Source organism: Ictidomys tridecemlineatus, chromosome 3 (assembly GCF_052094955.1).
Source record: "Ictidomys tridecemlineatus isolate mIctTri1 chromosome 3, mIctTri1.hap1, whole genome shotgun sequence".
Taxonomy (NCBI): Eukaryota; Metazoa; Chordata; class Mammalia; order Rodentia; family Sciuridae; genus Ictidomys; species Ictidomys tridecemlineatus.
In genome coordinates this window covers 70,879,443-70,951,531 of record NC_135479.1, presented here as the reverse complement: position 1 = coordinate 70,951,531, position 72,089 = coordinate 70,879,443, and the positions used below count along the sequence as shown (strand labels likewise).

At 40.8% G+C, this 72,089-nt stretch overlaps 2 pseudogenes across 1 annotated transcript; both read left to right on the top strand.

Annotated features, from left to right (window-relative positions):
• The first annotated feature begins 15,455 nt into the window (after positions 1 to 15,455).
• On the top strand, positions 15,456 to 16,452 carry LOC144375835 (centromere protein N-like; annotated as a pseudogene).
• A 7,093-nt stretch (positions 16,453 to 23,545) lies between these two features.
• On the top strand, positions 23,546 to 37,457 carry LOC144375671 (E3 ubiquitin-protein ligase TRIM35-like; annotated as a pseudogene). The gene is made up of 6 exons (XR_013435643.1): positions 23,546 to 24,266; positions 27,694 to 27,733; positions 30,632 to 30,847; positions 33,409 to 33,431; positions 34,078 to 34,369; positions 35,135 to 37,457. The product of XR_013435643.1 is annotated as an E3 ubiquitin-protein ligase TRIM35-like (transcript).
• The last annotated feature ends 34,632 nt before the right edge of the window (positions 37,458 to 72,089 follow it).

Genomic DNA, 72,089 nt, shown 5'->3' with positions numbered 1-72,089 from the left:
TCAGAAGCAGCCATTTACCCAGAGATCTCTGACCCATGTCCCCAGGGGTCCTGGGTGAGAACACAGTGGGGGGTGGGGATTGAGTGTTCAGCACATGGGCGAAGGAGAGTCAGGTAAAGATGGAGGCAGAGGGCTCCGCGGTCACACTGGGGACAATGGAAGCCTCCTCTATAGATAAGGAAGTTAATGTACATGAAGTGTTTTCACCTCTTGGGAATGGAGGAGCTGAGGGCTCAGAGTCCAGTGACCATGGCAAGTCTGTGCACACTGCTAGGTCAAAGTCCAGGTCACTAAAACCTTGTTCCCTATCCCCACGAGTCTCTCTCCTGTTTTCCCACTGCAATTTCACCCTCAGTTGGGGTGAATTTCACTCCCACCCGATTCCTGTCTCCTCTCATTCACCAGGGCCCAGAAGGGCTCAAAGCCAGAGGACAAAAGAGAAGAGAGAGAAGGACCTCACAGATGGGGAGACTTGGGGGCAGATCCATGACTCCTCTCTGCGCTACCGGAAGTCTCCACCTTCAGGAGGGGTTAGGAGGGCATCCTGTCCCTGGGGCGAGAACGCAAGAGGCTTGGGATACGAACCTTGCCGCATGGATGTCGCAACTGGCTGTTGTGATGCCCAGTGCAGGGAATGAGGAAGAGGCTGTGGGTGTCTGTGCAGGTGATCAGGTGTGAGTGTGCAGCAGGGGTGGGGTCCTGCTTCTTGGCCCAGGGAAATGGAATCGCCTAGCCTGGCAATTTGAGGACAGAAGGAAGGAGAACAACATGAAAAGTGTTTCCCTGTCTTGGGGGAATTTAGCAGCAGGCTGAGTTGATATATGTTGGGAGTTCAGGGGACACAGAGAAGCCTGGAGGCTGCAGTGGAGCTCAGGTTTGAATGGGTGGGCCTGCAACCGAGTCCTGAGGGATGAGTATGCAGGACTGGGGACTGGGGCACACAGACAGGGCTAGTGCTCCAGGCAAGACCCAGGACTCTGCAGAGGTTTGATGGTCACCAGTGAGCACAGCAGGTTGGTTGGGGTGAAGGGCTTCCTTTGGAAAGTACAGGAACATTGGGTTAGAAGGGGATATTAAAGTCAGGGTAAATTTAAGGGAATCTAGATCTGACTAGAGCCACTGGGGAACTTCCGAGGAATTCGAAGATAAGCCCTTAGGAACTATTTAGTAACATGAGGTAATAAGGCCTGGGCTTGAGTAACGAAGGAAGGAATGAGAGGCATGAAGAAAGAATCTGTGGGACTTAGTGATGGGCAAGATGTGAGCAGAGAAGAGCAATGGCAGAGAGGTAGGGGAGAGACAGCCATAGTTTCTGACCCAGCCTGCAGGAAAACAAGCACTGCAGAGGGAAAGGCAGATTGCAGGAGGAGGATATGCTTTGGGGAGAGAGAAAGACATATCTCATTTCCAAGCTGCAGCATTTAAGATGAGCTTCTCAAGTGAGGCCGTGGAGGGCCTGGGCGAGGCGGAACCTGGGAGTCATCAGCACCCAGCACTTCCAAGGTGAGACCCCCAAAAAGGATCTTAGGTGTGAATTGAGAACATGGAAGAAAGAAAATTCAGAACTGGGAGATTACCTATAGAGCCTACACCACTTGACATTCCTACAAGCCTATAGTTTTCTAAGTCGTCAAAGAACCAATTTCAGCTCTGAGAAAGTAGTTTCCAGTTGATGCACAGAAACCATCCAGACCCCACGTTCAACCCAAACCACACAATGTATTCACTTTCAGGACCTGAGCCACTGCAAAGTCCCTTATCCAGCAAGTGCAAGCTCCAATCCACTCTCCAATCCACTTCACACCACTTCCTGAATCTGAAGGAGGCCCCTCCACCCAAGGCAACAGCTCCAACCGCTCTCCACCACTTTCCCAATAAAATCCCATGGTGTCCCACACTCCTCCGTCTCCAGACCCAGGCCACTTCACTTCCACCCTTATTTTCTGTTGTCATTTGCCACCCTGGGCTCCACCTCAAATGAGTCACTGAGACCAGGCCTTTCCACCTCTCTGCTTTTATTTACACTCTTCTTTGACTACATCACCCTCCCAAGTTCCCACAGCTGAATCCTACCTGTCCTTTCAGAGCTTTTCCAAATGCCACCCCTCATGAAGCTCTGTCACATTTCTTAACCAGTCTTCCTGTCATCTAATCTCATAGCACCTTGTGCCCCTGTAATGGTTTGCAAATTCACATATTGCCAGTTATTCACCTCCATGCATTGCTTCCCATGCCAGACTGTAAACCTGCGAGGACAGACAGACTCCTTCAAATTTGGATGAAAAGATGGAACTCTGGGAGTGCAGGGTAGGGACACTCAATGAAGGCCTAGAATGAGTTTCCAGGAGGAAAGGACAGTTCAGAGCAGTTCCATTACCTGGAAAAATCAGTCAGGACTTGGGCCCACATCATTCTGTCCCCAAACTCTTTCAATTCCCTGAGCCAACACCCATAAGTTTTGGGGAGCATCCTCACACAAGTAGTGCATTTCTCTCAAGAACCCCATAAAAGAGGTGGGACAAAGTCTTCATTTTCAAACATGAAAGGGAGGCTTAGAATAGTAGAGACACTCAAGGCCACACAGCTAGCAGGCAGAAGAATCCAGTGCCCAGGCTGTGAGCAGGACCCTCCTTCTACTTCCCAAGTAAGCCCCGCCTGTGGCTGCAGTGGAATCTGGGGCTCAGGGAATGGGAATTGTGGTGAGTCCCTTGCAAAGGCCTCAACTGACAGCTCTGTACATCATCACCAATCACCTGTGCCACAGCAAGGGGACAGATCGGATGCTGCCAAGGGTGTCTGCGCAGGTGCAGCAGAATCAGCTCTCTTGGAAACTGTAAGAAGCAGGCACTTGGGGTGCTGGGTGGTGAGGCCCCATGGAAAGATTCTAGAGCTACACACTCCTGCAGAACAAAGAGAAGCTTTGGGTGCCCGAGGAAGTGGTCAGGAGAACAAAGCACACTAACTAGAAACCAGGACCAAGTGTTCTACCTCCTCAAGGGGCCAGGACTGCAGTCTGGCCTTTCCCACACAGCTGGGACAGGAACCCCTGAAGATCAAAACCACCCTGGGTACAATTCCCAGAGGGGCTGAGAGGAGCCTCCTGAACCCTGTGGGCACCAGAGGGACTGCCCTAGCTGGGGAAGTCTCAAAGTCTCAGAGAGTCAGGTAGAAGACCCTCCGCAAGAGAAAGAGCATGGAAAGTGGGGAGCCCTAAGTCTGGGTGGAAGAGCTGGCCCACTGTGGAGGGAGATCTGTCCTGTGGTTACTGAGTGATCTTCTTGTTGCCAGATTCTAGGGGTGGGGACTCAGAACATTAAAGGAAGGGACAACTGGAGAGGGGGGAAATGTTAGCAACGCTAGCCAAGATGCAAAAAGGGAACCCTCTTCCTTCCATAGATGTTGGTGGCTGTGGATCTTGGCTCCAATCCCGCCTTTAACATGGGGAAAAGGGAAGAGCTGGAGAAGACCTCAAAACCTAGAGCAGTGCCCATCCCTGCAGCCCACCTGGAGAGTCTCTTATAAATAAAACCACGGCATTTTCTTCATCTGCCCATTGCATCTAGGTAAAAAGTGCATCAGAATATGCAGCCTGGAGTCTTCTCTCTTAATCAAACTGTCATCATGAGTAATAATTATACCTTGGGAAACAGCAGAGTGACTCAAAAAGCTGTCCCCTCCCCCAACCCACCCCCTCACACAGCTCAGAGCTTTGCACACAGTATGAAGTGGCCCAGAAAGGACAGGCACCATTTTCTCATGTCAGCTCTCTGAGTATTTTCAATGATCACTGGGGCTCCAGTTCCTGATGGGCATCACTGGACAGTGTCTTTGCTGGCTAATGGGTCAATTAGGCCTGGCTTTTCCTAAGGTGCAGTGGACTTGGAGGGAGACAGGCAGGAGTAAATACTGTTAAGTGTCTGATATGTGCCCATGAGGCAGCTCCCAGAGAAGATGTCTTTGCCTCCAAGAAAGTTGCCCACAGCCTTAAGAACTAACTAAATAAATAAACAAATAAATAGATAGATAGATAAATAAATAAATAAAGTGCTTCCCACAAGCTCAGATACAGCTACAAGCCAAAACAGAACAGCTAACACTCACTGGGCACCCACCATGTGCCTGTTACTGGACTGAATATTTCATGTGCAGCTGAGGATATTAAATTGTGAATAGGCACTCTGGGTGTCAAAATGTTTAAATAATAGTCTGTACTTATTGGTACATGTCACAGCCCCCTGAAGACCTGCCTCTTCCACCCCCATAGTCCTCCTGATCTGGCACTATTGGGGTGATCCTGAAACAGCAGAGTGCCTGTCCCATCTGCTTAGGGTCATGCTAGTGTCATCTCTGGTGTGTGCCCCCAGTGTATACTATCTCACCCCAGCCTTACCAAAGCCCCATAAGATAGGGATATCTTACAGATGAGGAAACTATAGCTAAACGACCTGCCGAGCGTCATATAGAGAGTCCCAGGGCTGGGCTTGGAACCCAGGCGTACTGATTCCTAGCCTGGGCTGTTGACCACTGGCCTGCTTAGGAGGGAAGCACACATGAGGCTTGTAGAGACTGTGCCCCTGCTCTCGCTCCTGTGCCCTGCAACTGGTCCATTCTACAAGGAATAGTCATGAAGCCAGACTGCTCAGTACCATACCCTCAAAAAACTGACTTCTGCTCTGGTGCTTCTCTGCTCCCATCTCCCCTGTTTAACCACCATTCACCCAGGAGGCCAGGCCTACATGGGGAAAACTAGATCTGAGAGACCCCACATGCGGGTCCATAGGGGGACCACCATATCCCCTTCCCTAGCCTTATCAGCATGTTTAGGGATATGGAAATACTGTTATCAGGGACAGGGGCATAAGCTGCAGGGGAAGGGTTAGGACAACACAGGGAGAGTCTCTCAAGGAAGGATGGTGATGCCAGGAGAGTCACACACAAGAGCTTGTTCCCCAAAGGTCTCTGAGGTGGACACAGCTAAGTCCAGGATGAGAAAGGCTGGTCCTGGGTAGAGGAGGAACAATACCTTCAGAAGTCCTTTGTGACACCTGCCTTGTGCCCCAATCCACACTCACTACATGCCTAATGCCACGTCTTTTAGAAATTTTCAAGGTTTCTAGGCTGCATTCAATGAGTGCTTGCATAAAACCAGTGATGTGTACTCTACTCAGCATCACTTACCACAACCTTGACCATGCCAGTAGAAATGACACACCTCATTTGAATGTTTTGCCAATGGGGCACCTCTAACTATCTCATGGCACAGAGTCTTTCTGAACACTTCTGGAAAATGCTTCCCTAAAAATCTAGGGACAAAAATACTTATTGCTGGGCAGGGGGATAGGGAGATTTACCACTGGAAAGAGGGACACTTTATAACCCAGCAGTTCCCACAAGGTAGACACACTTTCCATTTCCTCTTTCTCTTAACAGACTCTAAGTCCCTCCAGGATCCATTTCAGGAAACCCCTAATTTGTCCTTACAAATGGTCTTATTAAAGTCAAAGCCTGGTTTACAAGGCACCCTTCCTCCTTCCATCCCAGAGCTCCACTTTTCTAATAAGGAGCTCATTATAAAACTATAAAAAATCAAAGCCTCATTTTATGAAGAATTTTTCAGCATCAGGCATTGTTAGGCATCTGATGTGGATTCTCCTTTAATTCACTCACAGTTCCCTTCAGCTAACTGGGCTTTGAGTCATTCCCACTTGACCTACTTGCCACCCTCCAAGGACAAGCCTGGGTATCTCCTCTTCTTGAAACAGGCCATGTATATGGGTATGGTAGCCCTGAGAAAATAACACCAGCCCCCTCCCTGCCCAGGGGCTATTCCTCCAATCAGGAATAATCCTACACATATTCCCCCAACACTTCTGAGGGCTTCATGGATGGGAATGAAAATCAGGGAGCTCCAAGCACTCTGTGGGTGCTGTTTTGGTCACTCTCTATGAATGTGTCATAAAAATTAATATGGATCACTTTTTCCATAGTGCACCATCACCCATCCTCCCCATATGCAGGAGCTGAGGCTCAGAGAAGTTAACTGGTTTCCACGAATTTGAATCCAGCCCTAGAGGGCTCTGAAGCCCAATTTCTTTCTGAAGCACCACCCTCCTCCAGCTCTATAGACAAATGAGCTGACCAAGGAATTGATTTTCTTCACTACCATCATCATCATTATCATCATAGGTAACTCAGTGATGGGGCTCCAAAATAGAATCCAGGAGAATTTGGTTACAAGATAAATGTATCCTGAGATGGTCTCAAGGCAGCAAGGCAGTTCCCAGTTTTGACTTCCCAGAAGAACTCCAACTTAGAGAAAGGTTGCCAGACAGATATGGGACACCCAGTTAGATTTGAATTGCAAATAAATGGTGAATAAGCATAAGTATGGGTATAAGTATGTCCCAAATAATTGTTGAATTGACATACTGAAAACAAATATTCAAATATGCTTATTTGAAATTAAATTCTGAGTGTCCCATGTTTTTATTTGCTAAATGTGGTACCTTCATCCCAGAGTTGAAGGCATGCTGGGAAGTCTCATGTTGGGCTCCAGGTCCCAAGCTTTGCTCCAACAAGAATTGCCATGGCAGCCTGAGCATGCCTTCAGAGGCTCTGGGGAGCTGTCTCAATTTACCTCACAGCTTCCCCTCGACCCTGTGCTCTCTAAGCTCCCAACTAACCAAGCTACTTTCAGCTTCACCATTTGTCAAGCTGCTTCTAACTTGCTGCTTTTGGCCTCTGATATTTGCACTTCCCTCCTCTGTGCTGTCTTCTTCCCCCTCTTCCTCTTTCCTGGCAGATTCCTATAAATCCTTCAGTCCTGAATTAGAGCCACTTGTGCCAGGAACCCTTCCTGGCCATTCCTGACTGGCTCTGCTCTCCCACCCAAGCACTGGATTGATTGCACTCTGCCCCTTCCATGGCATGCCCTGCTCTTCCTGAATCTGTCCCGGCAAGCAAGGGACATGTCAGACTCACCTTGCCTTCCTGCACCTAGCTTCAGCACCTGGTTGCAGGTGAGAAGCCAGTAAGAGAATGAATGAATGCAGACTGTCCTGCCAAAGTTGGGTCTTCTGAGTGACTGCTTCCTTTCTGTCTTCTGTCCTGAGTCACTTTTTCATTGCTGCATCCTGATCTCCCCTGTCCTCCTACCCTCAGCAGTGCTTAGGTCAGCAACAGCCCTTCAGGTGAGCAGAGAACAGCTAAGACATGGAGGAAATTCCTGGCACCCCTTACGCTGTTCATGCCCTCATTAGGCCAGCCTAGCTGCAGGTCTGCCTAAACCTCTTCTGCCTATTTTCCAAGTCCTGCTGGCTAAGGCCACCCCTTGGTCCCAACTTGGTTCCTTAAATGATCTCAGTTAGAGCTTGTCCCTTGGGAGTGGGGACATTCTGGTGTCATATGGCCCAGGGTTAGGGCAAGTGGCAGCATTTGGTGGGTTTCAGAACATCACCCATATGCTCTATATTCACCCACCCAAAGCTTTGCCCATGCACAGCCTGACAGCAGGAGCAAGCAGCCCAGAGCTTAATCCTTGAGGGGTATTTGGAAGACAGCTTCAGAAAGATCCAAGCACACACATCCGGAGTTAGGCTTGAGTCCCCCTTGCAGTGCCCAGCCTGCTTCCAGTCAGAGCTCTGGGTTCAGAAAACTGGGAGGGAGACAAGAAATACCTGGAGGAGTGTAGTGGGATGGGGGTGGGTGAAGAATGTGACCCCAGGGGGTTCTGAAGGGCCGGGAGAATGGAGCAGGACGGGGCAAGGGCTCAGGTCCCAGGCAGGAGCTTAAGTTGGATTCCCAAGCCACCAACTGGCTCTCGGCTCTGACTCTGACCTTTAGAGGCAAAAGTTTTCTGTTCCTTCATGCCGGTGGCCCCAGCCTCCCCTGTCTATATCAAGAGCACAAAAAGGGAAAACTCCTTTGAGACTCAAATTAACTCCAAAAATAGAACCTCTGACCCCCAGCTGAAGGCCCGAGAGCTCAGGGCGTGCACGACTCTCACTTTCTGGGTCAGTTGCGTGTTTTCCTGGAACCCCTAGTTCCTGGTACCAGGTACCCTGATGCTGGAACTGCCCTCGGCTCTAGCCCCTTCCACCCAGTCAAATCAGGAACCCTTGGCCAGGGGTTTGCGAATCGCGAGAGGAAGCTCACTGAGAGCGAGGCGCGGACTCCGGGGACTGCTTCTCGGGCGCTGCCAGGTGAGTCGGGGGCTGCACAGGTTCAGGTGAGTCAGGGTCTGCGACAGGTACGGTGCAGTGGCTCTGGAGGCTGTGGCTGAGTAAGAGGGATGACAGGTTGGTGTTTTCCCCCTCCTCCTCCCAGTCGTTAACCACACCCCTGCTGCTCTCCTCCCCACTTCCTTAAAGGGTGGGATGTGCAGTCTGTGCCTGCTCCAGCCTCTTACCATAAACTCTCTATAAATAGACACTGCCGCCAATTCCCTGAGCTGCTGGGCTGACCTGGGGCCATCTCTGCCGTCCCCCTGACCCAAATGGGCTCCTCAGGAGTCCCCGTTTCCTACCGCCTCTCCCTCCTCCTCCCACTCCTCTGGTGGCCTTTTGGAGGCCACACTTCTTTGGCTGGCTTTGCAGTTGAAGAGGGTTACCTGTCACGCTCTCAGCACCTGTGTCCCAGTCTCTGCATCCACACTAGGCTCAGCCCCCTTGCAGGAAGGACATCAGGTGAATACTAAACAGGGTGCTGTCAAAACTGATTCAGTTCCTACCTAAATGCTAAGGACCTGAACTGAGACTAGCAGGCTCAGAGGCCAGAGGTGGAAGTGTCAGAGAAGCCAGACAGCTTTCTGCTGGAGTCCCTCCTGATGTCATTTCACTTGGATAACTAAAGAAAGGGTATAGTCACCTGGTTACTCAGAACAGTGGGATTTGAAGCAGGACTCAAGGGCAACGTGCAACACTTCTTCCATTCCTCTGGAAAGATCCCAGACTTTCTCCAGAGTGGGAGAAGGTGAACTGGACTCTGTAGAAGGTCAAAATGCTGGCATGCACTCATTGTCACCCACATTCTCAGAGTTCTTCTTCAGAGTCCCTTCTCCACGACTCAAGAAGTTGTGTCATGCTGCTCAGCCACCTGTGACAGCCAGGCATATATGGCTACTTCAATGACATTTCCTCCCTGAACTAAGTAGATCAGACATCCCAGAAGAGCAAAAGGAAAACTGGCTTTTGGAAAACATGTCCAGGATGAGACCACTGTGCTAAAGAAGCACTCATGCCACATGATTGCCTTGAATTCTCCCCATTTTCTGAGAATAAAAGGCAGACTTTATTGTTAACAAAACCAGAAAGTCAACATTTTTTCAAAGCATATCAGTGGCTTTTCCCTGGATACTACTCTGCATCAACTAGATATCAGATGCCTGAACAATGTGCCCCATGGTGGCACACAAAACCCATTGTATGAAGCTGCTGGATTCCTCTCCTTGGTCATTCTGCTCACAGATTTGTCACACTCTGTGAAATCACTTGCAGTCTTAGAGATAAAGCTATGGCTGCCAATGGTGAGAAGCTGGCCAGGTTGGAGACTGTGACTAGGACTTGGAGAGACAAGGCAGGTGGATAGGACAAGCCAAATGTAGGAACGAAGGTCCTGGGACGTTGAGGTGGTAAATGACAACATGGCTCGGAGACTCCAGAGGGCATCAGGAGGTAGATGGCCCTCCCACCCTAGGATACAAGGATGAGGGTTGAAGGCCAGGTGCTGAGAAAGTTAGATCCCTGAGTGAGGCTCTGAGAGTCTGCAGGAGGGTAGATGGTGCAGTGGGACTGAGACCAAAGCCGATGGAAACACTTCATGAAGAGGTGTGTTTGTGTGTGCTGCCCCTATGTGGCCATGTGGGTTAACTACAACTTCATCTCTACTGGACCTAATTCAGGGAGATTTCAGATTGCTTTCAGTAGTTGTTCAATTCTTCAGAACTTCTTTGTAGCTCCAAACCTAGCTCCAATAAGCACAGGAATATAGGTTTTTTTTTTAAATATAGAGACTTTGAGAACCTCCTAAGATGACCAGTTCTGCCTTCAAGTCTCCTTAGGTCTGTCCAGTGTAGCCACAAGGTTCGAAGGTGACAGGTCACACATTTCCACCTGTCCCCTATCCTTTAGACGACCTGTTAGAAACTCTATGATTTTATACTGATGCTCTAAAATACACTACCATGGCTCCTTGTAGATGTGATAATGACCTACATCATGGAGAAGCTTCATTTCTCCTTCTATCCACTCTGCTGTCAAAGTGGGAGGCCCTGGTGGGGAGAGGAGGGTGCCTGCATCACTAGGCAGAGAAAGTGTAAGGAAAAGGATTCTGAGCAAACATTCCCTAGCCCCTGGGCTTTCTGTTTAGATGTTCCTCCCTCGCTGCAGACTCAGGTCTACAACCTGCATCAGACATGCCCCAATAGCTTCCCCTGCAGTCCTATCCCTGAGTGTCTCCCAAGTACCCACTATTAGAATCTGTGACTCCCTCGGAATCCCAAAGCCATGTAGTCTCCACATCATGGGAATCTTTCCAAGCATCTTTTGTATTCATTGTTTTTTTAATTTTTTTTTCTAATTCCATCATCCCCACCCTGGCTCAGGTTCTCTTTGTTGTCTGGACTTCTGTGAAAGGTTCTCCTAACCTGCCCCCACCGCTGACCTGGAAGTCATCAAGACCAGAGGAGCCTACACAGGTGACAAACTTTGGGGATGGCATTTGGAAACACAGGAATGGATAAGATTGCTGAGGGCAAGAGTCAGAGGGAACAGAGAGCTTGAGGCCAGTCAGGCTTTATCCAGGAGCAATTAGGCATAGGCACAAATCAAATGGGGCAGGCTGATGAGAATTAGAAAGAGAACATGGAAGTAGCACATGCTGGCAACTCTTGTGAAGAGCTTGGTTGTCATGGGGAAATTGAGGGGAGGTTTGAGAGAGGGCCGCTTTGTGATTGGTTTAAGGTAGCAGCCAGTGGAGCAGGTATAGTGCACATGGGAAGGACCCAGCAAGAGGGAAGAGGCTGCAACCTTGAGCAATTGAATCCATCTCTCTGAGCTTGTGCACAGTGTCCCCCTTATCTGCACTTTCCAGTGTCAGTTACCCACTGTCAATAAAAGAAGCATGAGTAGGATATGTTTGGATATTCTGAGAGACCATACATAAGTCTTTCCTTCAAAGCTTTTCTTATAGTGTTATAATTATTCTATTTTATTATTTTATTGTTAATCTCTCACCTAACTAATGTATATTTTAAAGTTTCTCACATATGTATCATATATGTATGGATAGGAAGAAAAGTTATATAGGATCTAGCTCTACTTGTGGTTTCAGGCATCCTCTGGGGATCTTGGACCATGTCCTCCTGGATAAGGGGGCCCTACTGTACTTACTAATCTAAAAGATGAGGAGAATAGTATTATCTGCTCTACTATTATGGTTTGGATATGAAGTGTCCCCCAAAGGCTCCTGTATTGAAGGCTTGGTCCCTAGTGCAGCAATCTTCAGGGGTGAAAATTTGGGGAAGTGATTGGATTGTGAGGGCCTGGATCTCATTAATGCTCTTATCCATGAAGGGATTCCTAGCTGAAGGGACTGCTGGGAGGTGGTGGAAACTGTAAAAAGTGGAACCTAAATTGAGGGAGTGGGTCCTTGGAGGAGGATGTTTGTCCCCAGTCCCCTCCTTCTCTCTTTCTGTGCTTCCCAGCTGCCATGAGGTGAGCAGCTTTCCCCCAACAGACCCTTCTTCCCTGATTGTCTGCCTCACTTCAGGTCCAAGTAACGGAGCCAGCTGACCATGGACTGAAGCCTCTGAAACAATGAGCCCAAATAAATCTTTCCTCCTTTAAGTTGTTTTCACAGGCATTCTGTCACATTTGATGGGAAGCTTACTAACACATCTACCTATTTCACAGGTATTGTAGAGCACAAATTAAATGATAGCTGTGAAAATGCTAAAAAATGCTATAGTTATTGTTTTTAGAAATGATAGGAATTAAACAGTATAGAGTTAGTGGAAGAGATTATACACATATCTGAACTCAGATAAAACTTACTGAGTGTTCACTGTGTGCCAAGAACCTTCATTTATTCTCTGTTGACCTCTACAACCATAGCTGAGGTAGATAGAATTACTTGCAGAAAGGAAAAGGAGGCTTTGAGAAGGGAAATGTGTCCATGGCCATGAGAGTAGGAAAGAGCAGAGCTGAGTCTAAAACCATCATTTGAGGGGCTGTTACTATGTAACTGGAGCCTCTTCAGTGAGGGGGAGAGCATTTCATTTATATAATGTAAATTTACTATTAGAATAAATTTTATTCTAAAAGGAAAGTATGGTTATAAGTGTTCTGAACAGAAAAGCACAAAGCACATATTCATGGAGACAAGGTAAAAATGATTCAAGTCCCTAATCAAGAAATGTCTATCTCCAGTTTAACCAGAAACCACTGAGTTTATTAAAATGGGCCACAATTGAGTCAATATAAAGAACTCAAAACCACATCCTGAACTTGAAAAGAACCCTTTTATCCCAACCATGAAAGTACTGCTTGCTAATCCCCAGTATCCATTTTCTTTCCCTTCCCTTTAATAATTGAATTTTAATTTTTTTTTAGGTCACAGCCTACTCCAAATCTGGACTACATTTCCCAGTCTCCCTCACAGGTGTGATTATGTGATAAAATGTACCATTACAGTGGTTGGTGAGTAGAAACTATGTATGCAACCTAAGGATCCTACCCTTCAAGGGAATGGGCACACCATTCAATATTCTCTTCTCCACCTGCAGCTGACAAGAAACTGGAGCAGCCATCTTGGTCTATGATGTTGAGAATGGCTGAGTGATGTGAGATGAGATCTGGGACCCTACCCAGCCACATGGTCACCCTGGGCACGATCTGGACCTAGGCGAACTTTTACAGGAGAGAAACATTTAATGTGCTCAGGGTACTACATTTGGGACCTTTCTGTTATATAGCCAGAACTGCATCTGTGATACTGTGAAGTAAGAAATACATATTTGGCATCCCCAGGGGGTTCTGGCTCATAGCTCCTAAAACCATTGGAATCTCCACAGTAATAAGTGTCTTTTGTGTACTAACAAGACAACTAGTGGTAGGAGGCCCCTAAATAAATGCAGGATGGGGGCTATATCCAGAAAGACTGAGGCAGGATAGAGGGATGGACATTGGGTGCCCTCCCCCAGCCTCTGGATAGGAGAGAAAAGTTGAAGTGATCACCTGGGGCCGTTGTAATTGGTTGATGGAATTGATCATGCCTAGGAAGCTCCCTAAACACTCAAAATGACAGAGAGCCTCCAGGTAGTTGAACACACAGAGGTGCTGGAGGGTGGCTTTCCAACGAGGGCCTAGAATGTCCACACCCCTTTCTTGTGCCTCTTCACATCTCTGCCATCTGGCTGTTCATCTGTATTCTTGGTATTATCTTTTACAATAAATGGGAAAGTGGAAGTCAAGTGTTTCTCTGGGCCTGTGAGCTCCTCTAGCAAATTAATGGAACAAATGGAGGAGGATCATAGGAGCCTTGGTCTACAGTCAGAGGCATGGGCCACAACCTGGGACTTGCAGCTGGGCATCTGAAGCGGGGGTAGTCTTGCGTGACCCAGAGCCCAACTTCGGGATCTGGTTTAATCTCCAGGAAGTGAGCAGCAATATTTGGTTCATCCAGCTGGTGTCCTACATCAGAGAAATGGTTGTTGGTAGGGAACTTAACACCTGCTGTCCAAAGTGACTGCTGAGTGGGGGTCTGAGAGTAGAAAGAAGAAAACAATGTTGTTGTCAAGGTGCCTCCCTGTTCCAGAGTGTTCCACCACTCTAGCTCCTTCCTAATGGATAATATCAGTGTGTCCCACTGTTGTGGATGATCTAAATAAGGGGTAGAAGACACAAAGGCCTGTAGGGGGCAAGCAGTGAATGTGAGGGGAAGCTGGCCAGACAGGGGCTGTAGCAAACTGGAGAACAAATGTCCTCCTACAAGGAGCAGCTGCTGTTGAGCTCAAAACATGCTGCCATGCAGGAAAGTCAGCTGAAAGAGCCAGATTTTCTTCTTCTTTTAAAATAAAAGCAAAAGTGGACAATGAACTATCTGGAAAGGAAACTATGGAAACAATTTCATTTATAATAGCATCAAAAAGAACAAAATACTTAAAAAATAAACTTATCCAAGGAAGTGAGAGACTTGTGCTCTGAGTACAATAAAACATTGCTGAAATTCTAACAAAATGGGATGACATCCTGTGTCTGTGGACTGGAGACTTAATATGGTTAAGAGGTCAACATTGCTCAAAGCAACTAACAGACTGCACACAGGACCTATCAAAATCTCAGGAGCATTTTAAGCAAAGATCAAAAAATAATACTAAAATTTATATGGAATATCAAGGGATCCCAAATAGACAAAACAATCTATAAAAAAAAAAAAAACAAAACCAAACTCCACTGAAGCCCTCATACTTCCAGATTTCAAAAATTACTACAAAGTTACAGCAATCAAAACTATATACTCCTGGAATTAAGTCAGATATGGAAACCAATGGCAAAGGATAAGGAGCCCAGAAATAAACACTTATAATGTATATGGTCACATGATTCTCAACTGAGGTGCTAAGACCACACAATGGGGAAAAAATGATCTCTCTGACAATGTGAATGTTAACCCACAACAAGGAAGAGTAGGGAGGGGACAAATGGAAGTTCATTGGATTAGACAAAGGAGAATGAATGTAGGGGAGAGAGATTAGGAAAGACAGTAGAATGAATTGGACATACCTTTCCTATGGTCATATATGAATACATGATCAGTATTAACTCCATATCATATAAAGCCACAAGAATGGGATTCTAATTAGAATAACTTATACTTCTTGTATATATAATATGTCAAAATATACTCATGTATATCTAAAAAGAACAAATTTTTTAAAAGAAAACTGGATAGCCACATGCAAAGGAATTAATGTATATCTTCCTTATTCCAAATACAAAATATAACTCAAAATGGATCAAAAACCTAAACATAAGATGTCAAACTAGCAAACTCTTAGAAGGAAATGTAGGGAGAAAACCTCATGACAATGGATTTGGCAATGATTTCTTAGATATGACATCAAAAGCACAGGCAATAAAAGTAAAAATATAAGTTGGAGTATATCAAACTTAAAAATGTCTGTGCATCGAAGAACACATGTATTAGAGTAAAAAGACAACCAATGGAATGGGAGAAAATATTTGATGTGGAGTTAATATAGGATCATATATCTGACATGGGGTTAAAATCTAGAATACATAAAGATCTCTTACTCAACAACAGACTACATCTTGGCCCTTGAGGACCCCCAAACCCTGGAGCCTTTGTGTGTGGGAATTGCCATTGGTGGCTTTGAAGGTGCCTTGGTGGGCACCATTGCTGAGGGCTGTGCTGGAGATGGGGATCTTGCCAAAGAGATGGATGAGACTGTTGCCCAGTTTATCAGGAGGACCATCTTGAAAATCCCCATGCATGAAACGATGAGAACCTTAAAAGCCTGGAATTTTTTTTAAATCTGTTAACCAACTGAAAACCATAAGTTCCAGCAGAGAAAGGAACGTCTCATTCAGGACTTGGTTCTGCTGTGTGAGAAGTATGGGAGTCTCAAGGATGCAACCCTTGCAGATGCCATTTATATTCAAGTTAATTGACACCAGAAAGTTTGGGATGTTTTACAGATGAGTACAGAACCAGATGAAGACATTGGAACAATTCAAACATTTATTCAAGAAAATTCTTCAGAGAGCAATGAAAAACGTGATGGTCAGCTTCAGAGATGCTGAGGAGAATGCAGTCTTGATCCTAATTGCCTGGGGAACAAGGTGTAAAAGCCAAACCAATACCAACCCACAAACGTGCTGTATTACCCCTAGACACTATGCCTTCCCCTCCTCCCTGCTAAAGAACATTTTGCCCTTTTGGGTCAGGCACTGACAGTTGCTTGCAAACACCATCAGATGGTAAAAATAGATCTAAAAAGTCAACACCTAGACTCTCTCAGGCGATTGTTTTTAAACAGTATAATTAGACCTTTGAAAATCACAACTCTACAACACCTCTACAAGAAAGATGACTGGGGCTAGATGTAAATATGGTTTCAAGGATCATTCAGGAAAACACATTAGAAAAAAACAGAGTCCAAAGAATAACTCAAGAAACTTTTGGAGACTGACCTCAACCACAACTAGAATTTGTATAATATAAACTTGAAACAATGTTCAAAAGTGACTTAAATGGGGGCATGTTGGCTTAGAGGAAAGAACCCGTCTGGTGCCTAATAAATTTCTCTAGGCCACATCTTTGGAAGCATTGAAATCCTTAGCACCAGCTGGTATTGCAGATGCACCACTTTCTCCACTGTTTACCTGGATACCCGACAAGGGAATGGATTATTTTAAAATCAGAGACAAATAAGATGTATATGGTTTTATAAGCCCAGAGGCTCCTTGGCAATGATGTACTTGCATTCCAGTTAATGGCTAACTGGACAGCTTCTGGTTATAAGATTATACTTCAGAAATTAATCCTTGGTATTGAAAATTTAAAAGTGTTCATATGTTTGTTGGGACTGATTCTTCCTTGGGCCCCCTCTCTCATTTTTCCTGATAAATACAACAGTTTTTGGCATTTGAGAGGTGACAGGATATGTATAGGCTCTAGATTGACCTTGAGTGCAGAATGCTCTGAAGCCAAGCAGATGGCATCATCCTGTTGGCATCATATCTAGTGTCCTTTTTCCCCACTCTTACCTCTACTCCATCCTAAGGAGGTCTAGTTCCAATTATTGGTTTCTAGGTATTTTCTGAAGCTTTGATCACTTGAAAGGAACACCAAGGAACTATGCCCAACTCAATATTTCCAGGAGAATCATAAAATTGGTCCATTTAGAGAGTAGAATTAGGTCCACTAAGTTGTTACTGAAAGAACTTACATGACCCACTTATATAAAACAATTGTTTAATTGTGAATATGATACTTTTCATAATTATTTTATCATAGGTGTTACATCCAAACTGACCATTATAATACTGATTTGTAAATAAAGATACTGAAAATCTGGTAAAAGAATCAAATAATCCAATTAAAAAATGGGCAAAACACTCAAATAGACATTTCTCTAAATATGATATATAAATGTCAAGAAGAATATAAAAAGATGTTCAGAATTACCAGAGAAATGCAACTCAAAACCACAATGAAATATTGCCTTATTCTCATTAAAAGATGGCTACTATGGAAAAAAAAACCTGTAAAGTAATATGTGTTGGCAAGGATGTGAAACAATTGAAATGAAAAATAAGGCATTCACTATGGAAAACAGGATGGTGGTTACTCAAAAAGATAAAAATAGCATTACTGTATGATCTAGTAATTCTACTTCTGGGCATATACCCAAAAGAATTGAAACCTGGGTCCTAAAGAGACATCTATACACCCAAACACATAGCAGCATTAATCACAATAGCCAAAAGGCGTAGCAACCCAAGTATCCATCAACAGATGAGTGGATAGACTGCATGTGGAAGTCTGATGTCATATATCATACAAAGGGATATTATTCAGTCTATGATAAAACAATAGAGGCTACAGCATGGATGAACTTTGAGGACATTGTGCTAAGTGAAATAAACCAGCCACAAGAAAACAAATGACATGATTCTACTAATGTGAGTTACATAGCCAAATTCTTAGAGACAAAAAGTAGAATGGTTGTTTCTGGGTGCTGTGGGGAAGGAAAATTGGGGAGTTGGTTAATGGGTATTGGTGAGACCAGTTGCATAGAATGAGAAAATAATATCACCAACTACATACTTAAAAATGATTAAGATGATAAATTTTTACTGTGTTTTATCTCAATTAAAAATTAAAAATTAAAAACAGCATAGATAGAACTATAAATGTTTTATGTGAAATCTTCCAATTTGTAAACGTTGACAACTGACCTGAGCCTGTAGTTGCCTGATGTGTTAGTCAACCTTTTCATCACTGTGACCAAAAAACCTGTCAAGACCACCTTAGAGGATGAAATGTTTATTTTGTCTCAGAGTTTCAAAGGTTCAGTCAATGGTTAGGTTTTTCCATTGCTGTGGGCCCCAGGGAGGCAGAACATTATGACAAAAGAATATGGCCGAGGGGAGCAGCTTAGAATATGATATGACACCAAGGAAGCAAAGAGCTGTGCTCACCAGGAACAAAATTTAATCCCCAGAGGCATACACTCAATGACCTACTTCCTCCAGCCATACCTACCTGCCTTCAGTGTTCACCTAGTTAATCCATGTTAGTAGATTAATACACCAATTAGGTTATACCTTTCATGATCTAATCATTTCACCTCTGAAAATTCTTGTCTTGTCTCACACATGAACTTTTGGGGGATACCTTATGTCAAAATTATAATATTACATCCCCCAGACCCCAAAACTCATGCTCATCTCACAATGCAAAACACAGACCATTTCCAAGAGTCTCCATAGTCTTAAGAGTTCCAGCAATAACCCAAAGTCCGAGTCCAAAATTTTATCTGACACTCAAGACAAACTCATGGATGTTTCCCCCTAAAAAGAGCAAATTGGATATTATATATATCCAATATAGTGGCACAGAGTAAACATTTCTGTTTTAGTTAGGTTTTTTTGCTGCTGTGACTATAAAACCTGACAAGAATAATTTTAGAGGAGGAAAGGTTTATTTGGGGGCTCACAGATTCAGAGGTCTTGGACTACAGACGGCCAACTCCATTCCTAGGGGCTCGAGGTGAGGCAGGACATCATGGTGGAAGAGTGGCAGAGATAAGCAGCTCATATGATGATCAGAGAGGAGAGGGGGGGAGAGAGAGAGAGAGAGAGAGAGAGAGAGAGAGAGAGAGAGAGAGAGAGACTGACTCTGACTCCACTCACCAGATACAAAATATATACCCCAAAGTTACATCCTTGGTGCCCACCACCTCCAGCCACACCCTTCCTGCCTTCAGTTACCACTCAGCTAATCCCATTAGGGGATCAATTCACTGGGTTAAAGCTCTCATAGCCCAATTATTTGTCCTCTGAACCTTCTCACATTGTCTCATGAGCTTTTGGGGAACACCTCACATCCAAACCATAATAATCTCCATTCCACAAGAGAGAAATAGAGGTATAGAAGGAAGGGACAGGACCGAAGCAAGATCAAAATCTAAACAAAAGCTGAATAAACAAGTCCTATCACTCCATATCCAGCATCTGTGGACATGGTGCTTTACTGTGCCTTAAAATATACCAACCTTTGCCAATCTAATCTGAAAATACATTGTGTAGTGACCTTCAGCTTTAATCAGAATGGGGCAGTTTTCACAGATGAGTGAATTTATAGTAACCCTAAGATTTGTATATTTCTCAGAAATTTCTTTTCTGGGGGAAAAAATACAGGTTTGGGGAGTAAATCTGACCATAGAGCTTTCAGATATACAATTATAGTTTTTTCCTTATCTTTTATCTCCTTTCTAAATATCTTTATTCCTTTTCTTACTGCAGTGTGACTTGGGTCAATCCAGACAGCTTGAAGTTAATCATACAGGTCTGACTCCCCTTGCCACTGACGAATTTAGAGGCAGGCATGTGACCTAGATCAGGAAAATAAGGTGTGAGAGGAAGTCTTCTAGATGGTTTTAGGAAAAGTTTCTTAGCTCTAGAAATGAGACATACCTGGGAAGAAATAGATCAGTTCAATTTCTTAACATTGGTTCATATTAGGATAAGATGCTTGGAGCTGTTGCTATCATTTTATTATTTATCTAACCTGAAGAGCCACAGGCAGACTAGAAAGATAAGAATCCAGGGAACTGATATAACCAACCCTGGGTACTTTTTGCCTCTAGATTTTCTGTTATGAGATAATCCATCCCCTTATTAAATTATTTCATGTCACATATTATAAGTGCATATCTTAAAAAGATGATAAATGATCAAGAAATGAAAAACATATGGGTAAAATAAAAGATATCTATAGCCAAATCTGGAGGCAGGCAGTTTATTATGCTGATATTTCCCTTGTCATTCACATTAAACACTCATATTGCTTTAATTTAAATTTCTTTTATAGTTGTAGTTGGATACAGTATCTTTATTTTAATTTTTTATGTGTTGCTGAGGATTGAACCCAGGGCCTCACACATGCTAGGTGAGTGCTCTACCACTGAGCCACAATCCCAGCCCCAAACACTCATATTTATTATGGAAGGTCTCCCTGCATTGATTCAGACCAACTAGGAGCCCCATATCTTCTATGTTTCCATGGTGTAGTCCTCAGAGAAGGTCCAAGGTCTAAGTCATCACTATTACTCCCCAAGTTTCAGACTAAAATGTGCCACCAAGATGTCCTTGAGAACAGATGAAAGAGCTCCATTAGGTCTGCAGCTCTGGCTGGCTGTCCCTGAAGGTGCTATTGTTAGCCCTGCCACTACCTTTCCTGTTCAGCATCTGGGTTCCATATCCTTGTAATAATTTTTTTATTTGAAAGCTGCTGTGTCCTATATATACACACAGCCATGCTAGCTTTCTTTTGATTGACACTAACATGGTATATCTTTTTCCATACTTGTACTTTTATTGGTATGTTATGTGTAAAGTGGGTTCCTTGTAGGCAGCATATAGTTAGGGCTTGCTTTGTTTATGTAATCAATCTTTCCCTTTTATTTGCAGTAGTCACTTTCTAGTTCACTGCTTTAAAAATAAAAGAGGACATTCTTCTCTGCTCTGTTTGAATGTGTCCTCTAAAATTTCCTGTGTTGGAAACTTAATTCCTAAATTCATATTCCAATGTTATTTGAGGATGCACCTTTGGTAGGTAATTCAGATTAGATGAGGATTTTATAAGATGAAGAGATCTGAGCTATCAGGCCATGTGATGTCCTCTGCCACATTTTTTGAACCCAGGATGCTTAACCACTGAGCCACATCCCTAGGTTTGTTTGGTTGGGTTTTTTTTTTTTTTTTTTTTTTGGTGAGACAAGTTCTCACTAAGCTGCTTAGGGCCTTGCAGAGTTGCTGAGGCTGGCTTTGAACCCACAATCCTGTCTCAGATTCCTGAGTCACTGGGATTACTGGCATGTGTGCCCTGCTTCCCTCTGCCATGTTAAAATGCAGCAAGAAGCTGCTTATCAGGCTGGCAGCATGCTTCCAGAATTTGGATTTCTCAGCCCCCAGAACTGTGAGCTAAAGAATCTATATTCTTAATAAATTTCCCAGTTTGTGGTACTCAATTATAGCAACAGAAAACATTAGTCTCTCTTCTCTCTATACCCTAACAACACTTTAAAAAATATTGCTCTCTACATAGATTTTCAAGCTGATGGTAAGGAGTTTGGAAATATAGCTGTACCTGGCTTGGGACATGACATGTGGTAGGGGGAGGTAGAGACAATGAGAACTTTATAGATTACTGTATTAGTTATTTACTATACTGAGGACATGAAATTTAATAAATACCTCTGAATGAAGTGTTTCTACTGAAAGAAAAGTTGGTGACAGACTGCTATAGTCACTGCAATTTATCTAGAGATCTTTTCTCTGATCTGTAGATAAAATCTTTGTCACTCCTATCTGAAATTATGTAAATAATTAGACAGTTTAAGTGTCTGATATGGTATACACTTGGAGCAATTAATGCTACCTTTCTTTATACAGTTAAGGAAAAGGAAATCAGAAAAATAAAATATATGTCCCAGATCATGCCCCTCCCTGGCTAGTGCTAGAGTCTGGAATATAACACTTCCCTATTTCCAAAAGGACTGGAGAACCTCATTGCTCTAGTGTTAACTTTTGATTGTTGTTAAAAAGATAGGTGTTAATTTCTACTCTACATCTTTGTTTTGATTTGTGATCCCACTCAGAATCTGAGATAAATAAAAATCAAACAAAGAAAATAATTTAAGAACAGAATGAAACCCACAGATAGCAATATAGATAGTTTCACAGAACAAGTGGGACACATGGTAAGAGGATACAATGAAAGAAAATGACATGAAAGCATTTTCCAGTCTGTGGTAAATGTAGTGCAGGATTATCAGCCCCATCTTGTGGCTTTCTTTAGATATTGCTTCTAAATTCATTTTAAAAATACCTTTTTTTAGTTGGACACAATATCTTCATTTATTTATTTTTATGTGGTGCTGAGGATCGAACCCAGGGCCTCACATGTGCTAGGCGAGCACTTTACCATGAAGTCAAAAAGCCAGAACCTAATATTCATTTTTGAACCAGTAACCATCACTGGACACCTAACAATTTGTTGGGTGAGAAGATCTAGAACAATGACTCTCAAACTTTAGTGTGCCTGAGAATTACATGGTGATCAAATGAAAATGCAGATTCCTGGCCAAGACAGGTGAGAAAGATGAAATGGAGTCTGGGAATCTCCATTTACAAAGCTCCCCAGGTGAATATAGATCACAGAAAAGAAATACTGAAGGCAATGAAAATTAGTGATGTGCATTCCCTATGAGGAAAGGGCTATTCTGAAGAAGTTTGGAAGAAAATTTTCTAGAACTGTAAAGGGTTTGAAATGTTATCCTACTTTCAAGCAGTTAAGTTGATACAGTTTCATGAATGCTGGTAGGAAATATGAGTCCACTGGGTCAGAGACAAAGGACAATTCATAACAGCAGCAAGTGTAGTCAGCTTTGTTACTGGGCCAATATCCTGAGCCTCAATTCCCACAAGTCTTTGTGATGAGGGCCCCAGTAAGTTGCATTATAGAAGAGAAATTCCCAAATTTAGGAAACTGGAATCTATAATGGGGACTAGTTCTGCCAGAACTTTATCTGGAGGAGAAATTATTTCTGCCTTCCAAAGTAGCTCACCATAGAAACATCCTTGGAAAATTGAGACAGTGCCTCTGCTCTCAAGACATGCAGACACACAACACTGTGAGTCGTTTCTCAGCAGAAACCAGGAATGGAAGCACCGCATGTGAACAGTATCCTACATGTGAAAGCTGCAAAATAATCACACTGATGCAGGAAAGGGGAATCAGAGGGGCTCAGCCCCGAAAACCTCGCAGGAATTCAGCTTGGATTCTAGTTCAAAGAAGTCTTTTATTCCTTTGCTTTAATGGAGACCTGCCTGATGTCAGGAGCACGCTCCACCCTTATCTCACTTTCAGCGTCACATTTCATAGGGACGAGATAGGTTACAGTCATTTTCCTCACAAGCAAACACATCCTGAACCATTAGACTCATTCAACCCCAGGACAAGAACCGCATCTTCTGTCTTCTCAGAGGTCTTCCCACCACCCGCTTTCCTCGCCTGTTTCCTCCAGGCCAGAAGACTGGCCAAAAGAAGTGATGGATGATGGCTTGAGTGACAAGCCTTTATGAAGGCACCGCCACTCTAAGCGCGAGCCCACCAAAGCTGCTTTAAGACCCAGCCACGACTTGGGAACCAAGTCAGGATCCTGGATGTCTCCCATGTCGCGGGCCAGAGGTTTCCGGGACTCAGTTAAGGAAGGGCTTCCTAGACTTCATTTCCCACTTCAATAAGGACGCAGGCGTCCAGTGACACTAGGGGGCCGCAGCACGGCTACAGGAGGTGCCCTTAGGGAGAGGGCGGCTACAACCAGCTCAGCAGCCAGACCGCTCTTCAGGCCTTTATGCGCAAACATGAAGTGGGGCGGAACCAGCCGATCACTCCACTCGCGATTGGCCAGCGGCGCCCCCGCTCACCGCTGCGAGAGGAAGGGGTCGGGCACTGCCTACCGCCCCGCAGTCGGCCGCTTAGCGGTTTGGGAGGGATGCAAGCCAAAGTTACGGGTGCTGGAGCCCGCAGCTCATGGGTCATGGAGCCCGGACCCGCTGCGTCCCCTGCGCCTTCCAGCTCTTCAAAGAGGAGCTGCTCTACGCCGTCTGCTGCGACCCCTTCCGCGATGCGGTGACACTGCACTGTGGCCACAACTTCTGCAGTGGGTGCGTGAGCCGCTAAGGGAAGTGCAAATGGCGCTCACATGCCTGGTGTGCGAGGACCAGGCGTCGTCCGCCGACCTGAACAACCTGGTGGAGAAGCTGCTGCGCGAGGAGGCTGAGAACGCGTGCTGGACAGGCCCCTCGTCCCTGTGCCTCTGCCTCTTGCACCGCGGCCAGTTGAGTCTCTTCTGCCTGGAGGACAAGGAGCTGCTCTGCTGCTCATGCCAGACCGACCCCCGCCACCGGTGACATCACGTGCAGCCAGTGAAGGACACTGCTCATGACTTTCGGGTAAGAGTGGCCGTGAGCGCCCAGTGATCCAGCGCACACGTGGTGGCCACGGCTGGACCGCATCCCTGCACCTGGGCTCTGACCTCCAGCGTGCTAGCGCTGCGCGTGCTCAGGCCTCCAGGGCTCCTTGCTCCAGCTCCGGGGGCTTCCTGAAGACCCCCACCGCGAATGTGGTTATCTATTGGGTCTGCCTTCTTCAAGGCCGGCCCAGGATGGGTCAGAGAGTGCAAACAGGAAGTGGGATACAGGGTCAGCGACCTTCTCCAGACAGCCCTGCCCCTTTCTGAGTGGCCTGGCCCAGCCAGCAGAGGTGGCCAGGTCCCTCCGAGCTGCACCAGTGTGGGTAGCCCACGAACCCTCAGTTTAGAAGTGGGGGAGGAGCCCAGGACCTGGCAAGGGATGTAGAGCCTTAAGGTTTCCGCAGCTCAGTCACGGTCCTCAGCTGATCCCAAAGTTTGTGTAACTGCCAGGAGAGGCCCTTGGCTCAAGCCCACTGGTTGGTTCTCTATCATTCTTTTAGCATCTTAATGTGTAGAGTTCCAATAGGCATAAACCAGGGAACAACTTACAGGGTAAAAGTAATGTGGAGGAGTCTTTGTTATAGAAAGGAAAAAGTGATTAGAAAATAAGGGTTAACCTAGCTAAGAATTTTTCAGAAATATTTAGACTTTAGCCCTTTGAAACATATTCATTTTCGGCTCATTTGTCTGTGAATGAATGAGTCACACCCTACATCACCCATATATATGTAAAAAAATAAAAGTAAAATTCTGGAAATGCCCATTGTACTCTGGAAGAAGTTACACAACGTGAAAACACTAAAATTTGGAGCTGGGGATGTGTCTCAGTTGTAGAGCTTTTGCCTGGTGTGTATGAGGTCCTGGGTCCCATCCCCAGCACTCAAAAAGGAAAGAAGCAGTAAATTTGTTTTATCACCTACTAATGCATGTATCAGACCAACAGTTTGGAGAACACTGGTTAGCTGGCAGGAAGCTGACTGTGTCCAGAAGGAGGTACTCCACACACACCCTCTCCTTTCTTTGCAGTGCCTTTATTAAGAAATAATTTTGTTATAGTTCCACACACATTTTGGCATAGACAAGTGAAAGAAAACTCAGGAATGCCATCATTATGCATGTTTGATTGAGTAACCCTGTGACTCCTATGCACTCCCACTAGCAGAAGTGATAGATACTGATTTGAGACAGCTGGAGAAAGTGCTGGGCTCACTGGGAACTGGGGTCTAGATAGTGGGACCATGAGTCAAGGTGTGACTAATTCTCATGGGGCTGGCAGAGCTGCAGATCAGGAGATGGGCAGGAGTCAAGGCCAGGAACACTCACAGACCCTCCCCAGTTTGGAGCCAAGCCCCAAGCCAGGATTCAAGAGCAGTGAGCCTGGGGCCAGGAAGCATGAGGGTCCATGACAGGTTTCTTAATTAGCAGATGCCTTGCCCTGATAGGTCCTAGAAGAGCTGCAGGAGATGAGATAGAGAATTCTCACCCTCAAGGAGCTTCCAGGAGAGACCTGAGGGCTGTGAAGGTATTAGCCAGGGGAAGGAATGAGGGAGGGTATATGGCAGAGACAGTAGTGTCTGGAAGGGTCTGGAAGTGAGGAAACCTGACTTTCCAGGCACCTAGAGAATTTCAGTGGTTACAACAGGATGGAGATGCAGATGGAGCCTTGTGTCAGGCCAGTGGGCCCTCAGGGTGATGCCTGAGAGGCAGGGAATAGTCTAGTCCAGGGCCGCCTGAAAGCAGGGTGGGACTCATTCATTTACTAGACAAACATGAGCTGAGGGCCTCCTGTGTGCCAAAACCTGTTCTGGGTGCCCAGGTCCCTAAGATAGCCCCTTATCTTATGAAGTTCATGTTTTAGAGGGGGAAGTCAGGAGTTAGTAGACAAGACATGGTTCTGCATGGTTGGACATGCATGGTGGTTCTGGGGGGAGCAGTGTGGGATCCCCCCTCCCATCCCACTGCCATGTGAGAAGGAGCTAGGTCAGAATTCCTGCTGGCTGTGGGGAGCCCTGTGGGATTCTCAGACGGGGGATTGTGATGAGATAGTATGTTTTAGAAAAAAGATCACTTTGGCCACCATCTAAGGATGAAGCAAAACTAAAAATCATGTGGGTGGATACTTGTAGAGAACTTACTATATGTTAGATTGTCTTAAGCATGTGCATGTTAGCAAATGTAATGCTCACAAACGTTCAACAAGGCTGGGTATGTTAATTTTCTATCATTGTCACAGTAAACTGGCACAAACACAGTGGTTTAAAACAGCATAAGTTAATTGCAGTTCTAGAGGTCAGAAGGCCCAAATTCAAGCTGTCTGCACAGCTGCATTCCTTTTGTAGGTTTCAGGGGAGAACATGTTTCCTTGTCTTCTCCATCTTTAAGGAGCATGACTCTGACTTCTGCTTCAGTTGTCATATTGCCTTCCTTGGCTGACTACCACCTCTCTCATAAAGCCCTCGTGATTACAGTGGACCCACTCAGATTATCCAGAGGAATCTCCCCATATCAAGATCCTTAATTCCTTCATCTGCAGAATCCCTTTTGCCATAATATTCACAGTTGTATTGATTAGAACTTGGGCTTTGCAGGGTTGCGGGGCATTTCAGCTTGCTGTAGTTAGTAGTGTTATCCCTATCTTACAGTGTAATGAGGTACAGTATAAAGACAGTCTCAGTTTAAGTAATTGCCAAAGTCACAGAACTAGTAGCTAGACTTCCCCTGGGCCTAGTTTGGTCTATGCTCTGGTAGTGGGCTTTGAGAGAGCCTTCTCTCAGTGCTGCTTGTGCTCTGATCCCAGAGCTGTGGGCAGCCAACTGTGTTTGGATAATCAGGCATCTTGGTGGCTGTTAATCATTGTCAGTGTGCAGAGAGCAGGTAGGTTGAACACCTGCAATGTTCTGGGCACAATGTGTCCAGCAGAATATAGTCCAGTCCTAGAGACCCTGCCTGGGTGAAGTTGACAGGCAGAGTTGAATACTCTCACTAATAATTGAAGTTTCAGTGATGGATAGGACACTCTAAGAGGAGGGCCTACTTTTTACGTCTGTTGAGGCATAGTAAGGAGCCTCTGAACAACTGATTTCACCAGACCTGAAGGCCCAGAGGAGTAAAAGAAGACCAGTAGCAGTAGTGGGGGCATAGGGTGGGGCCTGCAGTGACTGAAGGACATTCTACATGAGGAATGAAGAAGTTTGGGACAGATCCCACAGGGTATTCAAGGGCATGTTAAAGAGCTTGCCTGGTGTCCTCAGCACAGTGAGATATGACCAAAAGGATTTAGGAGATTTTGGATATAACGGAAATGTTTAAAAAGAGCTCTAGAAAGAACACAAGTGCTTGTGGGACCTTAGGAAGTCCTGGAGCGCAGTGTTTCTCAAACCTGAACAATGTGCTTGCTCTTCTTAAAGGAAAAAGCGTTCCAACAGTGTGGCTTAAATATGTTACCACGTAGGTGCACACAAACACAAAACATATAAATTGCTCTTGCCTATATCACAGATATGCAATAAATCAAAGGAAGTTACCAGATTAAGCCCAAGCAAAATTAGGATCTGTACAATTCCAGTTAAAATATTAATTACAAGATTTTATTTTGCTGAAACTAAATCTCTACTCTTGGCAGAGATCCTTTTGATTGATTCTCTTTACTGTGTTCCAAGTGCTGGCTTGATTCAGGAGTCAAAGCTTCCCTGTTTGAAGAACTCAGAAACTCAAACTCATGTTGATGCACATGTTTGGCCAGCTTACAGCACCCATACACCCTCTACCTGCTGAGTGTATTGCTCTTCCCTCATTAGGCCAAGACCATGACACTCATACAGACTAGTGCCTGGTAATCATTGACACATTTACACATGCTAGTGCTGATGTTGTAGGAACCAAGAGCATGTGTCACACTGTGTATGAGGTGACTCAGGATATGCTTATCTTGGTGGGTTTTTTTGGTTCATCATTCAATGAAAACACTATCTCAGAATACTCTTACACTGCTTGCAAATCCACAAAATACTCAGACACAGACCCTTCCAGGGGACTGTGAAGATAGTTACATATACTAATGATAAAATGGAAACCTGGGAAAATTCATTCATGCACTTCTTGAAGCTTTGGGGTAAACATGATAAAATTCTTGGGTCAGAACTCAAGTTTAGTATTTTCAATACCAGACACACTCCAAACTCCCTTGGAGGCCCAGGCCTCTAAAAGCCTTGAATGGATCCCTTTCTTATACATGCCTCTGGACTTTGACGTAGGTCCCGAATCCTTGGTCCCCTGCCTTGGGCTACCTTCTCAGAATCAGCCTGAGAAGTGTCAACTCAGGGATTCCAGTTACTCTTAGCCATATTCAGAGGTCTCCCCACCATAGTTTGCATGTGGTTCATCCTCTCCAAAAACAAAGGTTGACATTTAATCTACATTGCAAGGTATTAAGAGGGTAGGAAACTTAATGTGACTGGTGTTTAGAGGTGAAGCCTTTGAGTAGGATTAGATAGGAGTTTCAGAGCCCCCACCAACCTGGTGGCTTTATGAGTAGGGAAGAAACAGGATTCACATGCACTTCCTATTTCCCACTGCATGATGCCCTCACCCATACTGGAACTCAGCTATCCTTGAAGACTATCACCAGACATGGCCCTAAGTCTCAGCTCAGAACTCTGAGCCAGAATCAGCCTGTTTCCTAGTAGCTTATCCTATTCTGTTGTATTACTGCAAACAGAAAATGGACTAAGACATTCCCCTTCTAGTTCTTTCTACCCTTTCCTAACTACTCATTACTTTCTGGGTCCTCAGCTTTCAATTCAAGCCTGGCAGATCCCTAGTTTCAATAGAGGATGTTCATTGCCTCCTTGATAAGCCTGTGCTCCCGGCAGAGAGGGAGTCTCAATTGCCCACTGTGGCTCCTGAGTGAAGAGGTCCCAGCAGTAGGCAGCATGGTAAACACCTATTGTGTGATGAGTCTGCATATCAGGGGGGAAGAAAGATCTGGAAAACAAGTTGGAGTTGGATAAGGATGAGATCTAGATGAGGTTATCTTAGCATTTATGCTGTACATTAAGAAACCTGGAACATCTGGTAGGAGAATTAAATTTCTTGGCTCACAAGTGGCACTTATTGGTACTAAGAGATAGACCTTGCAGCACGTACTGTGTGCCTGCCCACTTCTCAGCCCTTGACATGCACTGATTTCTCAACCCATGAGCTCCATAGTGATATCCCTCTTATCGGGTAGGAAACTGGTATTAAGTAATTAGCACTGTCCCTGCTACATGTAGGTGCTCCATAAATGGTGATGGTAATTTACCGGTACTGTTATTAGAATCATTATTATTTTTATTAGAATTAATCTAATATTAGTAATATTAGATTATTATTATTAGAATATTTACTGTTTTTCCAAAAGAAAATATATGAAAAGGTTTCTCACAATGTAGATGAAAAGGTAGGAATCCAACCTAAAATTTACAGTGTTCTTCAGGGAGTCCAGAAAGTTCAGAAGCAATAATTAAAATTTAGAAAATAAAAACTACTGAAGAGTTAAATATTTGAATTTGACAATTAAAGTCTGTCACATGATCTAAGCAATATGAGAATGTCAGGAGAAGGAGGGGTCTGGAGGGAAATGTGTAGAGAAAGCCTTATGGGAAATAACTTTATTTGATGGGAAAATGAAAAGAAATTTCTTTCTTTTTCACAGGCAAGAAGTATTTCTTTGCTTTTTCTGTGAGTATTTTTATGGTTTGGGTCTCATTTTCTTAATATTTTTGTGGTTATGATTTGGAATGATTGTTAAATACTTCCCACTGTTTTAGAAAACCTTTTGATCAGACATATTTAAGGGCAAAAGATTGAAGGCAAACAAGTTTTAAAAATTGTTGCTATTTGAAATAATTCACTTCTGTCACACAGGGTTTTTCATGCTATTGATAACCCAAATGAGATACAGACTGTTGTGTGTGAGGAGGTTACAGGACTAGGGTTATCATCAATAAGCAATGATTTCTTTTTCTTTTTTTTAAAAAGGGTCTCACTAAGCTGCTTAGGGCCTTGCTGAGTTGCTGAGGCTGATCTTGAACTTGAAACCCTCCTGCCTTAGTGTTCCCAATCACTGGGATTGCAGGCGGGCACCACCATGCTTGACCAGTGATTTCTAAAAAATTATCAAAACAGCTGCTATGCTCTCCCATTTGAAATTTAAACTTATAAATTTGTGCTAGTCAAGTCTTGCATCGATGCTTCATCTCTAGGGTTCTACATAGGATTCTTTCTGAAAATCTGAAGGTCACAGGCTTGGGTACAGCAGAGGCTCCCCAGGTCTGAGTCACTGACTTCAGCTCTCTGCTGCAGGTGGAGGTGGCGGGGCTGGAAGTCTGTATCCAGCAGGAGTTCCACAAGCTCTTTGGGTGAAGGAGCAAACTGTTCTGGATGCTGTGGCCCAGGAGACCAGGCAGAAGCAGCTCCTGGCTGATGAGAAGATGAAGCAACTCATAGAAGAGACAGAGGTGCTGGCCCACAAGATCAAGTGGCTGCAGATGGAACTGAAGGAAGATGATGTCTCTTATGGTGAGGAGCATGGCCGCCGCGTTCTGTGATGGGGCAGGATGTTCAGGGACTAGAGAACCATGGTCACCAGCCCCGCCATGCCAGTCTTCCTGTGACCTCTTGGCTTTGGTCCTGAGGGATGGCATTGGTGTGTTGCTTGTCAGAGGCCAGGGGCATGACAGGGGTGGCATCTCCAGCCTTTTCTCTCCCCGTGTCTCTTTCTCTTGCTCCCCCTGTTCTCTTTGCTTTTGTGCCATTTTTGGTTTCTTATCTCTCTACCCCTAGTAAACGTGGTCTTTCAAAACCAGATTTTTTTAATATTTAAATATGGCTTGTTCTCTCTTAAGAATGATTCCATTCTCACTTAAAAAAACAGATGCCATTGAGTTTATTTTTTCTCACTTTGGTTGATTGCATCATTGGGCCCCACAGAGAAGTTTCTGTAACTTGAAGGCTGGTTTGTAAATCAGGATGATCAGGATGACATACTATCCTCTTCACCACCGACAGCTCACCTTCTGGAACGGGGGGCAAATACTGTGTTCCAGCAGTGTGTCTCATCCTGGGGAGGACCTTTGTGGGTTGACCACCTCATGTCAAGCCATGATATGCCTTGTCTCCAGAGGGCACTGATTACAGAATCACTCAAAGGATTTAAATTGTTTCTTTCTTTGACGATTCTACTAAGGAAATTGTCACCCTGCCAATGATTTTGGTTTGTGATTTTGTTTTTCTAAATAACAGCTTTATTGAGATATAATTTATATATTTCACTGTGTAAATCACCCATTTTTGTTGTTGTTGTTATTTAGTTTTTTAAAAGATAGGATCTCATTCTTGCTTTTGCTGGCTTCAAATTGCTGAGCTCAAGTGACCTTCTTGCTTCCCGAGTAATTGGAACTACAGCCCCACACCACTATATTCAGCTTGTCACTTATTTAAAACATACAGTTCAGTGATTTCAGCAGTGTACAGTTGTGCAACCATCATGACAATCTGTATTTCAGATCATTTCATCCATCCAGAAAGAAGCTCCAAATCCTTCAGCTGTCACTCCCCTATTCCTTCTGTCCTGCTGCTTTTCAGCCACCAATCTCTCTCGTCTACCTAATTTGCCTATTTTACACATTTAACATAAATGGAGTCATATAATATGTACCTTTTGTGACTGGTTTCTTTCACTCAGCATATTTTTCAACTTCATCCATGTCTTAGCAACTAATAGTTCTTTCCTTGTTATGGTGGAATGATACTATTCTATTGTATATTACATTTTATCTGTTCATCAATTTGTGTTTATTTGGGTTGTTTTTACTTTTTGCTCTTGTAGTAATAGGGCTGTAAACATTCATATACCAGTGTTTTGGTTTGTTTTGTACTGGGAGTGGAACCCAGGGTGCTTTTACCACTGAGCTACACCCCTAGTTCTAGTTTTTTTTTTCAATCTTGAGACAGAGTCTGGCTGACTTGCTTGAGGTCTAAGTTGCTGAGGCTGGCCTTGAACTTGTGATCCTGTCTCAGCCTCCCAAGTCACTGGGATGACAGGCACACACCACCACACCCAACTAATGTACCAGTTATATGTACATGTTTTCATTTCTCTTGGATGTTGCTAGCTTCTATAATAACTCTGACCCTTTGAAGAGCTGCCAGATTCTTTTGCAAGGCAAATGCACTGGTTTATATTGCCATCAGCGGTGAATAATGATTCTACTTTCTCTACATCCTTTCCAACTCTCTCTCTCTCATATATATATATATATATATATATATATATATATATATATATATATTAAGTAGCCATCCCATTGAGTTTGAAGTGGTATCTCATTATTTTGATTTGCATTTCATGATGACTAACAATATTTAGCATCTTTTCATGTGCTTATTGGTCATTTGTAGATCTTCTTTGGAAAACTATCAATTCTACTTTTTTATCCATTTTTAATTAGGTTGTTTCTTTGTCAGTTGTAAAAATTCTTTGTGTTCTAGGCACAAGTTCTTTCTCAGTTTTAGCTCTATATTTAGGCCTTTGATGTATTTTTTGTCATTTTTTAAAACATGGCATCAAGTTAGGGTCCATCTTTAACAATTTTGTGTGTACTTTAATAATTTTTACAGTTTGTTGGAAAGACCATTCCTCTCTTAAATGATTTTGCTGTCCTCCTAGATAATTGGCTGACAGTGAATGTGAGGGTTTACTTCTGGACTTTCACTTCTGTTCCTTCCATTGATCTCCCCGTCTGCCCACATGTTAGTCCTGCACTCTCTTGACTATTGTTGCTCTATAATAAGCTGTGAAATTGGGGAGTTTGAGTCCTCCATCTTTACTCTTCTTTTTAAAGATTATTTGGCTCTTTGGGGTTACTTGAATTTCCATATGAAATTTATAATCAGTTTCTACAAAGAAAGTACCTGGGATTTTGAAAGGAATTCTGCTGAATACCTAGATCAGCTTGGGGAGAATGGACATCTTAACAATATTAAGTCTTCTGATCCATGAACATGGGGTGCATGGCTCCTCTTGAGGTCAGAAACTTACCATGCTTTCTCTGTGTCTGTGTCTGTGTCTTTTCTTTCAGAAACACAAGCACCGAAAGCGCCAGTAAGTTTACAAGTCTGGTGGAGGGGAGGGGAAGAGCATGCAGAAACACCAAAGGTGCAAAATCCAGTGGCTCCAGGGCCAGGCAGGTAAAGCAGCCAGCTGGTGGGATCCACAGGGAGTGGTGGGGACTGCCAGATGGAGAGACCTTTCTTTGAGGCTCTCCAATTCTGACTGGCATGGAGCGTCTCCAGCCACTGTGAGGGGAGGGAGAGCAGCATGCATCTGCTCATGCTTCTCAGTGGCCATCTAACATTTAGACATCTTTCTTGACCAGCCTCCTCCCTCTGAGAGCTTCAGGACAGGCCCTTGTCCTGCACACTCCTGTACCTTGATGGCTTTGGGTTCTCTGGGATGAATAATTAAGAATTATGTCCCTGTCTGAGCCGTCCAAAGATAAAAGAGTGGGCTTTGGGAATTAGGGGAAGTAATGAGTTCCTTGTCACCAGAGGTGCTCAAGCAAAGGATTGTGACCTCTTGGTTTTGTTGGAGTAGAGCACTGTTAAGGTCCCTTCCAATTTGTTACACATGCCACAGGCAGATGTGTAAGTGTGATTTCTGTCCACAAGGATGACATCCATGTTGGAGAACCTCCTATTTCTATTTTTCCCAGCTGGGGCGGGATGAGCCGTCCTACTGAATCCTGAAGGGTGTGGCAGCTCAGTCAGTTCCTGTACCAATCAGGTTTGTCTTGGGGAAGGCGGCCAGGAAACCTAGGCCTGAGGCAAGGGAGCAAGGCCTGTTTCCCATTTCAAGTGAACCCAGATCAGCCCAGGTGCTTTGCCCCAACTGCACCCACCATGCCCAATCCTCCTTCCACAGGCTTTTCTGCACGGTGGAGCTGGAGCCCATCTAGCCCGTCATGCTCATCAACCCCTGCTGGTACCTGGATTCCCTTCAGTACTATGTGTGGAAGAAGATGATCAGTTCCATCAAATCTGGTAAGGGGTTCTGGGAAGTGTTCGTGCCCAGGGAATGTACTTCATGCTAGCACAGAGCTGCCAAGCTCCACTCTGTCAGGCTCTACCCATTCTCTCCACTGACCTCCCAGCAGGCCCTTGACCCTGGTCATCTCCCTCCTGCCTGATGACTGCAGCCCCTCCTGGCAGACCACCTTCCTATACAGGCCCTGACTCTCTGTCCTCTTCAGAAAGAGAAATACTTCCTCTATTCAGAACTGTAACATGTATAATGAAAGGCTTTCTCTGTCCCAGGTCACCAAAGGACCACATATGGGGTGCTTTAAATGACAGAAACCCATTCTGTCATGGTTGTGAAGGTTAGAAGCTCATGCTAAGTTGACAGCAGGGCTGTGGTCCTCTGAAACCTGTGGCAGGGGCCCTCTGTGTCTCTTCTAGCTTCTGGTGTTGGCTGGCAGGCCTGGCTGCCCTTGGCCTGCAGCTGCAGCACCACACCCTCTGCCCTCTGCCACATGGCTTTTCCCCTCATGTGTTGTCTCCATTCCCCTTTTTATAAGGGCACAGTCAAGGTGGGTTCAAGTTCCACCCTGCTCCAGTCTGACTTCGTCTTAACTGGGTGGGGGCTAGGATTTTCACATATATTTTGGCCTTTACATTTTAACCCATGATTTCCATCAACCCAGGTCAACTAGAACTGAGGTGGTCATTTTGGGGCCCTGGGGACACCACCTGGTGTGGCAGGTGGGAGAGTATCAGGTTTGCTAACTGTCCCCCTTCTTTCCTCAGTGCCCTTCAGCTTCTATCCCAACACTGCAGCAGGCTGGCTCTTGGTGTATGATGACCTCACCAGCATCATCAACCATGGCTACCACCTGCAGGTGGAAAACCAGAGCGCTTATTCTCAGCACCCTGCCTGCTGGGATCCTGCACCTTCTCTCAAGGATCCCATGCTTGGGAGATGGCCCTGGGTGACCTGCAGAGCTGATGGGTGGGTGTGGTGCGGGTGCAGCCAGATACAGGTGCAGAAGGCCACTTACACAGCTGCCACCATGACACATGCTCTGGTTTCTGGTACGTGTGCCACACGCAGGGTGTGGAGGGGGACCACTGTGTGACCTTGGACCAGGCCACCTCGCCCCTGGTACTGACCATCCCACGCCGCCTACGTGTGGAGCTGGAATGTGAAGAGGGTGAGCTGTCCTTCTATGATGCTGAACATAACTGCCACCTATACACCTTCCATGCACGCTTCTGGGAGGTGTGGCCCTACTTTTACCTTGGGGGGTGTGCGGGGTGATGGGCCTCCTGAGCCCTTGAGCATCTGCTCCTTGTGCATCACTATAAAGGAAGAGCTGGACGTCTGAACTGGCCCAGGCCTGGTGGATGCTGTGCCGTGGGCCTGCTTTATTCCTACCTCTTCCTGAAGCCCATCCCCGGCCTTGGCACGTCTGCCCACTACCTTGTGAGGTGCCAGCATCCTCTGCCATTCTGTCTTGCCTTTTTCTGTGACTCTAGGCCCTATGCCTCTTCTTTATTTTTGGTCCCTTCTCTGTTCAGTTAAAAGCCATCCAGGAAGTATCTCATTGGGTCCAGGCTCTACCCAGAGTGTGAATTTTTAAGTCCTCATTTGAGAATTTCTGGAGAAAATGTTTACTTCTAGAACAGGCCTGTTTTAAAATGTAGGTTTTATTATTTTCCAGGTATGGTAAAACCAATTAATCAAGAGATGACTGCTGTTGGAAAGAGTCTGTCACTCATTTCCCAGCTATGCCACATGGAGCCACACAGGAATGCACTAGGGTCAGTCAAGATACAAAGGGAAAGAGGGGAAGGTGCTGGCAAATCCTTTGTTGTGGTGTTCCTGGGAAAGAATGGGTGAGGCAGCATGGACCTGGTGGACGCTTGCCAGTCTTGAGTAGTTGCAGTGGTTTCTGGCGTGTGAGGACTGCTCCTTGTTTCTTGCACCTGCCTTAGGATGATTAGGACAGGAGATGTTGACTTGGCAGAGAGCCTGCTACAGGAATTGGTGTGATTCCATGGTCTAGGTTGGCTGGACTCACGAGACAGGCAGCCTTCAGGCCTATTGGCTGCCTAGGGATTGGCTAGCTTAAGAGCTGCGGTCACTCTAGTGCCAGAACATCAGGAATTCAGCAAAGAAGCAAACAGTGCAGGGCTCAGCTTAGCTACTGCTTTATGTTACTAATTTAAAACTTGCATGGATCTTCCTGGGGGTCCTGTAAGGTAGGATGCAAAGCTGCCCATCCTTATCCATCAACTCCAGTTTATCTGGTTGTACATCAAGAGCTAATCTCCTGAACCAAGAGCTCCAGAGCACATAACAAACTTAAAATCATGCTGTGCAACTGTTCCCTCGCTGGGACTCACTTTCCTCATCTGTACAATAGACAATGGGACTAGAAGACCATGTCCTTCTATAATTCTGTGGGGTGAGTTCCTCTGGTGAAAGTATGAGAAGGGAAGGGAAGAGTTGCCCCCTCCAGTTAGGAAGAAAGGAAGGGTGTGATCTGAGGGAGGCCGTTCAGAAGACAGGTGCTGTGCAGTGGGAAGGAAGGCAGTGTCCCTCGTCCTCACTGCTGTGTGTCACTGACCTCAGCCAGCTTGCTCCCTGTTAGGTTCCATCCTGTTTCTCCTCTCCACTGTAAACCTCCACCTTTCCTTTCTCATGCCTGCAGATGCTTTCTAATTTCCAGCTCACTGTGTGTGTCCTGGGAACTGGCAACATGAAAGGAGATACTGTCCTGTGGGTACCGTGTTATAGATAGGGGCACGTTCCAGCCTGGATTCCCCACTTTATAACAGCTGATGTTCTAAACAGCAATTAGGAGTCCTGGTTATAAGTGTATTGTGCACATTGGTTATGTAACTAGTGGGGAGGGACTAAGTGTGACATGCCACTGGGGCCAGCTTGGCAGTTGGCAAAGGAGCTCACATGTGTCAGATTCTCAGCCCCCACTCCCCCCAAAAAAGCTCTAGGCACTTTGGGAACCAAGCAGTTGTGAGTGTGTGTGCTCTGCTGGGGTTTAACCTGTCAAGTACAGATTCTGTATGATCAGCCTGACTTGTCAGTTAGAATAAATGTTTAAAACTATTTTCATCCAAGCTGTTACGAGTTTTTTGTTTGTTTGTTTTAAGATATAGGATAATTTGGATAGCCTAGGCCTCCTTTTCAAAGAAATAAAAATGATGTGCTTTTTCTTTTGACATTATTTCTTTCGGTGTTCTTGTAAGCCAGAGTTTTTCCATGTTGTAGTGTGTATTCTTTTTGTAATATTCCGTTGTATGAAATGATGTACTGTGTTTTATTGTTCGCCAGTTAATGGTATTTTGCCTGTTTCCACATTTTGTTGGTTTTGAGTAGTGCTGCTGGGAACATCTGTGTACAGATTTTTGTGTGGACCTGTCTCTCTTTCTCTTTGGGTCCACCTAGGCATAGACATGCTGTGTCTTATTGTGACTCTTCTTAACCTTTTGAGGAACTGCCAAGCTGCTTTCTGATGCAGCCATACCCCTTTGACTCCCACCAGCAGTGTGTGCGGATTCCGGGTGCACAGAAACCTTGTCAGCACTGTGATCTGTGTTCTGACTTAGCCCTCCTGTGATGGCGAAGTGGTATGGCTTTGGCTTTGATGTTCATTTTCTTGATGCTGATACCGAGTAGCTTTTTCATGTGCTTATTGGCCATTTATATATCTGTTTGGGGGAACTGTCTTGAGTCTTTCCCCATTTTAGCTGGGTTTTCTTTATTGTTAAGTTTAAGGGTTCTCTATGTATTCTAGAGACTAGTCCCTTTGTCAGATATAGAACTTATAAACTTTCCTCTTCATTCTAGGTGTGTCCATTCACTTTCTTGGTGACATCCTTTGAAACCCCCAGTTTTTTAATTTGGATAATGTCTAGTCTGTTTTTTTTTTTTTTTGGTTGCTTACAGATAGTAGGAATCCTCCTTTTGACACTGCCCTTAAGACCATCTGGCCTCGATTCTGGATATGCTCAGGGTAAGGTGGTTATCCTGTTGGCAGTGAGCCCCTCTCCAAGGGTCTTCCTTGAATACTCTCCCACCTGTGCCTCTTTCTCCCCATTCCAGCATCCACCCTGGAGACATCAGCCCACTGTACACTGCCTATCTTATTCTCCTTTTGAATCCATTTATGTGCTGCCACCAGATGCACCATCTTTGGTCTCCAGTGGCCATCCAGAGTGGCCCCCACTCCTGAACTGCTCATCTGAATTTCTGCAATGCAGCTTTCAGAGCTCACTGTGGCTAGACTCTGTTCTACTGGGTGTCCTGGCTCTATCTCACATGGCTCCAGGCACACCTGGCTGTTACACACACTGCCTGGTACTCACAGGGCCATTTGTATCACAGTGACCTACTGTTGGTTACTCGGACTGTTCTGGTTATATTTGCTGCACCACCTGTGTGCACACCCCTTACCTGCCTGGGCTTATGTCCTCATCTGCAGATCTTCCCTAACCCCTAACTGTGTGCCCTTTAGATGGGAGCCAGGGAGCAGACTTGTGAGTGCCAAGGCAAATAGCAGGAGAGTCCCCCCTGGCTCCTTGAATTTGCACGTTGGCACCAGTGATCACTTGGTCATAACTCAAGTAATAGCCATTTTCTTCCTTTCTTCTTGCTTCTGAAGGGTGAAGTTTTGGCAGAATGAGATTATTGTTGGTTAACTATCAAAATGGCAGTCTGGTGAGCCGCTTGGTTATTGATGGTGCCGGGCAGGAGTGTTCCCAACACCCTAGAGACATATTAACAGAACTCTGCCCAGTAGGCTTCTGCCTGCTTTGCCTCCGTTGTTGTAAATCCTGCTCAGGGTTCCTGGGGCTGCTATTGCATGTTGCCCCTCCTGTTGGAAGGCACCTGCCTGTCTTCTCTGCTTGAGTGCAGGGACCACATCATTCTCACCATTGCTGTCCTAGGTCCAGGGATGTCCTGGGCCACAGTGGGCGGTTCTTGTGTGGATGCATCATGTCAATGACAGGTCATAAATACAAAGTAGGGGCAAGATAATAATGGGGCTGAAAAATTCTGATTAGCATCTTTCTGTGCCATCTCTGTGTTTAGATATATACTGTGTCACGGTGGCCGACAGTGCCACTCAAGTAGCGTGCACATAGTTTTGCAGCCTTGGAGCAGGGGGCTGTACCACACAGCCCAGGTGTGCAGTAGGCTATGCCGTCGAGGTTTGGTAAGCACACTCAGTGTTAACAGTGACAAAGTTGCTGAAGAGTGCACGTCACAGAACATATCTCTGTCAATAATCAACATGCAACCTTTTGGAGGTATGACCTGCAGGTCAGGCAAGCTGTCCTCAACTACTCCACAAAACTACCAGTAGCATTTGGTAAGGCACAAGGGTCAGGATCCTGGACCCAGATTCCAACCCTGTGATGGAGAAGCTATCTGAGGCTTTTGGACATCTGTTGCAAGTAGAAAGAGGGTGTTAGTACCTGCCTCAGGCTTCTCAGGGAACCAGTGAGGCAGACTTTGGAAAAATGCTGAGTATTCCACCCTAAACCTAGTATAGGCTTATTACTGTTGGCTAATTCTTCAGCAAATGGGATGTTCTGTATGTTGAAATTCTGATTCACAGTCACGATGAATCCCAAAGAAAAGTGAGAAGCTGAGATGTGGAAGTTGTGTTGGGAACTCTAACTTTTCTTCAGATTTTTGAGAAGAGTATGTCTATACAACTTAACATTTGTGAAAAAGTTTCAATATCGTGGAAAAGTGGTTGTAGTAACCAAGAAAAATAGGTTTCGGAGTTAAACATACAGACCTGGAATGCTCTTACAAAAAAAGGCAAGCAGTAATTTGCCTTTAATTTGTGTGTGTGTGTGTGTGTGTGTGTGTGTGTGTGGTGCATGCTCACGTACATGTGTGCTTGTGTATGTTTGATAATCTGTTTACATGGCAATAAACCCAAAGGTACAAAATGTACTAGAACAATCTCACACCTCTGCACATTCAGCTCTCTTAGTGGCAGTCCCTCCTATCAGTGTTTTTTCTCTTTACAGAGAGATTTTGTGTATGGCACATAGCCTATAAGAGTATTCTGCCCCTTCCTGCCCAGCACACTATAATTAAAATGCAGATTGTCCCATACTGTATCTGTAAGCAACCCAGCCACAAGGAGAAAACTCCAAGCAAGTTATTAAAGTAGTTTTCCCTTCTCAAGGGGGAGGTTTAAATTTGATTTTTCTTTCACTAGTAAAAAATCTATTGTTTTTAATGAAAAGATAGGAAAAAGAATTAGACATAAGTTTTGTATTTGTTAAATAATCAAAAAGAAAAGGAGAAGCCAACAAGTCTATGCTAATATTTTCATATAACTAAGAAGTGTTTCCTTCCTTTTCTATAATTATTATTTTAAAAGCTATTAATTAATTATGTCAAGATAACTGATTTTTTTGTCACAGAGTAGGATAGAAAATATAGCACAATTGCTGTTAAGTGATTCAAGCAACAATAGCCAGTCCATAGCCTGTTTTAAAGACAGATTTAGATAGAGAAATCAGATTTTAGTTTCTAAACTGACCACTGATTATTATTGCTAAGTCTCTTTGCTTTTCAACGTCCAGATTCCCATCTCTCAAACAGAAGACAGTCAAGCAATTGAATCTCTAAAGTTTTTAATAACAAAAGTTTGATTTTCAAACTCTTAAGGAAAAGATTCAGATTTTTAATGCTTTATTGTATAAGTACATAACCAATATTGAAAATTAAAGAGTTTTTTTTTCAAAATGGTGATATTTTTTTCATTACCTGGATGACAACTTCAGCTGCTTTATAAACTTGCCAACATAACAATAAAGCAACTTCCATGATGTTACAGACAACAATAAGAACCACACCAAAAAAAAAAAGAAAAAGAAAAAGAAAATCAACATAAGAAGAGAAAACAAAAAAGTTTACATTTCCAAGAGAACTAAAAGAGATGGCATGATATTAAAAGAATACATATGAACTAAACATAAAGTGAAATGAAAAAATATAGGGAATTAACAACCAAATAAAAGAAAATCTAAGGGACAGTAGAGAACCCTAGGTATATAAAGAGTAAAATTTTTTCAAACTGGAGAATGCCTTGTTTATTTTATAAGCTTATAAGTTTGACCACAAGGAATAATGCAAATGCCTGATCAATTTTAGGGGCATTTAAAATTTTATTTTTAAATAAAATGAGGGAACTTATTGAATGCCTTTGTTGAAAATATATGTAATTAAAGGGATTTTTGTTGTTTCTTATTGTTCTACATTTTTTGGCAATCTGACATACTGTGGTCATTTTCAAGTAAAAGATCTTATATTTAAATTCATTTAGAAACAAATATCTACATGAATTCAAATGAGAAAATACGGTTTGTATAAAGTTTTAGAATATAGACACAATATTGGGAGGAACCAGAGCACAGGGACCTATTTGATATGCTCCTGGGTTCAATTCCTCACTCTGAAAATTACAGAAAAAAAATGCATTCAAGCAGAATAACACTTTGTAGTTCATTTGACAGAGCTGAATAGATAACTAAATGAAGTAAGATTTTCTTTTATATTGTGTAGCATTATATTTATTAAAAGAGTAAAAAATTCCCCTTATGACTTTGAAAAAATGACCTATTATATCAGAGTGATATATTTTTTTAAAAAAAGCTTTCCTTATTGTGAAAATGTATTATTTAAAATGGAATCATTCCTATCCACATGCCCTCCAATGGAATCCAGGGATCACGAGAAAGAAAGAAAAACCCTCCCTTAGCAGAATCCTGCCTGCTTCAGAAATAATCTCAGAGAACCAGCCCAGCGGAACAACCTGCCCTACATATAAGAATACTTTTACCTTGCAGTTGACTACAGAATTGCCAACTATGAAACTATGTCTGTAAGATTAGCTTTACATATTTACTGCTGCCACTTGCCAATCAGAGTTTTCCAGCTTCTGCAAAAAACAAAAGTGCCAAAGAACTTGACTTCAAAATAACTTGCATAGATTTCTCAGCCCTGATCTGACCTTTGTTCTTTCTTCTCCAAACTTCTCAGCAACCATTCTGCCCTAGGTATATATGTCACAGATTGCATTCATATTCTTTACTCTCAAATTTTAAAAAATGTTCTTATTGAAAATTCATCTCTATTTTTAAAATTTTTGACACTGTCACTAAGTTCATTAAATAAAAACCTTAAATCACTTGTTGAATCTCAATTGCAAAATTATATTTTAATCCTTTCATATGATGCAAGTATGATAAATGTTGTTTAGTTTCATTGTCTTAAAGGGCTGTTAAATATAAATTCATGGAGGGACAAATGAGAGTAAGTTTCTAAAAATAAATATTATGAGAGTACTGATTTTTTATTAATTCATATCTCTAATATATTTTGATTAAGATTATAGGATGAAAAAGTAGGTTCTCAGTTTATAAATAAAAGCAATTAAATAGCTATTTTACCTTCTGTTCAAGAATATTTTAATTGCATACTCTCAATTTTTTCTATAGAAAATAAAACATTTCCATAATTTTTAAGAAAATAATTTAGGTGCTTTTTTCAACTATTTTTTGTTGTAAGTAATATCATGATATAATTATAGGTGTTAAAATAATAGTTTCTTTATTCCAGGAGACTTCAAATGATTTGTATATTTCCACTCCATTCCTGAGCCACTGGTTTCCAGGTGTATCAGGGTATTCCCTTGAGTACAAGGCAGCCTCATATTCTGGAATATATATATATATATTTTTTTTCTATTAGGAAAAAATAAGTGAAAAAATATAATAATTTCTATATTGGCTACAAGAACCTAACCTCTTAGAAAATACACTGCTAAAATGTGACTAACATCTTTGATGATATCACAAATATTTACTGAATATGTACTGAGTGGTGGAGATAGGAATAAAATAACAAACTTCAGGCTTCACAAAACATAAAGTTACAAAGCCTGGCAATTGCATAGAGTTGGAGAACAAAGCAACTTTTTAAAATTCTTGAAAAATTTACCTTATTAAAATAGGAGCTAAGAATTTGCTAATAAAAAGCAATTAGAGCAAATAACTAGGAAATATGCAATCAAGAAGTAAAGACATGTACTTTTCAAGGGCACAGTAACAAAAAAAACATAAGTTCAGGTGGAAAATAAATCCATATGTGTTCAAAGGATTGAGAAGAGTATTCTAGAAAAAGTGGTAACTGAGAAAGTGTATTAAAACATGTTTGGACCTACTTGAAACAGAAACAGAATAGGCAGGCAATTATCCACAGAAGGAAGAAACCTAAGTGAAAGAATGGAAAAAAGACTGAATTCTGCACAAATAAATGGTAGAGAAAGTATCTCTTCAGACCATGGGAAATGTTTAGATGTATGAATATTTGAAAGAGACAAGCTTTAGATAATCATCTTCTTTATACTTAACAGTGAATTCATTAATTTATATCTAATAAATAACTAATAATGTGCTATTTAATTCAATACAAATAACGTCTGTCTTCTGTTTCATGATGGCACCCATCTTATTTTCTATATTTTTTCTTATAGTACAGTGATTTATGAAATTCACTTCATGTCTGTGTATTGAGTTCTCCCATATCTTGTGGTGTCTCATACTGTCAACACAAAAATGACCAGATTGTATTGGCCTTGATAGTTTAGAGCTGAGGTTAGGATGGTAGAAGATAGCACAACGCTTCCAGTTTAGAGTCACATAATTTTGGAATGTGTTTTTGTGAGTTAATGTCTTCATCTTTGAGAAATTAGTTTGTAGAAACAAATTTGAAATTTGAAAAAAATCTTATAATATAGTTCAGTTATTGATTAAGAAAACATAATTGTCATAGAAATAAGCTTTGGTTTCTGAATTATAGGAGTGATTACAATTTTTATGCAAGACCTATGCTAATCTCCAGATGGTCAAGAGTTTGAAATACACTGTCTATATGTACTATATAAATAAAACTCTTTAACTTTGTCTAATATGTCTTTATTACATAAATTGAAAATATTTATAAAAACAAGGATCTTTTCCTTCATTAGAAGAAATTCAGTACTGAAGAAAGAGAAATCCAGACTATCAAAAGTTAGAAGAAAAGCTAGCCATTATTTCCCTTTTATACCCCCAAACACCCTGATTAAATAAAAAAAAGTTTTTAATGCAATCATAGTGATTTTAAATAACAAAAGTTATATAGAGAAATGTCTACTCTCTGCTAAAAGTATGGAAGATAATATATGTCAATATATTTCCTCATTGACATATAATTATATATCAACATCCATGTATTATCTTCTATATAATATCTATGTTAATATAGTAAGAACTAAGAAAACAGTAGCTTTAAAAATTTTATGCAACATGTTGCTCAATAGATATTTATTGAAATATACATATAAACCAAATAATTTGTTGTACATAATTGTTAATGTCTTTTTTTTTAAAGAGAGAGAGAAGAGAGAAAAAGAAAATTTTTTATTATTTATTTTTCAGTTTTCAGTGGACACAACATCTTTATTTTATTTTTATATGGTGCTGAGGATCAAACCCAGCGCCCCCCCCACAAGCTAGGCGAGCACATTACCGCTTGAACCACATCCCCAGCCCTGTTAATGTCTTATATATGAATTTGCCAAGATTTTTTAGGAGCAGCAAATGAATTATGAGTGTTTTAACTTCCCCCAAAACAGAGGTGCCATCTCCCTTTGGAATTTCTTTGTGCAAAGGCCCCAGTCAAAAATTGCCCCATTGTATGGAGACACTTTGTTGAAAGGGAAATTCCTTGCTAGCCAAGGAATTTTATTAGTTCTAATGTTGGGCTCAAACATCTGTGGCCTGTGAGGTAGAGTAAAATTACAGTTATAAAGTGATGAAAGCTAATTGGACTGCTTTTCCCCTCAGCTTCTTTTTCATTCATCTTGAAGAAGCATTCTCACAATAAATCCCTCTCATGTTTAACCCTATATAATACACATGCAGAGTTTGCTCATGGTATGGCCACACTTTCTCCACAGAGGCAGGCTGAACCACTAAACCCTGGATTTTTCTCTACTTTTGCATCTGTTCATTTCTGAAAACTAAACAGAATTTTTTTTCAAATTTCAAGTTTGTTTCTGCAAAAGAATTTCTCAAAGATGAAGGCATTAACTCACAAAAACCACATTCCCCTCATTGACCAGTTTGTATAGTCCTGAAAAGACTGTTGTGCAAGATGTGACAAAATTGCCAATTACAAATGTGAAAAATATTGGTAATATTGATTATAATGGTGATAATTTTATATGTGTGTATAATATATATACAAGTATATATATATTATATTATACTTGTATATTAGAACACGTTACAGAGCATTTGCGGTCTCAGAGCAGCTAAAAGTAAATAATAAATGAAACTTAAGGTGATGTTGATTCCTAAGTAATCATTTTGAAAAGAATCTACATCATAAAATATAGTATAATTATTAATAATATAATATCCACCTTTAGAAATGCCTGTATGATAGGTATTACATTGCCCTGTATTAGTTTCCTATTACCATTGTAAAAAAAAAAAAAAATCACCGTGGCATGTTTATCTTAAATCTTCGATGGTAAGAATTCCAAAATGAATTTTATAGTGATCAAGGCAAGATGTAGGCAGAGCCAAATTCTTACTGGGGACAGAACTAGAAGCTCTTTCTTTGCCATTTCTGCTTTCAGGTGCTCTCTACATTTCTTGGGTTTATGCCCTTTCTTACATCTTGAAAAAATATAACTCTAATCTTTGCCTTTGTAGTCACATTTTCTTTTCTCTATCTTGACCCGCTCACATTTTTTTCCTCCCAATCTCAAGATCCTTAACTTAATCACATCTGCAAATGCCCCTTTTCATGGGATATAGTCATCCATTATAGGGATTAGAATGTGAGCATCTGAGTGACACCATTAGTTTATCTACCACAGTCTTTAAGATGTATTACTCCAATTACATACTTAAAAAATAAAATGAAATAGAACTTATTCTCCTCATTTTACATATGAGCTAATGTAGGCACAAATCTAACAAATGAATGACTCTCTCTATTTCATCTACAATCTCATCTTTTCACTTGAAAAATCTGCTGATTCCAGTCTTTCCTACTGGGAAATTAGGAACACACACACACACATACACACACACACACACAAAAGTAAATCTACATTTCAGACTTCCCATTTGTTTTCAAAGGTGTGTATTAAGGTGATGAAACTAATGGTCAGCTCTACTCTCTGTATGGTCATCTCTCCAATGGCTCCAACAGCAACATCTCTGAACTTGCAGAAATTCTGGAGAAGCAGGTGGGCTTATAGCAACTGTTGACACAGGGACTTTCTAAAGTTCAGACTCTCTTCCTTCAGTAGAGACTTCTGAGTTTCTCTTTTTGGTGACATATTTTTAAAGTATCCCCTGCCTCTTATCTTCTCTCTAGACATTTCTGTGGAAAAGCACTTTAAATTTGCTGTTTTAGTAACTACACTGAAATGTTTTTATTTGAATAGTTCCTGCTGAGCCATCTGGTGGTGGCCACAGGGCAACATAACCTTTCAAAAACCTATCCAGTGTGCATGAGTTGTATACTTTCTGACAGCACTTCACAAATCAGCCCTTGGTTCCATTCAACTATGACATTAAGTGGAATATAGCTCTTAAAAGACTTGGATTCTTGGGTAAGCATTAACATTATTCTCCCATTTCTCCCATGACTTGCCCTTGCCACAATAATGCACAAGCATAATAATGGAAAACAAAATTTAGGTTAGACTAGTCTATGCCATTATTACCTAAAACCAACATTCCAGTTCAATACTAACAGTAATATAAAGTGTGTGTGTGTGTGTGTGTGTGTGTGTGTGTGTGTGTGAGAGAGAGAGAGAGAGAGAGAGAGAGAGAGAGAGTATTTACATTAAACACACACATATACCCAAATGCATGTGCATACATGCACACACACACACACGCACACACACACACATGCACACACACACACTTTATTGAATGAAAGCTAGCTTGATACAATTAACCTAAACTGAATTAAATCTATGTGGACCACTGCTTTTATCTCAGCCTGGTTATGGGGTCCTCTTCTGGAATGTTCCTCTCTCCCGCCCTTTCCTTAGGGGTACGCAACTGCCTTAACGCAACTCTATGGATGCACTTGTTCAACATTGTCTGGTTCGGTTAATCTGCCTGATTGAAATTACAATATAAGCAACTTGAGAGGACAGTTCATACATTATTCATCTACATACCATATATAATTTCTGAAATATGATAGAAGTTAAAAAATAATCGGCTGACTGTAACAGGCATTCAGTCACACTGTAGATACCTGAGGTTAAAGCGAAACATGAAGCCTACCAGGGAATCCGATAAGGCATCCAGGCTTGCTCGATGTCCTCACTCCATTATTGGACTCAGTCCTTCATCACATGAGTGGATAGATTTTTTTTATTGCCACTCATTTGTATCCAATTCTAGAATCTACTTTCCATTCTTGTTTTCTGTCTCAGAAATATTGCTCATGGAAATCTAGAGCTGTTCGGGTTTGGGGCTAGAAATTGAATAAAATGGATTAAAAAATGGTAGACTATTATGAAGCAATCCAGAAAATAAGTTAAATGAATAAATAAATATTTATTTTCAGAGTCCCTATAGAAATACTTTTGACAAGAAAAAGAAAACATAAACACAAACAAACAAACAAAAAGACAAAATGAATGCATACTGCTACAGAAGCAAGCAGGCAAGCAACAAACCAACCTACATCTGCATTCTTTTTGTTTGATACAATTGCAACTTGAGAACCCTGCTGGACAAATGAGGCCTCACACAGGTCCCATGATGTAATTCACTGAATACTTGGTTGAACCCACTTGAGGCACCAGAATCTTGGCCGTGATATTAGGTCGGTTGGTTAGTCAGGTAGCTTTCTTTAATAATACCTCAAGGGGTTGTGGCTTTTGGCAAGAACAGAACTATTTCTAGCTTAATTGTCATATAAAGTTTTCTGAAAAGCACAGCAGCCACTGACCTTAGGCTGCTTCCTGTGACACACTTTTCGACATCCCTCCTGAGTGTAATAACACACCCTGAGCTTGCTGTTTAACAGCTTAAACCCACAGTAGACAGACCTGTCACTACTGTCATTTTACTTTTCCTACAAAGAGAAAAATAATGGTCAAGAGTGTCCCTCAGACTTCTGAACCCCCATTTTGTTCTGTCTGAATCAACCTCCATTAGCTGTCTTTTTTCCTCACAGAATGGAGATTTTTAGCTCAGAGCAATTCAAACATTTGTCTTCCTCAAAGCCTTGAAATCCCCTCACCTTCATGTTTTCTCCTTCCTTCAAACTATCAAATAATTCCACGTGTAACCTTTCTCAAGTCCATATTTATTATATTTTTCTCCCACAAGTTCCATAAAGCAAAGAACATGTATGTATCTTACTGTTTATTGTGCATGGTGACACCTCTATCTTGTTCCTATTCACTTACCAAACTGGTGGCTCTAAGAATCCTATGGTATATAAAGTCACCACAATGCAATGTGTGATACTATAGCCTCCTACAGAAGGTGATGAATTCAGGAGAAGCACACATCATTTCAACAGTATTTTCACGTTTTTTAAAATTCCTAGGAAGGTTAGTCAGAAATTTTGAAAAATGCTAAAATTCCAAGAGAACTTGACTTACCGTCATTGCTTTCCTGCTTTTTGCAAAACCCAAAACCTATTGGACCCCTCTGGTTGGAATTCTTTTTTTTAAAAAGAGTCTCATCTGGAGGCTCTTTCCAATCAGCCATAGCCAAATTGGCTAGGTGTTCTGCCAAAGAGTGAAGGCATTCTCGTCTGTGCACAGGTAATTCCTTTAAGAACTCATGCCAAAATGAATAGTAGTGATTCACTGCTCAAATATGTTGGCCTATTTTTCTCAAAATAAATCATTAGAATAGAAAATAATTGTAGTAAAGAGAAGATAAATGAATTTCAAAGATGTGTTTGATCAGATTTGAAACACTGAATTTAATGATGCCCCACATTCCCTATAGATAAATTAAAAAAACATGTATTAAAACATCAAATAGGTGTAAGAAATAATGACATAATTCTACCTGCCTACTTCCTTATTGTGAACATGTGAAGTCTTTTAAAAATAGGAGCTATGAAACTATCTAAAATTGATTTAGCCTTAATAGAAAGGTGATCTTTGCATCTACCAATTGTATGATCAGGAATTATAAAACAGTACGGGAGGAGAAGATACAATAATCTTCATTTACTTCACAGACTTAAAATGTCTGATGAAGAATTAAATTTGATCTTATGTTTGGCTACCCTCCAAATATAAAATAAATGTAATCTTACTTCCTATTTTTTACATCTCTTCTTTGCTAGAAGATTGTCCCAGACCGGGAGTGGTGGCTTATGTCTGTCACCCCAGGGACTAGGGAGTCTGAGGTAGGAGTTTTGAAAGTTCCAGGTTCTCCTGGGCAATTTACTGAGACTGTGCTTCATATAAAAATTGAAAAAGGCCTGGGATATAGCTCAGTGGTAAAGCACACCTGGGTACAATTCCCAGTACCAAAAAAAAAAAAAAGTTGTCCCATCAGCCTTCTTAGCAGATATCCCTCATTTTTTCCTTCAATCTTTGATGTATTGGCTATTAGAAATTGGAAACATTGCAGGCATATAGTGAGTATCATACGCTATAGTAAACTTTATATATTGTGAAATTCTTAGAATAAATGAAAATATTATCACCTTGATATGTCTAGGTACTGATTCTCATTCAAGATCTGTGTGGTTTTGTCTGAAGATAAGCCATTGTAATGGTTAAACATGCTGACATGGAACAGTGTAGTACCTGACATATAATAGACAGACTTTGAACTCAGCCCCACACTTTGCACAATGATTTTTATTCTACTTCACCAATAGGCCAGCTGGATTTCAGTCATGATTCTTAAATCTCATCTCCCCCAGTCCATCATTAAGATATCTTCTTGTATAGCTTGAATTTCTGGGTAGCAGGATGGTAAAATATAAGGAGGGAGTTAAATTAAGCATCCAGAAGTGGTATAATAGTCCTCCAAGTTCAAAGAGTATTTAAAAATCACAAAGTTACATAGGCAGACAGTTGTGCTTTTTATATATAACTAGGAAAATTGGTTGTTTTCAGGTAAATCATCCAATGCCATTTACAGACATTCATCCTATTATTTATTAAGGTACTAACTTTTACAGGAGTCATGAAGCTTTTGAGTGTTCAAATGTATAAGACATATTTATATGAATTGTTCTTTTTTTATATTCCCAATTTCATTCCTCAAATACCCTCTAAAAGCTATTACATTTTATTGAATTACTTATTGAGCAGTCAAGCTCGATCTTTTTACCATCTTACAATCTAAGGGCATGCCATATTGTCTTAACCATCTTATGTTTTATCCACTTTGTATGCATAGCTTATTATATTTATGGATTGACATTTGCATATGCGATCAATTACAAACCACCAGCAACAATGCAATATGATACTTTAATTCAATTTCACTTTCATTTGGTTCCACCTTAAATATTAATTCAGTTAAATGTGAGTGCACAATAGTGTAATTACATCAAGCAAGAACAGACAATCTATTTTTGAACATGTAGAAGATATACATGTCTACTTTCTGACTATAAAAAATACTGAAAGATGTCATGCATTGAATGCTCTTTTTTGTGTTCCTCTAAGTCACTTCATCAAGGAGTAGATTGTGATAGTTTCAAATAAATTTTCACAGAAACATTTGGTCACTTCCCCCCCCCCCATAAATACAAAATCAAGCCTCTGAGATTATTCACGGCAGAGGTTGAAAATTGCTTGCAAATCTGGCCTGGAACTTGTCTCTGGATGTGTTTGGTTTATCTGACACAAAAAAAGGGCCTGATATTTTAATATTAGATTATTTGCATAAAAGTAAAAAGCAGACATCTTGCACCTGACCCACACTCATGTCTGGCAAAAGTTGGCTGGATTTAGGTAGCCAGAGACTGACTCCATTTTAAGAGAGGACACATAGGCAGTTTGCTACAGCCCTATTGCATTTCCTAATATGGTGCTTGCATGATAGCATTTATAATATACTGTATCCTGCCTCATGGAAGGATTTGTGTTTACTTAAACTTTAATATCCATATTGTGGAAAAACACAAAATGCAGAATATTTAAGGGAAGAAGAATTGTGTCATTTCTTGCTGAGATGCTATACTAGAACCATGACAAGCAGAGGGACTCGTCTAGAATTTGTGCCCTTTATCTGTTCCTATGATTATCAAGTGAAAGTACCATGCATTTTAGTCAGCTTTGCAACACTGTGAGCAACATACCCTACAAAAAAAAATCATAGAGGAGGAAAAGTTTATTTTGTCCCATGGCTTCAGAGATTCAGACCATGGTGGCTGACTTCATAACTTGGGCCTGAGGTGAGGGAGAAAATATTATAGCATAAGGGCATGGCAGAGGAAAGCAGCTTAGGACATGAGTGCTAGGACAGAAAGAGACAGAGAGAGAGAGCTTCACTCACCCAAAACAAAATATAAACCACAAAGTCACACCACAAATGATCAACTTCCTCCAGTCACACCCTACCTGCCTTCACAACTGCCAAATTAATCCCTCAGTGTATTAATCCACTAATTAAGTCACATATTTATAATTTAATAGTTTCACCTCCAAAAATTCTTGCATTGTCTCACACATGAGCATGTGGGGAACATCTCATATCCAAACCACAACAACATGTTTGTTCTTCAGAATGCTTCACTGTGTCTCATCCCACCACACTTCCCCTACTTTTTAAAATTCAGTTTAATGAGGAACACTGTATTTACAAAACACATTTTATCACTGAGCCAATACTATGTAATACAGCTAAGGGAATTTAAAAGAAATGTTTATCTTTTGCCTCTAGGAGATTGCAGTAGGATGGCAACATAAAACAGGATATATTTTACATCAGAAAAATGCTTGATTATTGTACTATGTTTTTCCTCAACTCATTACATATTGAAGTGATTTCAGAGAAACTTGTGCATGTTGAGTTTTTCAATAAACAGCTATGAGTCTGCAAGTCCATTAGACTGCCTGTGTGAGCTTCATTCCTTTTGTTAAAGAGGTGTCTAGCGTAGGTTTTGAGAGCACAGAGTAAGAAAAGAGGGGACCTGGGTTGGGCTCCAGTGGTGCTATTAGTTTTGAGCCCTGGTGTAAGACACCTATTGCCTCTGGACCCCACCATCAGACCTCTTAAATTCAGACAACTACAACAGCATCTTCCTAATAGGATTATACAACAGATTAAATAAGCTAATATTATAGAAAAGTCAGAAGAGGGTCTGACATATAATTAGTATTAGGTAAGATCTTATTAAAAAAACAAAGTATCAATAAATTCCTCAGTATATATAAATAGGTAATCAGTCTTAAATTTTTACCTTTGATTTCAGGTTCTGACTTGATAACATCAAAATATGTTAAATGTGTAGCAAATAAATTAAAATTGATCTTATTTATTTATTTACTTATTTATCCTTACTAGTATTTGAACTCAGGGGCACTCAACCACTGAGACATATCTGCAGCCATATTTTCTATTTCATTTAGAGAGGGTCTCACTGAGTTACTTAGTACCTCTCCATTTTTTAGGCCCGCTTTGAACTCATTATCCTCCTGTTTAGCCTCCAGAGGTGCTGGTATTACAGCAGGCATCACTATGTTTGGATTTTAGTTGATTTAATTTTTAAGATATCATTAATACTACTGTACAGCATTTTTAATTATCAAAAATAGAAACTTATACATGGAAATTCACTGTCTAAAATTACATCCCTTAAAGTTTCTATTCAATTTATAAAATATAAACACTGTAGCTTATAATTTTCTACATAGCATAGGTTCAGAAATTGGGAGTTTTTTGAAAAACTTATGCTGAAAATATATGTTGTTAATCAGGAAGCAAAATTTCTTATCTGTCTCATCAGTGGTTGTCATAGCTCTTTTCTAAAATAATTCTACTGTGAACTTTATCAACATTTTAAAAAGTTACTAATTATGTTGTGTTCTTTCTGGGGACTCAACTTCAAATAAAGTGTTACTTCTTTAAAACTGTTCTCACATACTTTGTATTTAATATGGTTTTGATAGCCTCAGATATTAAAAATATTCTTCCTAGGCAATTTTAATTTGCTGCTTAATTCTAGGCTGATGAAATATCCAAAAATGTTGAAATGCCTTACAAAAACCTGTAATCTAATTTAATATGGAAATATAATTTTAAACTAGTGTAGTTCTGATCTAGATTATATTTTTCCTGCAAAAATTGATTTTGAAATGAACACTATGAATCCTTAAGAATTATTTACAAATAGGACTTGGTTCAAAAAATTTATAGATGAATACATGATGGAGTAGAAAAATAATACAGACTGTATCTGTCTTAATGCCTTTATTTAAAGGAAAATAACTTTTAAAAACATTGTAAATTGCCTGAAGTTTATTCAACAAGGCAGTGTACACCTTAAACTGGATGCAAATAAATATACTGCCTAGTTTGTCATTAAAAATATTTAATGTATAGTAAAATGTTAAACAGTTCTCCAGTCCAGAACAGTATTTGGATAATATGTATAGCAATATTTTTTTACTACTGTTTAAAACACTGGAAATCATTAATATTGATGACCTCTTAACAGGAAAACACTAATCATAAAAAATTTATTGTCAGGTTAAAGAGTTATATTGGCCCCATAGGTTCATAATATTTTCTGCAGTTATTTTTAATATTAAAGATTTTACACTCAAATATCTCAGTAAATGAATCTCAAATATTTTAATTGAGGGACAGTTTTATTCTTTCAAAATACTCCAAATTTAGCTTACCATCTCATTAAATACAGCCATCATTTTCATATCTTCCACCATATCTCAAGATTTTTAAAGTAATGATACACACAGACATACACATACACACAAGCAGACTCATTGTTTAAAGGACACATTAGTCATACAGAAATTAAGTGCAACATGAAGGAAAAAGAGATGCTTTTCATGACAAATAGTCTTTGATGTATCACAATTTAATGAAAAGTTATGAATTATAGGGAACCATAAAGATATTTAAGTTAGTTTATTATCCATCCACCACTGATAGCACTATAAATATTTTGCCGATTATTCTCACAGCATATTTATCATCTATGTGTATTCCTGGATATGGCTCTGTGTGTGTTATATGTTAACAGAGAATGATATGGTAAAATCTCAATGCATGACAGTTGACTTCTTTGTTCAAGGAGGATATGTGTACTTTTTAAGACTTGAGATACTTTCTGGAGGATAAATACACTTTTTCTACAATTTTAAAGGGAGTTTCATAGTTACTTATGTCTGTTCTACATTTAAACAATTTGATAAAGTGTTTATAATGTTTTACATTTAAAATAATGGAATTTGTTTATATTAATTTACATCCAGATACAACTGGCCACATTTTATGAATTTATAATTTTTCTCTAATCATTCATTTTGTTATATACTCACAGGACTGTTCTCTAGGTGATGAGGAACCTTCCCAGTCCTCCCTCCCCTTCTTACTTGCAGTTCTCAAAATGATAGTTGAGTTGCTGGAAATGAAATATCCTCTGATGAGGAGGCTGGGGACACCACACTGGGTTCTGTTTCAGTAATCCCATCCCTAAAACGAGCAGAGACTTCAACACTTTGTCTCAGCATTTTATGTTGTCTAAGGGCATAAAATCCAGGCGAACAACTTAATGAGATCTCTCTGCTGTGGTACAAGTGGGCCATCTATAGATGAGGCTCTTCCTGTATGAGGCAGCTTTCCTTAGCCTCAGGACCCAGTTTAGGATGAATTTTAGGCTTTTGTTGTTGCTTACTATGTAGCTGTAAGCACTAAATCTACTTCATGTAACTTGTTGTGAGCATGGGTCTTTTTTATTTGCAGACAAGTTGGTAACCATTTCAATTAATCTGCTAAAGGACATCAGGAGTCTGCTTTTTATTCATGCATTTAATAAATATTTTAGTGTCTACAGTTTGTGAAAGTAATTTTCCTAGATGGTGAAATTAAAAAGAGATTAAAACAAACAAACAAACAAACAAAAACAATAAACACTGCCAGAGCAACGGTCAACACTTCCCCATCATAATTTACATTCTGATAAATATATATGATAAACAACAAGATAAGTTAATATATGATATAGCATTCAGGAATGATTAGTACTATGAATAAAAATAAGGTAGAATAAATGTTTAAGAATTATCAAAAAGCATTGTTTCTGAGGTAGTTTAAGAAAGATTTTCTAATGAGGCAACATTTGATCAGAGATGTTAATGAAGAGATGAAATTAGCAATATTTCTACCATGAATGCTATAGTGACATAGAAGGCAATGGTGGTAATAGCCACATAAGTGAGAAGCAGATGGTTTTTCTGTGAAGTCTTTGGGAAAGAACCCAGCTGTGGCTTACATATTGTTTGCCATTTTGTGAAATACTGGTCAAAGGACTAAAGTAAGGCAGGCCTAGATTCCTCACTCATAGAAAGCATGGTATGAGATGCTATGAAATATGGCTATCTTACAGTAGTACATTTGTGATAATTTGTTACACAGCAATTGGAAGATAATATACATATTATCACCTGGATGTGGTGAGTTGACATAACACATACCTAAAAATGTGGAAGTGACTTTGGAACTGGGCTATGAGCAAAGTCTAGAAAATGTCTGAGGATCATTATGTAGAAATACTAAATTTACTTGAATAAAACATTAATAAGTTTATGGTGGGTTGAGGTCTCAAAAATCATGTGAGGAACACTTTTTGTACAGTGACAGAAAGCTTAGCAAAATTGCCTCCTACAGTTACATGGAAAAGTAGTGGATTTCTAAGAAAAATATGGAAGGTGCATTTGATTTTTTCTCAATACAGCAAAATGTGAAAAATAGAAAGATAACTTGAATAAATAGAAAAAAAAACAGAAAAAGTACAGGTCTTGATGGTTTTCAAAGTATTTTGCCTCTCAGGTGGCAAAAAGAATTACAATTCAGAAATATCTTCCAAAATCATCGCATAGTGAAACCTAAGGGTGTATATATAAAAAGTCTTTCACCAGAACTTCAGAAATATCAAAAGGTCAGTGTATTCAGTTACACTAAGGGTCCTTACAGAGATTAATAATGTTCCTGACAGGTCCTCTAAATCAATCCCAAGATGGAGGGGCTTGGCTTTAAACCCTCTGATCAGAAGGTGAAAGGGAATTACATCAAAAATTTTATGACTGCATTTTTATTATTTTTATTAATGAATTAAAACCCACTAAAATCCATAGCAGATCCAAAAATTTCTTGAGAAAATGATTTTAGCAGACATATTGCCAGCTTACACCACAAGAGACAGAATAATCACAGGAGAAAAAGATCCTGCTGAATTCCCAAAATTCTACTGACAAAAAGCTGACTACTCAGACTACTCAGAAACAATCAGAAGCTACCTTAACTAAGAAAAGATGACTGACAGAATGAAACCAAGAGACAAGATGGCAGAATGGAAAGTTGTGGAGAATTTACGTAAACCTTGAAATCTAATAAAGAATGTCCAACATTTACCCAGCTAGACTTCTGGACTGTTATTAAAGAGGGACTCCCTGTTTTTCCCTCCCATTTCCCACTTCTTCAACTGGAACATAATACCTCATGTTCAATGCTTGCCCTGCCATTGGACAGCACTTTGTTTGATGACTTGTCTCTTTTGCTTTATTCGCCCACAGGTGGAAATCAGTTTTGTTCAGGAGTTATACTTCAATAAATATACTCATAACTAATTTGCTGCAGTTTGACTTACGTGATGAATTTTAGATGAAGCAAATGAAATGAGGTTTGGGAGAATCTTAGGATTTAGTGCCTGGATTTTGCATGTGGGAAGAATTGGATAGACCTATGCTAATGAATCAGGACTCTGGATCTGGGTCCTTGCCCATCCAGCCTCTCTTTCCCACTATCTGCAATAGTTAGAAAAATCACTGGGCTATATTATTACTAACTCCTTTAGTCTGGCAAGTTTAACTTTCTTTTTAGAGAGTCTCAGATTTTCAAGATTTAAACAAAAAAGAAAGAAAGAAAGAAAGAAAGAAAGAAAGAAAGAAAGAAAGAAAGAAAGAAAGAAAGAAATGCATGACAATAAGGTTCTTGATTTTAGTAGAAATAGTTTGATTACTAACAGCAGCTACAGTGTTGTTAGTCTTTAAAGTTTCAAAACCTAAGTGTTTTTTCAAAAACTAAAATAAATTTATATAGAGTGCTGAACTTGAAAAGGGATTGCATAGAGTAAATATGCCTTCTGGGAATTGTCATTATCATCATTGTGGTTACATGATAAAGCCCACAAATTACTTATTCTGGAAATTTGACTTTGATCTGAAACATACTGAAATAAGATTTGGAAGAACCTTGGGAGACAGTGGCTGCATTTTGCCTGTGGGAAGAGTGTGGATAGATAGGGTAATCATCTCAATGTGAAAAATAAACATAGGATGGGATGTCTCCATTAAAGCCATTTAGAAGCCAGAAAATATGATCTCATTATAATGATGTATGTCATTGCAAAACCTCTCTCTTTAAATGACTTACCATTTCCCTGAAGAACCTAACAGTTTGTCAAGTAAATAAAAATGGTGGTCAAAGAGGAAACTAATTCATGGGGTTCATATGAGGGATAAAAAATAAAAGAGCTAAAATAGCCTGAAGAAACAGAATGTATTAAAATGAGAAATGAATGAATCAAACAGTAAAGGTGAGTAGGAGCCCTTCTTGGTCTGTGATGTAAAAATAGGGAACAATTAAAGTAGAGCATCACAGCTTCACTGAGAGTCAATTTGGGGTGGTGGGTGGCAGGGTTTTTCTCTTGGGTGTGAAATGATCATTCAGTGGAATGGTGTGTCTGACCTCAACGGTGAGGGAAGCAAACAGAACAAAACAATACGCGACTGTGTACACCCTATGCATGGGGTCTGTTATTTAATGTGGATTTGGTATGCAATTCAAAAATGCCTCAGTTAAAATTTTTTGGTTCTTAAAATTTGAAAACAACACCCCAAGGCTGCACAGAAAGACCCTCATGCTTTTCCTTCCAAATAAACAACAAAGGCAAACTAAGGGTTGCAGTTGCCTACTCTGAGCAGGTATTTTTTTGGGGGGGGCGGGGCAGGACACTTGAAACATATTTTTACGATTTTTTTTTCCATTTTATTTTCAATGACAAACTGACTGCACTGTGACTGGAGCATAAAGGGATAAATATACCTTCCAAACTACAAACTCTTTTGTGCCATAAAGAATCATTCAACTGCAAAAAGGTGTAAAAAATAGCTAATTTTTTAAAAATCATAATTATATTGAAAGGTGTTGGACTTGATTTAATCATTTTCATTCCCAAATATTGGACTCAATTCAGTTTCAAAAGCAATTAAAAATGTGGCAAATCCTTGATCCATTTTTTTACCCTTAAACAGGGTCAGTTCTGAAGTTGTTGTCACATTTTAATGGGTTCAGACTCAGTTTATGCAAGAGACAATCAAATGTTTGCTTTTAAAAGCCCTATAAAATGTAAGAGCTTTTAACCTTTTGAATGCATTAATAAAATGCTAATAACATCATGGCTGAGACCACATTTGGAGGTCCCAAAAACTCCAAATGACTGTTGTGAAAAGAAAACAGAATTTTAATCAAATGATCTGTTATTTTAATGGCCACTTACAAAACAGGAGATTCATTGAGAAGCATAAAGTTTGTTTGCATGAGTGGAGGGAAAGCTTTTAAGAATTACCTTCTCCTGGTTCCCTCCACTCCCAGTTGCTTGCAACATAATACTACCAAGTATTTGCCAATGTGACTGAGTCTGCAGTCTTATTTCTCACAGAAAATAAAAAGAAAGGCTGGAGAATGAAGATGGTAATGCCAATTTTTCTGCCCAAGCTCTGAGTTTTGGATGCAGATTTTTTTCTGTCTTTCTTTCAGGGGAGAAGGATATAGTTCGAATGTTTCTCCCTTCAGGGTGAGATATCCGATATCCATCCTGAGACCAGTCATCAGGCCAAACTTGCATGCAAAACTGCACAAGGAGGAAAAAATTAAGTCTTTGGGTAACATTCTTGCCTAAATTTGCCACAGATCGCTACTTTCTGCTGGGCAATTATGGCTCTTTTTACCATTTCTGATTTCAAAACACATTGATTTTTTTAAAGTTATTTCTGATAACTTGAGAACCTTCGATCCTTTCCCCTGCCCCCAACTCTTCTTTCTCCTCTTTGAATCTCTGTTCCTCATTTCTTTCTCTTCTGTCTAGAAGTGCTATCCAGTGACCCCTGGTGCTGATTAAAGTTTCTCGGGTGACCCCTGAATGCATTTTATTACACAGCTGGTCATAAAATCTGCTTAAACGGCTGGCTTATACAAATTCCTGACTCTTCTGTGGATAGACCCACAGTCAATCCCCCTCAGACAGAGAAGCCACACTGAGCAAACCAGGGAAAGACAGAGAAGGCTGGAAGGCAGTCCTGACCAGAACCAGAGAGCTTCTGGAGGGTGAGACAGAATGGCTTGGAAAGACAGCAGACACCTGCAAGTGTCCAGAGGAAGCTGGCCACATATCTGAGGGATTAATCCTCTGATTAGGTTATCCCTCTTATAATCTAATCATTTTTCCTCTGAAGATTCTCACATTGTCTCACACATGAGCTTTTGGGGGACACCTGATGTCTAACCACAACTCCTAGTGACTTCCCCTGCACTGTGTAGCCCCAGCCAACAGTTAGCCAGAAGAAAAGCTCAAGCATCTTCAAACATAATCTCCTGACCTCCATAAGTGAATCTGCAGGTAAGAGAGCACATTCATCCACCTCCAAGTCTTTCTCAGGCTGTACTTTTCAGCAGCCCTTTTCCAGCTTCCTTAAGCACAGGAACAGCCTCACAGTCGGCCAGGTGTGCAGGGATCATTGGCCTCTCTTTGGTCTGACTAGAGTGTGTGCAGTTTCAAAAAGGAATAAGTTTGTGCCAACCACAAGTGGAGCCCCAGGCTAAAAGAGACAAGCTGTTGGCCCTCCTCTGCCCTCTGGCCTCCCACAAGTCACTGATAATAATGATACGATTGCAGGGGGCACCACACTGGTGGAAAGAGTGCTACTTCCCACTCACTGCATGCCAGCTTTCACAGAGCCTCATGCTGGCAGATGTGGGGGAGCAGGAAAGGCAAAGCCCCAGGCCAGAAGAAACTGAACTTCTGAAAGTCTCAACTGAACTTAGCTTTTTCTAGAACAATCATTCTCTGATTGCTACATGCCTTTGGTTGTTTTCCAGAAGCCAAAAAATGACCATTTCTGTTAATTTCCCCAGTTTTAGGTTGCTTTTTGAGAGCAGATTTGCCAAATCCCACAATTGGCCAAAGCTAGAAGTTAATTATCTTTACACAAAATGTCTTTATATTTACCCATATAATTGCCATTCCTGGTGCTCTTCTTTTATATGAACCAAATGTCCATCTGGAATAATTTCTTAAAGTGAAGGCCTGATGTGAAAATTCTTTTAGTATTTTTTATATCTGAAAATGTCTTCATTGAACTTTTGGTTTTGAAAAATATTTTTACTGAATAAAGGATTCTATGGTTGGAAGTTTGTTTTTCCTTTTTAAAAAATACTTCAAAGATTTGCTCTAGTGTTTTCTCACTTTCATTACTTCTGATGAAAATGTATTACAGCCAGCACTGAAATGCCAGTGCTGGGGAGGCTGAGGCAGGAGACTGAAGCTTGAGGCCAGCCTCCAGGACTTAGCAAGACCCTGTCTCAAAGTTTAAAAAGAAAGAAAGAAGAAAAGAAAAAGTAATATCATTTATTTTTCCTTTGTATGTAATGTTTGGCATGAGCGTGTGTGTGTTTGTGTGTTGCTGTGGATTCAATCCAGGCCTCTGCTCTGCTAGGGCTAGCAGTCTACCACTGAGCTACATCTCCAGCCCTTTCTATGTTGTATTTTGATAGAGGGGTTTTCTAGGTTGCCCAGGCCAGTCTCTAACTTGCAGTCCTCCTGCCATAGATTCTCGAGTCACTGAACTTACAGGCATACACCATCAGACCAAGTTTATTAGGCCATTTTAAATATTTTTTTTTTAGAGAGAGAGAGAGAGAGAGAGAGAGAATTTTAGTATTTATTTTTTTTTTTAGTTTTTGGCAGACACAACATCTTTGTATGTGGTGCTGAGGATCAAACCCAGGCTGCACGCATGCCAGGCGGACACGCTACCACTTGAGCCACATCCGCAGCCCAAAATAAATTTTTCTTTTTTAAGAAATTTAAGTTTGATAGTTATTGGTGTAGTTCTTTTCATATTTTTTGTTTCTTTTGATTTTTTGAGCTTATTAGATATGTAAGTTTATCTTTTCATCACATTTGAAATTGTTTTGGCCATTATTTTGGCATTACTTTTTCAGTGTTTTTACTGTTTCTTTCCTACTTTGAGGACTAGAATTGTGTTTATACCTGGATTTTTTAATTGTTTGTTGAGAGAATTTAATAATACTGTTTTGTTTTTCTTTTTTCAAAAACACAAATCCTGAATCTCATTTGGTATCTTTCCATTTCAGAATGTTGGTGATTTTCAAAATTATTGACTTGAATACTGTGTGAGCCAAACCAAACAGGATTGCAAGGGGAATTCATCCTGTAGGGTCAGAGGTTAGGATTTATGCCATAGATGGTTCTTGGATTATAGGTGGACACTTCTATGTTTTGTGTCTTGGAAGGCCACTGTCATGCTTTCTCCTTGGAGGCACAGGCATTATCTCTACTTATTTCCAGGACATCCAGGCTACCAAGGAGAGCATAGGGTTTATATGAGACATTTAAGCACATTTAGGAAATGAAGACAGACAACTCTTTATCACTAGCAGAGATTAATGGATCACTGGTCTCTGTGAATATAAATAGTGCTTCAGTAAAGGGATCTGCAATGTGGCAATTGAAAATTATGAAGGATGAAGCATGAGGACACTAAAATAAAATTCCCTGAAGTTGATTTTAATGGAGGTAAATTAAATGTACACTTAGGTGCTCTCTGTAAGACCAGAATATTTTCAAAATTTCAGCTGTCCAAATTATCCACCAAAATAATTAGCTGGACCATGGATCTGGATTAATGAGGAAGAGAAAAAGTTTGTCCCGACCTGTTCATCTGAAGTTTTCATAGTGTGACATCCATCTAAATGCAAAGCCTTGTCTACTATGGAAGAATCTGAGAATGAGCTCAAAACAGTAGATTTTATTTTTCTCTATTTCTATGCTTCTTTAAGAAAAGAAAACAATGAAATAATTGTTCTGTATTTTATAAAGAATGCACTATATTATAATACTGAAGAAATAATTGAGATGATTCATATGATTTCAAAATAAGGCAGAAAGGGGGGAAATAAGTTTTGAATGACAAATCTACTTAATCCTTGATTGGTCTCTGACAGTCTGTTCACCCTGCTATCATCTGTTAACTGGAGCCCTATTCCTAAGTATGCCCTGCTTTTAGTTTTCCTAGATGGTATCAAGATACATGGGATTAAGTAGAGAGTGGTAGGCATACCATGTAACAACTATTAACACCGTATCCCCTCAAGAGTGTACAGAGAGAACAATTTTCTGGGTCCAAATATTAACGTCTGGACTCCAAGGCTTCTATTTTATATTATTATTCTGAAAACAACAATAAAGTATCATTCTATTGAGTCAGCAACTGTCTTGTGTGTATCATTCAAACCATGTCATTCTCCCTCCTCCCTCCCTCTCCCTCTCTCTTTTTTTGACTGTGTGTGTGTGTGGTACTAGGGATGGAACTCAGGGCCTTTTGCATGCTAGACAGGTGCTCTACTACTGAGCTACATACCCAGCCTCATATTTTACCCCTCATCTCAAAAGTTTTTGTTCATTAAGTTTCTCAGAGTTCAAAAACATGAACTTCAAAACATACTATTAACACAATACTAAAGAGTATGGGGAGCACTTTTGCAGGATAGGATCACAGTGTGTGCAATATCACAGCCCACATGGCTTGTCACTCACAGAGTGAGTTGCTGTTCAGAATAAACAAATGAGACATGATCATTTCTGCCTGGAAATTCCAGGCTCTTGTGTGCCCCAAGAATACCACAGATGGCAGTTTCTCCAGCACTGTCACAGTGCCCCGCTTCCAAAGAATGTGACACCTAAGGAGGGCACAGCTGTGCCATCATCACAAGTTTAAATTTGACACTGGTGATATCATAGCAATGGAATATAGTCTCTTAAAAATGTCACAGCTGAGTTTTCAGATTGCATAAGTTGTCAATAAGAAGTGAGCTCCATGGGGCCAGCTGGGACTGCTGACATTCAAGGACATATGATGAAGGGAGTCTGCTTTGAGGCCTCAGCTGCACACACTGTGTGGGACTATAATACCCATTGCCTCACTTGGCCTCACAACAGCCCCTGAGTTGAGCAGTATTTTCCTTACCCCACAGATGAGCAACTGAGGATCAGAAGAGGTTAAGTTGCTGTCCACATCCAAATATGAAGGCCACCAAAAGAGTATGCAGATGGAAGAAAAACAGAAACTTGAAAAAAAGCGTACCAAGGCAGCTTATTTTTCTCCCCTTGTCCTTCCACCTACCATGAGCTGTTCTGGTGCATTGTCAACCATTCTCTCACACCCCTTTGAAGTATGACTCTGTCCCTGAGTCTCACAGAGTGTGTGCCAGCCTGGGCTGATCTCACCTCTTTGAGCCTTCTGCCCTCCAGCGCACTCACAAGTGTTTGGACATATACTGGTGACTGGAGGGAATATGATCCCAGACCCAAGTGGAGACGGCTACTAGACCACGCAATGTGTCTGGCACTGAACAAGAATGAATTGCCAACTGAAAATCAACCAGGTGACCTCAGTTTTCTTGGGGTAAGTAAAAAAAAACGGCCATGTGTTTAATGAGAGAATAATGAAAAGATAACCCCTCTCCACACAAAGATCATTCAGCTGAAAATTGGGCCATATTTGGGATCAGAAAAAGATGTTTAGTGGGTAGCCTTAGCGGAAGGGCCTCATTAGGCAGTCCTGCTACTGTGGTCTTTACAGATAAATTTTAAGGACATGTGGAGCCAGGGAGGAAGTGAATATTCAATTTAGAACATTTTTAAAAATACATTTAATATCTGCTTCTCTCATCATGTGTGTGGTTTTTACAGGCTTTGTTGTGAATAGCTTCTCATCACGTGTTGAAGAGGGAGATCATCATAATTACAACCTTATGTTATGCAGAACAGAAAAAAATGACTTGGCAAAGGTAGTGTGGCAACGTGGTGTCCTAGACAGCCAGAGAACTGATGATCTGGATGTGTTTGTGAGCTGTGCACTCCAGTGTGCCTCGCAGGAAGCCAGTCACTGCCTGCATTTCCTCTAGGCACGGGTGTGGGGCATGATCATGGCATCACCAAGAGGAAGTTGAACATGGGTGGTAACAACATGAGCAAACTTAATGGAAGACATTTCCAAATTACTGTTACTAATATGAAGATAGGAATGGGATGAGGAAGGATAAACTGCCCTTCAGTCCTGGTTTAGCATTTAATGGATACAAAACTGACTCCTAGCCAACAACCTATCCTTTTCAAAGGTGTTGAGTCAGGTAAGGGTGGGTGCTCTTTCAGGATATCCTCCAGGGACTTACTTCTCAGGGTTCTCTTATGGTCCACATGGCTATGTGGTAAGCCCATACTTAGAACCTAGCTTACTGCTTAGCAGCAGGAGTTAGATGTTCAAATAATTTTGGAAATTAAACATGAAATCCATAATTTCTGCACAATGAATGAGACATTTTCAGATCTTATCCAAATTTAGAGGTATTTTTTCCTACCATAATTAAAGAATAACAAACCCCTCTCCACCGGCAATACAGAAGAGAGTTAAGATTGAAAACTCAGATGAAACAAAAAAGCTGTAAAATCAGTATCCTCCAGAATCTCCTTATGAGTGAAGTTGGATAAAAACAAAAAAACAAGCAAATCAGAAAAAAAAAATCCTGCATTTACTGTATGAACTTTGAAATATTTAAAACAGAGAAACCAAGTACTTTCTGTAGTATTAAGTTCTGAGGAGGCATGGAAGTATACATTTAAACATAAGGTACAGAAGAAGAACTTCACTAGGGTCAGGAAAAGTGTACCAAAGGAAAAACACAACCCAAAGTACAAAGGATAGACACATCTTCCCTGGCCAGATCTGAACATGTGTCTTCCCCCGTTCCCCATGAAGAAGGATTAAATGTCAATGTTCTGTGTAGATTTTATGTTTGTTTCCTAATATTTAAGAGAATTTATTGCAAAATATTCCAAGTATATAAAAAGTAGTATAGGATCACTGGTTGTATTTCAGCACCTTAGGATTTTGTTTTGTGTTAGACCTAATTCTTTGTCAAAAAGAAGACAGTGCAGGAAAATGGAAAACCTGCAAAGGAAATTCTCCTCCCCCACAATTGAATTTCCTCCCCTTTCTGCACAGTATAACCTGAAATGATGTGGGTTTGTTTGATTGTTTGTTGTTGGTACTGGGGACTGAACCAAGGGGTGCTTTACCCCTAAGCCACATTCTCCAGCCCTTTTATGTTTTATTTTGAGATAGGTCTCATTAAGTTGCTGAGGCTTGCCTCTAATCCCAAATCACTGGGATTATAGGTGGGCACCACCACATTGTTTTCATGTTTTATTATATGTGAAAGTATCCAAATCATTATGTAGTAATTGTTTGTTCATTTTAAAACTCTGCCTAAATGGTTCATTTTTACATTCTTTTTTCTTTGTTTTTAGCCTTGTGCAGTTTCCAACAGTTAGCCAAGTTGGGTTATATGTATCTAGTTTAATCACTGTAAACACTGAAATCATCTTGTATATGTGTTTGGAGGCAGGTAATACCTTTAAAATTGGTGCACTACTATTATTTTTAGTCTTTGTTGTACATTTTATTTTACTGTTTTATTTTGAATTTCCTTGATTATAGTGAGATTGATTTTCTTTTCTGTGATTTTCCTGATCATGTTCTTTGCCCATTTTTCCTCTAGGTTGTTTGACTTCCTGAAATTAATTTGAAGGAGTTTTTTTTTTTTTTACATATTCTAGATACCAATTTTTTGACAATTATTTGCCTTGCAAATAACTTCTTTTTAGCTCATCAGTGTCTTAATTTCTGGACTGCTGTATGTAATGGCAAGCCCCAGCTCTATTTCTTGAATCATCCCTATTCTCCATACACAGGTGAGGAGCAAAAAAGCAGTACAGCACCTTCACTTGACCTTTCCCATCAACCCTATTCCAGTTTGTGCTGACACACATTGCTTCTGACCCATGGCTCCATTTCCTTTCTTTAGCTTCACATGTGATCTTTTGTTTGACATTTGAACTTAAATTATATATATATATATATATATATATATATATTAATAATTTAATTTAAATTATATATATATATATTTACATTATGTGCTTCTTAAAAATTTTGTCAAGCACTCAATCTGTGTCATCTCTCAGATTTTTGAGGTCTTAAGTAGCTCGATTCCCATGCTCTGTAACTGTGGTAAACCAGGTCCCATGGTCTAGCATGGAGCTTCCTATCAAATGCTCAGGGTTCCTCCCTGATTTATCTTTAGTTGTACATCTGTGTCTTAAACCTCACGCTCATGTGTTCTATTGCTTCTTTAGCATCTGTTTCCTCACTCTCCATCAGCCTAAAAGAGTTTAAGCTTCATAAGAACAAGAACTCTTTTTTTTCACCATGGTATTCTTGATATTTTTTGAATGAATGAACAAATCCAGATAATATGCTTTTTGCATAACATATGATCTTTGGAAATCTAACTCTAGCACAAGTCTTTCCAGTTGAAGTTCAATCCCATCCTTGTACCATAATACACAGTGAGTCAATCTTAGTTAATCATTTTTGTTCTTATTTCATTCTCATAAAACCCTGATAAGTTTACTAAACACATTCTTTGTTGAGCTTCCATAAATATGTTGATTCTATATCCCCTTTTGATTCAGGTGAGTTTTTGATGCTCCCTGGCCCTGAGGTTAGGCTCTGCAGTTTCCACCTTGTTTGTTGGAAAACTTGTTCATGGTGTCTGAACCATCATGTGAGAAGTTCAGCTATCCTGAGGCCACCATGGTGTGAGAAAACCCAAGCCATATGCAGAGGTCACATGGTCACATGTAGGAGCTCTAGATGACAGCCCCAGCTGAGTCCTGCCTTTGATTTATCTTAGACCAATTGCCAGACATGTAAAGAGTCTCAAATGATTTATGACCCTCAGCTGTCAAGTGTTACCAATCCATTTAAGTGTCTTCAGCTGAGGCCACATATGCAGCAGAGAAGAGACAGGCCATATTTTCTGTGCTTTGCTGAAAGTCAAAATATACTTTGACAAGTGGCATGTCATACTGATGTGAAGGCCAAAATTCTGCTATTTCGAGTGGACAAACTGAATCAACCATATCTTTAATTAAGAATTATAACCAAGTTTCTGATTATTGGGATTAACTATGAATGAAAATTCAACCCAATATGTCAACTATCCAAAGAGAAAATATTGCTTTCAATACTTTTTGGCTATTATCACATGTTAGGAGAAATAGGAAGAAACATTTTTAAATAGAAGACTCTAGCAAATATGTTTTGAAGATTTCCTATTTGAAAAAATTATTGTGGAAGTACACTTCATCAAGTTGCCCAACATAACAAGACCCTTTGGCCCAATAGCATATGGGAGCTTATATAATAAAGACCCAAGACCTCATTAAAATGCAAGGACCTATTGTTGATCAACATCAGAATACCTGGTGAAGATTCTTAATATAGAAATGATGAAGAGTCAGTACAAATGAACCAATATCCAGGACATATTTGTGCTTGTCCCTAAGTCCTCCTCTAACACCAGTGGAACACTATTGGCCCATGCTATAAATATCTCTTAGAGGCATTTTGTTCTAGTAGTTGTTCTCTTTGAAACTCTCTTCTCCTTGGGAATCTGTGATTCCTGCCAACTATCTAGCTTTATATTCTTCTCTGTGGGTAGACATATGTAACTTGATGGCCTATGAATGTCCTAGCATTTCTGAAAATTGAATTGAATTTTAGACAGTAATATATAAGAGAACTTTTTCTGATTTATTCAACATTGTCTATCTATAGATTGCCTAATGTAGGGAGGCAGTCACTATTGACTGAAGAGATGAGATGAGTGAATGAATAGATGAGTGGATAAAGTAATTTCAAAACCATCTCCCTCCCAGCAGCACTCCGTGGTTTAGGAATGGAGTTGTCATCTCCATTTCCCCAAGTCAGGACCCTCAGTGACCTCTTAGGCCTTCTTTTATGAGCCCCAACATACTCAGTCATTCATTGGTCTTTCTGTTCTACTTTTGGACTGTCTGTCCCTTTTCTCCATTGCCATGACATTTGCCCTAGTTTATCACCACCTCCTTTGTCTTGCACATAGCTATCAGAGGGGTAAACACGAGCTGTCTCTAGCACATCCTACTCAGCACTGCCAGCTAGCTGCAGGCCCTAAGAATAATCACACTGGCCTTGCTGTGAGTTGTGGCGCTTCAATGCATTGTCCTAGGTAAATGGTTTAGAACAGAGGCTTGGTGACAGTGACCATTGTTATCACTCAGTGCTTTTGTTTTCAGAACCCACTATTCTTCAGTGAATACACTTTTCCCATAGGTAAACAGAAGCAAGTCCACACAGAAGAGTCCAGTTGCCAGGCATGCAAGGCCTTTCCCATATGATGACTCACTGGTCCAGTGTCACTTCCTATTCTTCTCCTTCTGAATTCTAGTGATGCTGAATCGCTTTGCATTCTCTGTACCTGCCATCCTTCTTTGTACAGTCGCATACACTGTTGTCATCTCTTTGCAAACTCCTCTTGTCGTTTAGATCTCAGCTGTAACACTGTGTTCTCTGCCGAACCTTTCTTGACACCTCTAGATAATGCCAGGTTCTTCCCTGAAAGTGTCCCTTAACTTTGTGCCTATGCCACTTACAGCAACTGCTCCAAGTGCTGTAATCTTCCTGTATTATTAATTGTTAAGGCAGCATTTATCTATATTAATGAAATTGTATACTCATTTTAGAAGTAGTAGTTATTCTTTTCTGGCATATAGTATGTTCTGCTTAATAATTATTTGTTGAATAAATAAGTCATGCTGTCATTAAATCGTTAGGAATGACCTATATTATTGATAGGTGAATAATATTTTGAACAAAGGAAAACCTTGCCATCACTATTCATTACTCTGCTGACAGTCTGTCTAGTGATTCAAGTGTGTACATAAAACTTTTCTTTTGAATAGTCTCTATGTTTTGTTATATAGTTTTCCTTCATATATTGTATCTATAATAGGAATACAGGCAGGATTCAAATTTCTGACAGATCACTTTCCTTATTTCTGAAGAATTTCTTCTAACATTTTTTGCAAACCAGATCTACTGACTGCAAATTTCCCCAATTTTTGTCTGAGAACATTTTTATTTTCTTTTACTTTTGAATAATAATCTCATACCATTTTTAAAAACTAGATTAATAGGAGGAATGTCAAGAAAGAGAGGAAGGCAATTGGGGAGGGAGGAGAGAGTTAAGGGGACACACTGGGGATTGAAATGGAGCCAATGATGTTAAATGCATTTATGAGTATGCAAAAATGAACCCCATAACTATGTAAAACTGCAATGTACCAATAAAACACAAACTAAAAAAAGAATTCTAAAATGGTTTTTTCCACCCAATCATTAAATACACTTCACTTTTCTCTTAGTAATGGTTTCTGGTAAGTCCAATGTAATTCTTACTTTTGCTATTCTTTAGGTGGAATTTTTCCCCTCTAGTTTCTTTCAAGATTTCTTCTGTATCTTTGATTTTCTCCAGTTTAAATATTATATGTGCTGGTCTACATTTTGCTTTTGATCTTTTATTCTCTGCACTTTCTGGATCTTTGGTTTGGTATCTATCATTAATTAATGAGCATATTCTTGAGCATATTTTTAACGAGCATATTCTTGAGCTGTGAGTTTCCCAAGTACTTTTCAAGCTTTTCCCCCTTAGGTGAGCGAGAAATCCTCAGTCACGATTGTCTCAAATATTTCTTCTGTCCCTTCTTCTACTCTCTTTCTAAGAATTTGAATTTCTTCAAATTCACAGATTATTTCTTCAGTTGTGCTCATTTTTTTGAAGAGCCAATCATAGGAATTCTCTACTCTTGCTAGTGTTTTTGATTTCTAGTATCTCCTTTTGATTCTTAATATCCACATCTACACCTAAATCACCTATCTGTCCTTGCATGTTATCCACTGAAAGGCATTAAAAATCTTTCTCAATTACAGATTCTTGCATATTAGTCATAGTTGTTTTAAATTTTCAGTCTAATAAGTTCAACATCTCTGATGAGAGTCTGGTTTTGATTCTTGCTCTGTTTTTTCAAACTGTGTTTTCTGACCTTTAGTATACTTTACAACTTTTTGTTGAGATCAAAACATAATATACTGAATAATGAAACATAGGTAAATAGGTATCTTGTGAAATTTTTATGTTCCTCAGACTTGGAGTTAGGCTGTGCTTCATTTTGATGTACTTGTAGGTATTAGGGGTCAAAATTTCCTTTGGTATCCTTGTATCTGTTCTCTCTGTTTTCTTTTTATTTCCCTAGAGTTATCTTCTTAGATGGAGTCTAAGACCTGTAATTCTGTGGGTTGTATTCCCTAGTTGTCTTCCGCAGACTGTATTGATGCCATGGTAAGGTGTGGGGAGAAAGGAACTTTTTTATGGTGTCCTGTTATTAGGTCTGGGTTTTTAATGAGCATGTTCTTTAGCTGTAAGTTTCCCAAGTACTTTTCAAGCTTTCCCCCCTTAGGTGAGTGAGAAATGCTAGAGGGGACTAGAGTAGAATATTTCCCTTCTCCCAGGTCAGTTAGGTTTTGGTAAAAACCCCAGCTGTTTAGACTCAGGTAAAATGATTTCTCTGAGAGCAGGCCTTTTTGATGCTCTGGGTGAATTTAAATTGCAACTTTTATCTTTTCCTGCTGGAAACATAAGCGTTTTACGAGATTTTTCCCCTACCCTGCTAGGGCTCTTGGAGGTAAACTTACTAAAGCATCGGTGCTCCCCTAAGACTGGGCTCCTCTAGGGATTTTAACTTCCAAACTTGTCCACAGAGATCCTCAGCAATCTGTCAGTCATAGTGTAAAACTTCCTGTGTTGGTACCAGTTCTTGTAGAAGCTTTGATTCTTGCACTTTGGCTCTTCTAACTTGTGATTCTCTGTCATCCCTGTCTGTCCAATTTGGGGCAGGGGTTAGCCACATGACCCCAATTTTCTGAAGGATACAAGAAGAATTGCTCATTTTCATTTTGTTCATCTTTTTTTCCTTATTTTCAGGATAAGATTGACATTTTCCAAGTTCCCTATATGCTGAGCTAGAAACCAGAAATCTAGTTTGTGATATCAAAAATTATAAACCATGCTCATGTAGTTGCTAATAGTTTGTTCTCTAAGATAATAGTGACCATTTATTTGTCCAACTGTGCTTAAATGA